The 64,659-nt window shown below is 41.3% G+C and overlaps 3 protein-coding genes across 5 annotated transcripts; 1 reads left to right on the top strand and 2 right to left on the bottom strand.

The window, feature by feature from the left end:
* Positions 1 to 4,489: 4,489 nt before the first annotated feature.
* On the top strand, positions 4,490 to 11,409 carry LOC127757453 (uncharacterized). Its single transcript, XM_052282957.1, has 13 exons — positions 4,490 to 5,095; positions 6,988 to 7,162; positions 7,364 to 7,447; positions 7,522 to 7,763; positions 7,839 to 8,076; positions 8,624 to 8,703; positions 8,778 to 8,862; positions 8,958 to 9,089; positions 9,168 to 9,281; positions 10,360 to 10,404; positions 10,651 to 10,735; positions 10,852 to 10,911; positions 10,987 to 11,409. Exons 1-13 carry the CDS (start codon positions 4,872 to 4,874, stop codon positions 11,124 to 11,126), a joined length of 1,704 nt encoding a protein of 567 aa, XP_052138917.1. The 5' UTR covers positions 4,490 to 4,871; the 3' UTR covers positions 11,127 to 11,409.
* Positions 11,410 to 13,530: 2,121 nt separating this feature from the next.
* On the bottom strand, positions 13,531 to 24,959 carry LOC127757758 (quinolinate synthase, chloroplastic). 2 transcript variants are annotated; one of them, XR_008013525.1, is made up of 8 exons: positions 24,148 to 24,959; positions 21,346 to 21,630; positions 19,205 to 19,423; positions 18,898 to 19,077; positions 16,635 to 17,150; positions 15,788 to 15,949; positions 13,837 to 14,261; positions 13,531 to 13,718 (listed from the first exon to the last, which is right to left on the bottom strand). XR_008013525.1 is itself a non-coding variant. In XM_052283331.1 (7 exons), the coding sequence occupies exons 1-7, from the start codon at positions 24,850 to 24,852 to the stop codon at positions 14,193 to 14,195; spliced, it is 2,136 nt and encodes a 711-aa protein (XP_052139291.1). In that variant the 5' UTR covers positions 24,853 to 24,959; the 3' UTR covers positions 13,797 to 14,192. The 2 variants fall into 2 exon arrangements, 1 of the variants encoding a protein (XP_052139291.1); XM_052283331.1 differs by lacking the exon at positions 13,531 to 13,718 and having other exon boundaries at positions 13,797 to 14,261.
* Positions 24,960 to 38,467: 13,508 nt separating this feature from the next.
* Positions 38,468 to 52,760, bottom strand: LOC127757008 (SAGA-associated factor 29 homolog A-like). Of its 2 annotated transcripts, none has more exons than XM_052282414.1 (9): positions 52,434 to 52,760; positions 49,421 to 49,514; positions 47,054 to 47,130; positions 46,854 to 46,963; positions 45,536 to 45,618; positions 44,455 to 44,505; positions 42,216 to 42,366; positions 39,527 to 39,540; positions 38,468 to 38,957 (listed from the first exon to the last, which is right to left on the bottom strand). In XM_052282414.1, the coding sequence occupies exons 1-9, from the start codon at positions 52,603 to 52,605 to the stop codon at positions 38,855 to 38,857; spliced, it is 855 nt and encodes a 284-aa protein (XP_052138374.1). In that variant the 5' UTR covers positions 52,606 to 52,760; the 3' UTR covers positions 38,468 to 38,854. The 2 variants fall into 2 exon arrangements, with proteins under 2 accessions (XP_052138374.1, XP_052138373.1); XM_052282413.1 differs by having other exon boundaries at positions 46,854 to 46,966; positions 52,434 to 52,759.
* Positions 52,761 to 64,659: the final 11,899 nt, after the last annotated feature.

The raw sequence follows: 64,659 nt of genomic DNA on the forward strand, positions 1-64,659 counted from the left end.
TTAATCAGAGATAGCGGATGACAATTAGTCTCGGATACAGACGACTTACCAAACTGCAAAAACATCTTAAACTTTTATAATAGTAGAGAAAAGATAGAGATTTTTAAAAATGCATATTTAATGATTTTTAAATCCCGAACAAAAATCGGGGCGTTACAGTGCAATAGTGGCATTTTGTCTAGCAACGATGCCATAGGTCTTGGTGGCGATGGCGGTGGTGTTGGCAGAGGTGGCGAGTGGTAGTGTTGGCAGGTCAGCTCGGTGTCACGCTAGGAGCAAAGTCGAGCGTAGCGAGCAGTGCCAAGGGCAATGGTGGAGGTCTGCGGTGAAGGTGGCGTGGCTGCGACAAGACAGTCATTGATGGCAGCATGGTGGAGTTTGTGGTCGACGATGATAAGCTAAGGAGGCTCGACGGAGGTTCTGGTTCGCAGCGAGGAAGACGTGGCAGTAGTGGTTTTCCGGTGAGATAAGTTTCGGCAGCTTAGCGGAGGTGAGGTTCTATAGCAATGCCGGTGGGGTAGCGTGATGGTTTGCTCGCAGTGTGGCAATGGCATAGCAATGCAAACTTTTGGCGAAATAAGCTACGACAGCTCAATGGAGGTAGTAGAGACAACGACCTGGCAGTGATGGTTGAGTTGACACTGAGGGGGGCATAGATTGTCCGGGCGGTATATTTGCCTTCTTGGTGTTGTTTTAGCTAAATGATGAGATAGCGATGGTTGTGTTGACATTGAGGGGGCATAGATTGTCCGGGCGGTATATTTGCCTTCTTGGTGTTGTTTTAGCTAAATGATGAGATAGCGATGGTTGTGTTGACATTGAGGGGGCATAGATTGTCCGGGCGGTATATTTTGCAAATTTTGGTGCTGAGGGGGCATAGATTGTCTGGGCGGTGTATTTTGCAAATTTTGGTGGGTCTTGGTTCTTGAGGTATATTTCATGTGCTCTATATTTAATCGGATATATGCAGCCTTTTTAAAGTAGGAACTTAGCCTATCGAATAGGGAACTTAGCCCTTAAATAATCCAATTTGAAATTCGCTCCTATGGAGATTTAAACTCAGGATCTTAAGGTGCTACTCAGGTCATTGTAACCACTAGGCTACATGCCGGTTATGGGTCTTGGTTCAGATTGTTGTATTTTAAGGAAAATGATATGATGCGTTCTACCATTTCTGTTGTGGTTATGATTGTTCTACGGAGAAAAAAAAATGAGTACCAATAATATGTGTTGTTGCACTAGCTTTAGTAGTCACTAATCTGAGTTCCTTCAAAATCCTCGATCCCTTCGTGGAATTGGTTCATATGTATAGAATTTATTTACCACTTTGGAACGAATATTTGGTGCCTTGAATAAATTAACTTTGGAAAATTAGTAATTTAAACCATTAAATTTGAGATAACTTGTGAGATATGGTACGCTTCAGATTGTAATCCAATGCCACAATCTGTTTCAGAACCTAGCACCGCAACGAGTAAAAGTTTTCTGTATCTGGTACTGTGTACATGTTGCTGGATGTACATGTTTTCTGTATCTAGCACCGCAATCTGAAGCAAATTGACAAGAGTTTTGCAGTTTTGCTCATCAGATTGGTATGCCCAAAGCATAAGGCTCTTAGATTTTAGAGGGAACGGGAAGAAACATAATTTTAAGTTTTCATTGTTAGACCCTTGAGTAAATTTAGTAGCTTGTCTAGGTCAACTCCATAGAGCTAGATGTCACTTTCTCTGTTCCAAAATATTAGTATTTTTAAGGTTTATACACGTATTAAGGAAAAAGTTAGAAAAAACTGAAGAAATATTATGATTGGTTGAAAGAGAAAGTAGATGAAAAAAGTAAATGGAAAATGATTGTATTGGTTGAGAGGAGGTGGCAGGTGTAGAAATAATTTTATTTTTAAGTCAATAGTTATACTTTGGAATGGATGTAGTTAGATAGAAATGATTGAAAGAATATCGTGATTAGTTGGAAAGAGAAAGTAGATGAAAAAAGCAAATGGAAAATAGTTGTGATTGGTTAAGTGTAGATGGTAGGTGTAGAAATAACTTTATTTTAGATAAGTTATAGCTATATTTTGAGATATTTTGAGATGAATATAGTAATAGTATGATAAAAAATGTAATCACCTCTTTCTTTTTTTTCTTCACTCGCCTATAACGAACGTGTATCATTGGGAAAAAAAAAACTTACCTACAACTTCGCTGAAATAAAAAAAGGTTAAAACTCCCCTACTAAAGTACCTACAACTGATAATAATGGACGAGGCGGATTTTTTTTCCCTTTTCACTTAGGCCGTGTTGTATTCTTCAACTCCAACCTTCAACTTCCACATTTTCCATTAGCATACTTTTTAAACTGCTAAATGATATTTTTTTAAAAAAAAGTTTATATATAGAAGTTGTTAAAAAAGCAAATAAATCCATATATCAAATTTATAATAGTTAATACTTAATTAATCATATGCTAATGATGTTTGTTGTTTTGCGTGCAACAAAAATCTATCTCTAGGTTAGGAGATCGAACAGGGCCTTACCTGATACATCTGACAAAGTTACACAGCAATATTTATTAAGGTTAATTATATCCATACCATTAAAAAAAGTACTAATTTTAAAATATGACATTATTATTTATGTAATTGGAATCATGTCATTATAGTTTTACACATGTTCAAAGATATATACTGCTTACCCCTAGATGCATTTAAAAAAATAGACCAAATTACCCTTTTCCCCTTCTTCCTTCTTCCCCTTTCTCCCATCTTTTCCCGGCATCGGCGGTGGCAGGCATGACCCACAAGGGGGCCACCGCAGTCGCCGCCTCTTCCCTCTCTAGCTCTCCTTCGGCTAGGACATTTGTGTCTCCCTCTACACCAACGAAGAAGTCAGCGTGGGGCCCTCGATCATCACTGTCGCTGACATCTCTCCTTCCTCCCCCAATCCCTCTCTACGGCTGGGCAAGGCATTGACGGGGCAGAGGGAAGCCAGTGTGTGATGCAGAAGGTAGGGGTGGGCATTCAGTCTAACCGAAAATTTCGGTCTCGATCTTCGGTCTTTCAGTCTTTTCGATCTTTGAAAAGTGAAGACCGAATTTCAGCGAAAAATGTTAGGACCGATAAATTCGGTCTCGGTCTTTTCGGTCTTGGACTCGGTCCTAACCGAAATTCAACAACATTTCATATATGCAAAGAAATAATGGAAATTTTCAACACAAAAATCACAAAAAAAAATTTCGTAAGCACTTATAAGTAAAAGTCTCTTATTAGGTTGCATGCCTAGAAGAAGTAGGGATGTGAAAATTAGAGTTTAATCCTATTAAACATAGTGGATTGTAGGTTATATTTAGACATTTTTTGATATTTCGGTCTTTTCGGTCTATTCGGTTACCCGAGGAGACTAACCGAATTGACCGAACAAAATTCGGTCTGTCACTACATAGGACCGAATTGATGACTGAATTTCTCGGTCTCTTTTTCTGCCCACCCCTAGCAGAAGGCAACACCGACGTCCTAGATCTGCTCGCCTCTGCTCTTCAGCCTAGATCCATCCGTCTCTCCTCGCCGCGAGGAGTCTTGGGCGATGATGATGCCAAAGCAGCAAGGACCGAGGAAAGAACGGGCGCTTCTCCTCTTTGACAAGCTCGTGCACCTCCCTAACAGCCTCCCTCATCGCACTCGCAGCTGCTTGACGTGTCTTCACCGCCTCCGAGCAGTTGCCCGGTGATCCACCTCGCCACCGATGGCCACCTTGGCACCCAACACAGTGAGGACAACTTTCGTGAGGAGCCCCAGGTGGAGCTGCCCGACGTCCCGAGCTCCCACAGCGGAGCGGACGGGTTAAAGTCAGGGAGCAGTGAGTAGGCACCGCCGGTAGTGAGATTCGGATGGAGCATGCAGCCAAGAGAAAAGGGGAGAATGAGGGAAGAGTGAGGTAGAAATGAGGGCTATTTTGTCGAATACATATAAAATACACATGTTAGTGGCACCATTGAGTTCTCAACTCATCACCCTCGTTTTCCACGTACACGCTTCTTAAATTACTAAACGGTACGCGTTTTGGAAAAAGTTTATATATGAAAGTTGCTTTAGAAAATCATATGAATCCATTTTTCAAGTTTTTTTAGCTAATAATTAATTAGTCACGTGTTAATCTATCGTTCTGTTTTTCGTGCGAAGGGGAGGGAATCCCTCCAAAAGATCAGAGGCTGAGAGTACAAACAAGTATAGACCTAATTAAGACAGCTCCATTGTTTGGGTTATTCGTGGAATAAGCCAAATGACATATTCGCAAACGAGAAGTAATTTATAAATAAAATTTTTATATACATGTTTTTAGCGACCTAAAAGTAAAGGCAGAAAGATAAATTTCGATGAAAAAACTTAAAATCGGTTTTAAATTTAAAGTTGAAAATTCAAATTTTGGCTGATAAGCAGAAGCATAAGTGAAAAGATGAGTCACACACAGATGAAAAAAAAAGAAGAGAAAAAGCTAGCCAAATCTTCCTCGGCCGGCGTCCCGACTCACGAGCGCGCCAGTGCGGGGCGGGGCGTCGTTGCTGGCCGCGCCGCCTCCTCCTCCTCCTCCTCCTCCCCCCACCACCAGTCCACCACCTCCCTGATCGAATCGAATCGAATCGGAATCGAAGCGGGCGCCCACTTGACCAAAAAAATTATCCGTTCGAATCGCGCGGAGCTCGTGCTTCTCTTCTCGAGTCGAAGCCTTGCCTACCTTAACCTCGCGACGGCTGCGCTGCCTGCCACCCCCACCACCCCCAGATCCGGAGATCCCGCGCGGCGCGGAGCACACTGGAGCGGAGCGAGCTGGTGCTGCAATGGCGGCCCGCCCCTGATCCGATCCACACCACCCCGCCCCATGGACTCCGCCCGTAGCTGGCTCCAGAAGCTTCAGCCGCGGGACAAGGACAGGGGCAAGCCGGCGTCGCCCACCGCCGCGAGGAAGGACGGAGCGGCGGCGATGGCCGAGGATGGGGAGGAGGCGATCTCGAGCACCACCGCCACCAAGGTGGCGGCCGCCAAGCAGTTCATCGAGAACCACTACAAGGACCAGATGAGGTCGCTCGAGGAGCGCAAGGAGAGGTCAGTCCCCCCGCTCGCTCACTCAGCCTGTTATAGATCGGCTAATCGATCGGGGATTGCTATTGTTCGGAAATGCGCGTGCGCGTTGTTCCTGGGTTGGAATTCGTAGGGTGATCTTCGAACTGGAGCTCCTCAAGGTCGATTTGCTGTGCTCTTTTATTAAACAATTATTATTATGATCTGGGTTCCGAGTTACTTGTTAGGTGGTCACTATAGTAGAATACTTGCAATTTTATGACGGCGCATTAGTTACGTGTTAATAACGCTAAAATAAACCAGGAGTATATTGGGTGGATGGCAATACAGTAATGGGAATATGTAGGATTGTGGAGGGTAAAATGATTCTATTTTTGGCATGATGTTAAATGAGGTAAGGAGATGTGCCACTTGGACTAGAATATTCCCTCCGACTCAAAAAAAACCCAACCTAGGATAGGATAGAATCTATTGACAACGAATCTGGATAAGCGCTTGTCCGGATTCGTTGTCCTAGGATAGATCACATCCTATCCTAGGCTGGGTTTTTCTTTTGAGACGGAGGGAGTAACTTGGAAGGAGGTAATAAAGGGGTCCATTATCTCCAATTTTTTTACTTCCGTGGCCTGGAAATGTATGTGCTACTGCTTTGCTGATTGACCTGCTCCACAACGAAGTTTCGCCTGAGTGTTCTTTCATAATGATATCTCAATTGTAATAATTTACAGCTTGGACTTGCATTTTGTTAATATACTTAACTGCTAGTCTTCATTCTTTGTTGTTATTTTATCTCTTTTGAGAAAACGGCATATGTAGGACTATTTGTATCTCATCTATTTGCAAAGGTTGACAAACTGCAAGCCTTCTTTTGTAATGTGGCATACACCAACCAAATAGGGTAGGAAGAAACTATGCTTATTAATAAAACCTAAAAGTACCAAAGTTTTGGCAAGAACAAGGGTAAGGCTCAATACTAGAAATGTAAACTTGAACTATATAGCCAACAGCTTCTTTAAATTGCTTTTAGTACCCATATTATATCTCTGGACTGCTTGTAGCGATGCACTCTGTTAAACTAGTTTATACCCCGCGCTTTGCTGTGGGATATGTGGATGAATGCATGTTATACATTATAGAAATGATAGATGTATATGTTTAAATAATGTGAAAAATGATCTGGAGATAATGATTTAACATTGCTTGTATATTGAGTTCTAAAAATACAACAAAATTGTTAATGATATGTCATGTTTGCATGATATTTAAAATACTCTAGATAATAATTGCTAGTGGATGATGATGTGGTACACTTGCATGTGATTGAAAATACTCTAGATAATAATTGCTAGTGGGTGATGATGTGACACACTTACATGTTGAGATTTATGAGTTAGTGGGCATCAACTATATAGATAGTATAGATGTGTACCGTTTCATATGGAACTATCACATGACTATACAACCTATCTTCTTAGGTTTCTGAATAATGAAATATAGATGTTGGATTGAACTTACTATAAATCTTCTTGGGGCTTGACTGGGAAGCATTCAGTGTTATTCTCTGCCTTAAATTGTTAAACACAATGCATGTGCAATCCTTGAATTTTATTAATGAACTGTATTAAGATTCTGTCATTTTCGGAAGTGTTCTCTAAGGGAAGATGGTATGCATAAATAAAAATATGTAGCATAAAGCGCTTAACTATTGCATTACAGCATCATAAGAGGCTATTCACAGTTCTCTTATTGCCATTTTTTGTGATTGATATTTGATAACTCTCCAATTTCAATCTTTTTGTATGTTTCAGTAAGATGCTATATATTAGTTTTGGATATACATTTCTGGCGTAGTTTAGATATCATCGAACACCCATTCTTATTTGGTGGTAAAGATATTATGCCAAATTATATTATAGGCGTCGGATGCTGGAGAGTAAGCTTGCAGATCCTGATGTATCTGAAGAGGAGCAAAACAATATTCTGAAGGACTTCGAAAATAGGGAGAGAGAAATCATGCGCTCAAGGAGGCACAAAATGGGTGTTGATGATTTTGAATTGCTTACCATTATTGGCAGAGGTGCATTTGGGGAGGTAAGAAGGGCACTGTTTCTACTCCCTATATTCGATGCAGATATAGTTGACTGTTGTGTCATGCGTAATAAACATCAGTTTCTGCAGTACCTTGAGAAACCTTTTATTATACATGGAGAAAAGAAATCTATTTTTAGAGGCAATATATATGTTCTCTGTTTCTCCTGCAGCTTGCCTCCAGTTTACATTTTTATTCTTCAGGTGAGGCTCTGTAGAGAGAAAGCTACATCCAATGTATATGCAATGAAAAAGCTTAAGAAGTCTGAAATGTTACGAAGGGGCCAGGTAATTCATGTGTGTTTAAGTAATTAAATCAGCTTGTCCAGCAAACTTTTGGTTTTCTAATGTGTTCTTTTCAGGTTGAGCATGTGAGAGCTGAAAGGAATCTTCTTGCAGAGGTTGACAGTGCCTACATTGTTAAGCTTTATTGCTCATTTCAAGACGAAGAGTTTCTATACCTTGTTATGGAATACCTTCCTGGTGGTGACATGATGACTCTACTAATGCGCAAGGATACACTTACAGATGATGAATCTAGATTTTATGTTGCGGAGACAATTCTAGCAATTGAATCCATACACAAGCACAATTATATTCATAGGTAATTCATTGATAATAAAAATTGCATGGCATTCGGTAGCAAATTTGCCACTCCATCTTTGCTATACATTTTCAGGGATATCAAGCCTGACAATTTGCTGTTAGACCGAACTGGGCACCTGAAGCTTTCAGATTTTGGCTTATGCAAACCTCTAGATAGTAGTAGCTTTCCAAATCTGAGTGAGTTTGACTATGCAGTGGGGAAAAACATTAATCCGTCAATGGATGGTGATAAACTATTAAGTAGCTCTGCTGCTCCCAGGAGGACACAACAGGAACAGCTATTGCATTGGCAGAAGAATCGGCGGATGCTGGTATGTTAAAATGCTTTATAGTAGCATTTTGCCTCTTGTCTAATTGCTTAATTCTATATGCATTCCCTAGCCAGGGCAAATCCTAGGCCCAAACACGTACAGAGGACATTCTGTATGCATCACAATCATTTGGGCCCTTTTGGATTAGAGGACTTTAAGATAGACCCCTTCAGTGTGGTAGGGATACAAGTTCAGTTTCTATACCTATCTGAACAGAATTGATTAAATTCAATCTATCCAATCTAGGCCTAAACATGCATGCCTGATGTGAAAGTATTCCACATGTTTGCTAGAAGAAGTCAAGTATATTTATGTAATTTTAGCTATTATATGTAAAGCAAATGCATGACGAGATGATTGACTGTACAGTCAAACAGTTCCCATTAGTTCATGATGAAAACGATTACACTGCATTCTGCATAAGATGAAAATGAACACATCCAAAATGTCGATAGAAAATTGTAGAAAAAATGGCATGGTAATCATTTGTTTGCCAAAGAGCCTTGGCAGTGCGTTTTTTATGTATTTACTTTCATGATAATTGCAGGCTTATTCAACAGTTGGTACACCTGATTACATTGCTCCGGAGGTACTATTGAAGAAAGGATATGGAATGGAGTGTGACTTGTTAGTACACTTTAATGAACTTTTGCAGTTCATGTCCTAATGTTTTATATCTCTCTCATATTTGTACTTTATAGGTGGTCACTTGGAGCCATTATGTATGAGATGCTTGTGGGTTATCCACCATTTTATTCGGAAGATCCAATGTCCACATGTAGGAAGGTAACTTTAAATGCTATAGCTAAGCCATGTCCCTTCAAAGACTTGTGGATTTGTATGTGAATTCTTTCTATTAACTTTTGAGTTCAACTTTACAGATAGTGAACTGGAGAAGTCATCTAAAATTCCCTGAAGAGGCCAAACTGTCACCAGAAGCTAAAGATCTTATTAGCAAACTATTATGTAACGCGGATTTGAGGCTTGGAACAAAAGGAGCACATGAGATAAAGGTGAAAGTGGTTCACATGATCTGTTACATCCTTCATGTTTGTAAGTTTGGTAATTTATAGCATGATGTGTTCTTACAGGCACACCCGTGGTTCAAAGGTCTTGAGTGGGAGAAGCTATATCAGATGGAGGCTGCTTTTATTCCTGAGGTTAATGACGAGTTGGACACACAAAATTTTGAGAAATTTGAGGAGGTGAGGTGTCATTACGAAGCTATTTTGGCCAGTTAATGGTTCCAACTTTTTCTCTATACATATTAGAGTACATGTCTCAAGTCAACTTTAAAAACTTTGAACATCAATATCTTATAGAATATTTAGACCGTATGTTTAGAAAATATATGCATAGATTTGTCCAAAAGCACTATATTATTTTTATTGTTATTATTTTATTTAGTTTTTCAAATATTTTGCAAGCAAATAGTTGTCAAAGTTGAATTCTGAAGACATATTTGATGTCCAAAATGACATGTTTCATGACTGGAGGGAGCATTAATTTACTGATAGCAGAAGTTTCACATTGTGTGAAGTCCTGAATGTTTCTGCTTACCCTGCTAGATTTTATTTGCATGGTCACACAAGACAGTACTAGGATAGCTAGCACATTTGCTTTCATAACCTCGCTATCGCATGATTAAAAATAATATCTTGATGCAGCAGCCAACAAAAGAAATAGTGTTCATATCACTAAAGCCCTCTGGCCAGAATGGGAAGCACCATCTTATTATTACATATTCCAAAAGCAGAAGCCACGCATCGTTATATTAAGAAGAAGAAAATGAATCTAGAAGTCTCAAACATGCCCATTAGGGCAAGGTGTAATACATGACGACTTGCCAAAGAAATAGAAAGGGCCATGGCCGGTGGCCTATACAAACAACATGTACTGCCAAATGTTAGCAAGGCATTTAGCCCCCGCTATACACCACAACCTGGCCAACCTAATGTAGCAGCAGCCATCGTTGATGAGAGAAACCAAAGCACATCAGCCACCATTTTAGTTGGTAAATGCTACTAAGTTATCAGGGATCTGACAAGAGGGAAATGAGCTTTTTAGCCATTCAGTACACTCTGGGATATTATCATTAGTTCATTTGGCCTTGTTTGTTTGACTATGTCACACCCTTTATTGCATCTAGTGTTGTGTGAAGAAAATATACACTGAGGCGGCAGATATTTGTACATTGGCAAGTCCAATATATTGTGGCTCTTGTAACCTGACTTATTTCATCAGTGCTTACCTAGTGACCTTTGTGTGTTTGGTGTCTTGCAGATTGCTCCAATGCAAACTTCATCAAAGGCAGGTCCTTGGAGAAAGGTGCACTTTTTTGCAGAGATCAGGCGACCATTTGCTTTTAGTTTTTTGTATTGTCAATATATTGGAGGATACATTTTTATTTCAAAATTACTAAGGGTCGCTTCAGGCTAGCGATATTTTCTCTTACTCTTCCTGTAGGACAATGTTTGCATTTGAAATAAAAGTGTGATTCGTCATATTTTAATTACCTTGTGACCTTTTTTTTTTTCTGACTCTAGGTCCTGACTAAATGTTTCTATTGTGCAGATGCTTTCCTCCAAGGACACGAATTTTCTCAATTTTACCTACAAAAACCTTGAACTATCAGATGATCCTGAACATCCAGGAATAGGTTGGTTCCTTTCCTAGTCTACTGGCATTTATTCCTTGCAAAACCTTGTAAAAATTGTCTTGGACAGTTTTGTGCTTTACACATTATTTGTAACCATTTATCTTTTGGCTCTGCAGCTCAAGTAAAGAAAAAGAATAACAAGCCAACGAGGCGGACCTTTAAATCAATATTGCATGGTAAAAGGCTGTAACACAGACTCAGATATGGGATATTGTCATAATATTTACGTTGCTTTCCCTGACATTTTACAGAATTTGCTGATACTGAAGAGGAACCTCAAAGCAGTTCCTTGAACTCAACGCCATCACAATTGGATCAGTTGCCCGAGAGCCTTGAGCCTTCTCCTCACTCTAGTATCTCCTCAGAAGATTCACAGTCGCGGCATAGATAGCAGTTGTAATCTGAAGTGGCAAAAAGGGTACATAATGCTATCCGCAGAACTTAACGGCTATTCAGAAGACAAATTTGGATGTATAGAAAAGCTCCTATAAATTTGCTTTTAGATAGGCGGTGGGGTGTTCCAATAGCCATTTTCTTATATTGGAGCCTTTAGCATTTGTTTACCGACAATGCCGTGCAATTTGGTTTACATTGGGGAGGGGTATCCGTATTCTTCTGGTCTGTAAATTCCTGGATTCTGTCATTCTATACAGGGTTGAGATTCATTCTTTGGAGGGAACGTGTCATGCGTATGCCGCTAGTTCTTTTTTTTTGGGGGTGGGGAGGTGGCAGAAATCTGCATGTCCACCTTGTCATCACATTTGCTGCAACGCAAATTTCTGAGAAACAAAGAAAACATGTACTATCAAGATGCATCATAAAACAATTGTTTCCCCTTCTGTGCAGTTAATTTCCAATCTACCAATACTGATATCATGCGGGACAGCTGGAGTAAATCCTTTACTACCTGTTCAAAAATAGTTTTCTTTTATTTTATGCGAGAAAAACATAGTTTTCTATATAATTAAAGTATACTAATACAGACAGTAATTCCTTTACAACCTATTCAAAATAATTTCTTCATCAAATCAGCAGTCTGACAAATAGTAGTAAATGATTTAGTGATTTATGGTACTGGTTTCCTATCAGTAACGGTTTTTGGAGAGGGCCAAAAAAAAAGAGAATTACGGATTAACAGGACGGCCCAACAGAAAAACAAGAAAAGAGGAACGGGCTGCCGCGTGTATTAGCTACCGATTTTAACCCTTTGCCACGGTAACAGCCGCCAACAGAAACCCAAAAACAAATTTTTTTTTTTGGGGGAATATTATACCTATGCATCACCAACAGTCCCTCCTATATTGTCCCCAAAACTGATGCAGCATCACCAACGGTTCTACTGTATTATCCCAAAACTGATTTTGAGGGCTATTAGTGAAATATTGGATCCAACAGATCCCAAAACTATTTTTTGAGAGCTATTAGGTGAAATATTAGATCTAACTGATCCTCAATGGTCCCGCATGTTTTGGAGTTCCCTTCCCGTATTTGTCGCTGAGGGTCCCTCCCAACTCCCAATCGTGCGATGCTTCGTCAAATCGAGCCGGTCGTCCATGGCCTCCACCATCATTAGCTGCTAGCTGGTGACCACCATCGTCGCTCCCACTCTGCCTAGGCCGTGTTTAGTTTCCCCCCTATTCCTAACTTTCCATCACATCATATCATATCAAAAACTTTCCTACACACGTAAACTTTTAACTTTTTTTTTCAAACTTTCAACTTTTTTCAAACTTCCAACTTTTTTCAGGAACTAAACACACCCCTAGTTTCGTTGACAGCCTCGTCGGTAGTCTCGTACTCTCATGGGAAGTACTATCACCAACGTCGTTTTCCTCGTACTAATCTTCCTCCATAAGACACCCAAAACGAGAACCACCGACCACGTACTAGAGAGGAAACTGGAGCCAAGGTGAGGTGCCGGCGCGATCACCGTCGACCCGCCTCTCGTAGAACCTCACACCCAGCTCATCTCGTGGATGGGCATGGAGCAGAGCAAATAGAGAGACCTGAGCCAGCCGCTTCTACTCGATATGAAGCTAAAATGAGCGAATGTTTGCCGTCTGAAATACACGCAGGGTAGGAGTGCTGTCGCAGACGATGGAAGTGTGGTGGTGCGACGTGTGCGTGGAGGCGGAATTAGGGGTGAAAACAAACGGGTACTTACTAACCGCCTGCCCAACCCAAAGCTTGCTGGAATAATATAGAGAAAATAGGATACCCGATAGTATCCGAGTATAAACCCGAATCCGTAAAAAATATGAGTTAGGATAGGGAAGGGTTGTATCCACCCGTATGTCCCATGCTATAAAACATATGTGAATATCTATTATAAATTCACCTATAAATATGATAAAAGATTAGTTAATCACTATCTTTATGAGCTCACATGTAATATTATATAATTTAATCATTGATGTATCTCTTTTAGCACTTCAATTATCTTATATTAAATATCTATCAATTAGTGATACAAATTAAATATCCGTTCCTGAATCTAATTCGAAGAATATTGGGTATGATACGGGATGAGTGATATGTTATCCGACGCTACCCGTATCCGATTCTAAATTTAAAGGAAGATACTCCCTCTGTTTCAAGTTATAAGACGTTTTAACTTTGGTCAAAGTCAAACTACTTTAAATTTGACTAAGTTTATACACAAATATACTAATATTTATATTACCAAATTAGTTTCATTAAATCAATAATTGAATATATTTTCACAATAAATTTGTGTTGAGTTAAAAATATTATTATTATTTTTACAAATTTGAAGCGGTTTGACTTTGACCAGAGTCAAAAACATCTTAAACTGAAACGGAGAAAGTATAAGTTAGAATATAGAAATATTGTGATCCGAGAAAGTATAAGTTAGAATATAGAAATATTGTGATCCGATCGTACACTACCAGTTTTCACCCCATAGGCGGAATGCCAGGTGGTCTCCGGCAAGCCACTCCCGACGCTCGGAACTTGTGTTTTCCTGAAAAGACCTTGTTACTTGGTTTCGGCTTTCTCCAAAAAGCCGGGTAATAGAAATTAACTGATGTCTAAAAAAAAGTTCACTAAGTGTTTCGAGTGTACTTTTAATCAACTTTCACCTTTTCAAACCACCGCAGTCCAGCTCCGAGGCTCCAAACACTACTGGTTTCGGTTACATACCGGTGCTGTTTTTACTATCGGTCTCATGCAACACACAAAATGTCAAAATTGTTGTACATCGCAAGTGTACTCTAGCACTTACACACATGTCCGCCAATTTTCAGCTCAATGTTATCTAACCTTGCAAATTCTGGTTTCCCTTTTTTCCACCAGTAGCAAAGCCATGAACAGGGATATCTCATCATCGGCCACAAAGTTGGTAGTTGCACTCTTGAGCTGAAGGTTGCATTCAGTCGGGGTAACTGTAGTGTTTTCCGTAACCAGGTGGACGAAATTAATAGAGCTCCAGGAACATCTATGATGTAGGTTCTCCTTTACCATGGATAACATGGTGCACGAGCTTGTCTGGTAATCTCTTTGTTGCCTGAAATGTATGTAGATTGGCTTGTCAATAATTAATTAGTGCCTATATATGAAGTCTAGTAAAATACAAACGAACATAGGCAGAACTGAAACGTAAACAGAAAATGGAATCAAAGATTACTCAATCCAGTTTCATAATTCTTGACGTTACTTTAATTATATAACTTTAAAAGACAAATCCATATATGTTGTTCTAGATCTTTTAAACTAAATACTTTTAAAGTTATTGATTGTTAAAGTTACAAAAGTTTGACCTCAACCTTATCCAAAACGTTAAGAACTATATATTTCTTTTAAAAAAATATTACTATCTTAATATGGAAGCAAAACCAATACATGGCCTGCATCAGGTTATATATAGTCCTAGAGAGAAGGATGCCCTTGTCTCTGAGGTGTAGAAAGAGTACTAAATGAGAGAGAAGGATGCATATTACACGAGGGACCATATTGGACGAGGGTATAGTTCTATGTGCTTTTTGAACTGCTATGTAGGAAAAACGTTGGATGCATTTTTTTAACATCTAATATGCCCTTAAGGTCCCTAAACATGTGAGTTGAGTGCAAATGCAAGAATTGCAAAGTACACATTTATATCCAGTTATCCACTAAACTGTTTCACACCAAACATGTCCAGAGATGGTTATTACTCCAGTTTTTTACTCTCAAACAGCAATGAACTTCGTGCTTTGCTGACTGTTACCATAACCTGTGGAATCATGCAATGCTTGGTGCTGCAATAAGAAATTCCATATCTCTTCTGCTCTAGTGGATTGTACGCCCAGCGTACCAGCACCACCACCACCAGCAGCAACAGGTGAGAGTAAGAAGATAAACTCAAACTCCCCTCACCTAATCTGCTTGGATAGCTGCTCTTCCAGAAAGCAACGATGCCCTCCGGCGAGAAAAAAGCCTAGAAACTACCAAGATGCTCACGCCTCCACCGAGCAATTCTTTTCAGAAGTCAGAACATGTAAACAAACTACTGCCTTAACCTCTTTTAAAGAAAGCACAATACATCGGTAATAATAAGTGGCACCCATATCAATAAAATAGCTTTCGATCTTTCATCTCCCCACACACAATTCTATGATCTTTCTGCCCATGAAAATGCAACAGGAACCAGTATTTAGTAGTTGGCCCAAAATTTTCAGTGGCACAACAGCAGGTGTGGTCCAAGGGTAATCAAAGATCAAACAAAACTTTAGTGGTATTTTTTTTTTAAAAAAAGGAAAAATCTCTGAGGATGCCACAGAAAAGTACTCTACACGCCTGCTGAAATTTGCAGGTTGAATGGTGCGTTCTAATACTAGAATTAGAAATGTTAGCACAAAAAAAAACATATATACTTCATAATCAGAAACCAGCTGCAACGCCTTAGTCATATGCTATTATAACGATCGGTGGCTTCAGATCTACAATGATTGTCCAGTGAACAAAAAGCCAATGCATTGCAGTGGACGGAAGCCAATGAGTGAACTAGTAGTTAGTTAATTATGTCCAGAGTTCAAGATAAAGAGGGTGGCAAACCTGGAAATGTCGCATATGCAAAATGGGCTCACACCCAACCTCTGCAACCAATTTTCCCAGAGGAGTCTTAGCATTGAATCGGCTAGCCTGATAGGCAACTAATCTGTTATCTCTGTCAGGAAGCTGATGGCATACTTTAAGCAGTGATCTTAAAGAATTCATCTGCATGGAAAGGAAGAATTAGAGCAAGGTAAACAATTAATATCATAAAACAAACATAATCTCAGGGAACATATTGTAATTTCTTCAACTGCCATAAGAGAAAAATCACAAGAAAGTAAAAATAAAAATGAAATAAAGAAAAAGACAGAAAAACGCATTAGTGTTTCATGGTTACCAAGCTAAAGAATGCAAAAGATCAATATTTTTGTTTACATTTCATTATTATGAAATAACAAATAATACATTATCTATACCCCTTTAAAAGTATAGTGGTGGTGGCAGTGAGTCCGTCACCCCACCTGCTCCCATTATAAATTCTGCAAATTGCCCCTTTAACTTAATATTCAAAAATCAAATCCAAATGGATAGCCATGTGGAAAATAAAATTGATGTGAATATTCCCTGTGGCAAAAAGATGGGTAAAGCATTTTGTGAAAAATATTTTTTTATTTAATCAATATTATAATATATTTTTATTTTTCCATAGCAAAGCACGGGCATTAAGCTAGTAAATGAGAAAAGGTTTTTGTGATGTGACATTTCTTGACATCTTGATTCATGTCTAAGTAAAGGCTCTGCTTCCATGGATGTATATAGATGTCTTGAACAAAGCTTACATGTTCATTTCAATAACATAATCGAAAAGCTTACGTAAATAAAAAATATATATTTAATCACCACCAACCTTCATGTATGGGCATGAAGCGCAGCCCCCATGTATAGAGCAACCTTCGCCAGAACTCACACCAGGAACAACACTAACATTGTCTAAATCAGTAACTGTTGAAGAATCAAGATGGTGGGAACCATTGACAGATGTATTAGAAACAGCATCTGAAGAAACTGGGAACACGATTTCAACTTCAATATTGGCACTTTGTTGAGAAGTTTTATAGGAATCAAATAATTCACGGACAGCAGCAACAATAGAAGTGATCATTCCGGATTCTGTTCCTAACACAAACTGAAGATGATCATTGATGTTCCTATCCAAAGCTTCCATCAAATGGTTTTTAATGAAATCTAAGATGTTCTGAGTAGATCCAACCACTCCCATTCCCCTCGTCTTTGCTTCCATTGACAAGGAAAACATTTCTCCTGGGACCTCAAAGTGTGCTGTGAGGAATGCATCACAATACTGCTCCTTTATTTTGTCCACAACTTCATGGCCAAACATATCATGAACAATACAGTTACCATCCTGCATACAGGAAACAGTTCAATAAAATGGAGAAAGCTGTATAATGAGAGTAGCATTAAAACTTAATTTGGAAAATAAACAATGAAAGGAAAATATACTGTACAGATAGACGAGACAGCACAATGTTCCTTATCAAGGATTTCCATAGTATACAACTCTTCGTCTCTTCCCAGTTATCATGAAGTAGATTAATATTTTTTTATAGTTGAGGAAAGCATAAACTTCCTACACTAGTTTATATAATCAAACTGATACATATTAATGATAAACAAAAAATTAACATTATCCATTGCTGGCCTGCTGAGCCTATATGCTCGTTTTTATACACATTTCATACCGTGCTGTAAAATTTTTCATACTTGCGCCCATTAAATATATAAACAAACCATCGAACCACTGGTTCACTGGTTGAATCACTAGTTTGAGATAATAACAAAATGTAATATTCCTTACCAGTTTGGTTGAAAATTCAAAAATACAATAATTTTGCCCTTCCGAACACAATAATTCTTTTCAATTAGAGCATGACTCGCAACAACTTGGCCCTGTTCTTTATTGTTCCAGTGCAAAACTATCTGTCCAGTTGGTATTTGCCGGTTCATAAGTTGGAACAGACTTGGATGCGAACCAACCAAACCAAGCACCAGCACTGGATTTTCCAGTTTACTGGTCCAGTTTTTTGGACTATAAGATAAGGAAACACAGCACGTTTGATTGAACAAATTTATAAAATATCCTAAAATGTGTTGCTTGTGAAATAAATTGTTTTTCATTAGATTTTAGAAACAACAAATAGAATCATAAAAGGGACAGATGTCAAAATGAGTCAAGGTAGATGTTATGGAAGAAAAAACTTTTATCTGCCCATCTAAACTATTGCGATATATCCACTTTACTCCCGAAGTAAAATGGCTATATAAAGAATAAACCAATAAACCATCTAAATAAACCCCTAAGGATAGCTCCAAAAGTGGTTGTCACCATGGCACATCACAAGGCAGATGATGTGGTGCCGGTAACAAATTTTCAAAAAAAAAAAAAAACTGTTAATCAATAAACACTCCTCCGTGTGTACACATCTTTCTCTTCCCTGCTGCTGCCCTTCTCTATATATCTGCAGCACCGACTAGCTACGTGTCATTGATTTTGATCTTGCTTTCTTAGTAACAAATTTGTTGGTTACCATGTTATGAATTATGTCCCATAGTAGCAAAATCATTATAGAGAGTTACCTAGGAAATTTTGCACAGTTCCAAATAGTTGGTTCATGAAAAATAGAAAAGACGACGATTGATGTTTTCTTACTTCACGGTTTTGAAGTTGAGTGGGTAAAACTAGGCAAACCCTAGTAGTTCAAACTTAAAAGGGGTCAAATAGACATTTTTCTATTTTAAAAGGATAAAATATGAAATAAAAGGTTAAAAAACATGTGAAATTGGATAAATTAGTACTAACACAAAAATATAGAAGGATCACAAGGTCAGAAAATAGCATAAAACCAAACATTTAGAAAAAGCTCATATAGTGGAAATATTTAAAGATAACTTTCAACGAAAATTATATATGAGTAAGGCACGATATATTAATATATAAGATTAGGACATCCAGTCTCATTAGGTTGTTTTTTTTTTTGCAGGAAAAGTATACTGCAGAGAACTATTATTTACAACAATTAAGTTGAAAATCTGTAACTCAAAATCATTGAGAATTAACTAAAAGCACATAGAAGGATCAGAACCACATAAACCTGGTAGTAATGTAGGCGTGGCAACAAGGCATTTATAGATTTTTTGTTGTGACTTGGATGTATTTCTGCAATTTCCTCATCTGACATGACAGCCATTCTCTGAAATAGATCCGCAATGTTTGCACCCATATAAGAATCCGGGCCATACCAGACACTAAGACCTGGTATTTGGGCAAATGCCTGAAAGATTAACGGATAAGAGTAAACAAAATAAAATGAGTTAATGTAGTGAACAATAATTAATGTCCATTCTCAAAAAACCATTCATGGTTGGCTAGAGTTTGTAGTAGACAAGAAAAACACCTACCTGTAATATAGTTGCTACAACGTTTGAAGAAGTGCATGTTATTGTAGGTACAAGTTCATGAGCATGAGCTTTTGTTTCCAAAGAAGTATTGATATAAATAACATGTAAAGAAGGAGGAGATCTTGATGCTTCTTTCAAAAAATGTGTATATGCAGAACTTGAAGCAGCGTCTGCCAATGAACAGCCAATTTGATCACTTGACATTCTATAAACACCAACCTGCATAAATATACACTAGTCAGGACTCAGGAGTAGAAACTCAGAAAAGTACAGAAATGTCTAATAAAATTTATATCAGATAGCTGTGGATTGTAACCATCAATAAATGGATACACTGAAAATGCTAATATGTTTGACTCCAACCAATACTTTGTAACTTTTATTTAGCTGCAAGACCAACAGAATGCTGCACCATAAAGTCTAAAATTATTAAATACAAATAAAAAGTAGATGCATGTACCTGTTATAATTACCGATAGCATGGCATAATTTTCATAACAAAAAAACTTGTGTTATTACATTTTCATTCTAATGTCTGACAAATAACACGTAGATATTATTTTTGTAGTTTCTTCATGGCAAACTGTAAAACAGAGCTGGTTCTCAATGCAAATTATAGTTCACAATTGCATAAACATTCATTGGGACTATGTGAACAAGGGTGTCAATTAGGAGAAGGGATCTAGAACAGCTAACCTAAAGGAGAGAAGTTCATCAGAGACTTGGGACTCTTAAGACTTTTTTGGTCCATTACATGAACCACTACAAGGATAGGTATTGCACCCAATTCAAGCTTTGTTTGATGGGCCGAAATCCAGGCCCATCCACTTGTATGGGCCAGGGTTTTAGTTCAATCCATCGGCCTGTACATGGGTAGGGCCAGATTGAGGCCCATGCAAACAAGGCCTTCAAAGGGATTGGCCCCACTAATTATCTGTCAAACAATATAGAAATAAAATGACATAACAAAAATGAAACAAACCAACCTAACAAGCAAGTAAGGAGTTCCTGGTAACATTCTATGGTGTCACAGACAGACAAGTGTTCCTATTTTCTGTTGATGAAGAAACTTGACAATGTGTCTAAATAATTCTCCTGGCACATTCACTCCATATTTTGCAAGTCATAACTAATAGATCGACCACAGAACCATGGAATTCTTCAAATGTTAAATGTAAACAAGTTGGAATTGTAGAACTAAGATATAAGTCATAACTAGTAGATCAACCATTGAACCATAAAATTCTTAAAATATTAAATGTAAACAAGTTGGAATTGTGGAACTAAGATACATATGCTTACTCCCAATATCTCTGACACAATTGAGTATAAGAAAGCTTGTGGTTAGTGTTCTCTTAAATGCACATGCTCCCATCATCCTTGGCTATAGTTTCATATGTAAAACTTCAAACTTATATTACTGGTGCAGAACAATTTCATACTTTTTAACGTGTATAACTAGGGAAAAACCAAGTTTGGATTATGCAATGAGGACTTCAAAATCAAAATCAACTAACGATTGTGGATGAAAGGATCTTTATAGTTATAATTAGTGGATACCCCGCGTGTTGCAGCAGAAAATTTGAAAATATTTCAAAGATAACTCGAAAAAAATAATTTGTAAATCATGTACACGTAATATCTAAATGAACAATATTTGTTTTATAGTAATTGATGTGAAACTACAATTCTACATGACATATGGATGATTATGTATCAAACATGAGAGGGATCCAATGGCTATTCATTTCTAGGTGTCATGGTTTAATGTACATTAAGCTTTATAGCAATAACTACATTTAGTGGGTTGTAAATGCATATGGTAAATGAATGGTTGAGATCAAAGCATGAGAGAGATCCAAAGGCCACTATTTTCTAGATAATGTGGCTCAATGCATGTTAAGCTTTTGGTCTCAACTATATAGGATATATAGATACTCACAGATGCATCTGTCTGTTTGATCTACTCATTTATGGCATGGTTGTAGATTTGAAAAACATAGCTACTGATCTACAGCTCTACGCATCTATCAATCGGGTCCAATGAGTTCTGTAACTTAGTCCTTCCAGTAAACAATGGAGACAGTAGAATAGAAATTCTTCAAACTTAATGACAATCAGTGATATAAACACATAAATACCTTGCTATATCCAGCTTGATCAAGTATTGCACGAACATTTTCTGACATAAAATCAACACCTAAGACAGTGATATATTCGCATCCTGCTTCAGCCATCTTCACTGCACTATCTGCCATTACCAATGAATCAGAAATGTGGATGTGAGGCCAATGCTTCTTTGAAGCAGTTAATATGCCTTGCACCTCCGGATCCATATAAAAGTGTGCGACAATCCCTATTTTTTTCTCCCTAAGGGATTTTACAAGCTCTGAAATCTTGGATTCATTAGGAGACAAGAACATTGCCTGCACTTCTCAAAATAAAATCAGTCAGTTTCAAGACTACATGGTGGAAATGAAGGGAATTTATGGTATTTCTATTTTACATTTGTTGAAATACATAGCTTTACAGGAGGTATTTCTATTATGTAAAACAAAGTCACAACCGTAATTATTCAGGGTATCTAACATATTGGAGCATCCCCAGGAGATCCTCCATCATATGGTGTACGGGAGGTGAAAATGGGCCTCCAGCAGATACGGCATGTTTCCGCCAAATATGGATGATGCGCCAAAGCGAGCATGTTTCAGCCAAATATAGCGATTCTCTCTCCTCACACCATATCTCAACGCCCACATCTGGATCGAGCTCCCGCCCCCATCCGGACTTCCGTCGCGACGTCCCCTTCGTCGTCGTCATCGCCGTTGCCGGCCACAAGCCGCCGACGCCAAGCCGTCAAAAGCCACAAGCCGCCGCAGCTGCTTACGAGCTTGCCGGCCACCTACGTCGCTCGCCACCTCAGCATCCGCCGTCGTTGCCTGTGTGCCTTCGCGCCCGCCAGCCATTGCCGTCATTTCCTCACCCTCCGGCCACCACCTTCACTTCTGCGCCCGCTGGCCGCCTGCCCGCCTGAGGGCGTTGTCGCCTGCTCGGCTCCGCGCCTGCTTGCCTCCGCCACCGCTTCCACGGCTGTCGGCCGCCTGCGCCACCCGCTCGCCTCAGCTTCCACCGCCAGCCGCCTGCACACATCCACTCCTGCTGGCCGACAGCCGTGGAAGCTGGAGTAGTCTGGACAGGATAGAAGAGAGGAAAAGACGAAGAGGATAGAACGATAGAGAAGGATAGAGAAAGAGAGAAAAAGAGGAATAGGGGTTGGAATAGAATAGAGGAAAGGGCAGAGCATGGGTAGAAAATTAAAATTACCCATTAAAAAAATATCCGTTAAAATTTACTCATTCGAAAGATTATCAAGATAAATAACACTATTAAAATTTAGTCATTCAAAATATATCCCTTAAAATACAAATGTAAAGTTAGTTAAAAGATATTACTAAAATATAGGAGGGTGTGATATGGATGATCTAATGAAGTGGAGAGGGATATGAAAGAGGAATCATTTTTGGATGCTCATCCATATGGGCATATGGAGGATGAAATTTGGATGAGCTGCTGGGGATGCTCTCAGGTAGTGTTTGTGCAATCAATTTTTAGTTGTTTAATCCTTTGAACAAAGATTTTTTAAAACATGTACAAACAAAAAGTCCCCTACGACCATAACTATATAAGTTGAAACATAGAAACTTTGAACTAGCATTAATATGAAACTGAGCTGCTTTTGATGACATCAAAGAATAGGTTAACACATATCATAGCCCCACAGAAGGTCTCTAAATATAAATGGATACAATTGACGGGTGTACTTAAGGTAGTTCAAAAACTTTATTTTCAAAATGGTATTACCAGTGCTGGTAGGATTTGATGAAGCAAATTAAACTGCGTTGAAACATTACAACACTCTATTGTTAAAGTAGGAAACAGAGACAACTGCTGCCACACCCCATGGGCACTAAAACCACATAGGGAGAATGAGCTAAGAATCTGTAATACTAGAAAGAGAAAAAATAAAAGAAAAGAACTAGTAGCCTTATGGTCCATTTGGCACAGGTGGCCTTGTGGCCCATTCAGGAGTACAAGGCCATGACCATGAGATCGATCAGAGCATGTGAGCATTTTCACAAAATACAGGAATGTATATTACATATTGCCTTTACGTAGCATGAATAGGTGTTTAGGGTTACTAACTCTTTAGTATAGTTTCCTATATCAAAAGGCAATATTATATCCCTTGCACGCAACATATCCTATGGAAATAATATTGTTGTTAGGAGTCATGACTAGTACAGCCTTCTCATGTATACTTCCCTTGCACAAGGAATTTGATATCTTTGCACTAGTAGAGACTAAATTTCAAGCAATTAACTAACTAAATTCCTAAAGCAACCTGCCAATGTGACCACGCAAAGTGGAAAAAGTAAGAGGTGATGTTGACATCATTAGGTTGACAGTTGAGTCTCCATTCTTGACCATACACATAAATATGACCACTAGTCATTTTCTCATTTACAAAAAGGGAGAAATACACTGACCAATAGAAAAGCTACCTTTTCTTTGCAGGTGCAACTTTGTGGAAAATGGAAATCGGCATCCAACTTTGGCAGATTCTATACGTCAAATATATCCAAGAAAAAGCACTTACATTTTTAGCCATATCCTAGTGAAAAGCAATAAATCAAAGATATACACTACTTTCTAATTTGTAGAGGAAACCACGTCTTTTCAGTCAGAGATCAGTAATACTGGAGTAACTAATAAGAAGAGCTGAGTAGCTCCGTGCCGTACTGTTAACCCTTCCGAAGAGAAGCTTGGACAAATGATGGAGAACACGGAACATGGCAATACACAGGAATAAAATACAGGGAACGGAAGGAATAACCAATAAAAGCAACGGAATGAACATAATAAACAAACGAGCAAAAGATCACCTGGGCTTCAGCGTAGGTGCCTTGAGCGCGGATGGCGCCGTCGCGGCCGATGATAAGCGACGGGAACGGCTCCCCAGCAGGCCTGCCCTCACGCGCCGCGATGGCCGCCCGCGCACGCTTCTGCATGCCAATGAGCACGTTGTGCCAGGTGCTGGCCCTGGACCGCGCCCCCGTCCCCGCGGCGGCCCCACCGAGCGGCGCGAGGTCGGCCGGGTCCACGTCGAGCACCTCCTCCGGGCGCGCCCCGTCGAGCGCGGAGACGAGGCAGGCGCAGTACCCGCGGGAGAGCTCCGAGTCGGAGTCGGCCGCGAACCTCATCCGCCCCGCCCCGTCGCACCGCCCCACGAGCCACACCTGCGCGACGCACCCCATGACGCGGTTGGCCGCGACGCGGTCGGCCTCCCCGAGCCGCGGGAGCGCGGCCGCACGGGCTAGGAGGCGGCGCGCGCGGTCGGCGGCGTCCGGGGACACGCGGAACTCCTCGGCGAGCCGTCTTACGCGGAGGCTCGGGGGCAAGGAGACCTCCTCGTCGGCGGTGGCGGCGGAGGGCCGTAAGGGATGGGGCGAGGGCGAGTGGGCGCAACGGACGCCGATGGAGCCGCGGGCGGGGGAGGGATGGTGTGGAGGGAAGGCGAGGTGGGGCTTGTGGTGGAGGGGCGGCGCGACGAGGGAGGGGGCCGCGGCGGCGAGGGAGGAGACGTCCATGGCGATGGCGTGCGGGGGGAGACGTGGAGGTGGAGGGTGGGTTGCGTTTTAATGCAAGGGGAAGGTAGTAGGAGGCGGCGTAGGGGGCGCGTGCTTTTTCGTAGGGTGGATCGGTGCGGGTGGTGTTGGGAATTGGAAATTCTGGAGGCTCTTGGAAAAAGGGCAAACGCAGCTTCACCGGTAGTGCACTGCAGTGGTAGTGGGCGGTAGCGTGTGAAACGTTCGGACGCTGATGGAGTGGGCCAGTGGCGCAGCCGTCCACCTGTCCCGCCATGCGATCCCTCTACCCCGGTCATCCAAAGATCGTGTTAATTTGAGTACTGCCGGGAGGAAATTCGATTCATAGCACAGCTTCTCCCAGTAGAAGAAAATAGCATAAAAAAATTTATGTCTCTGTTTGAAAGCACAGCTCCGTCATTTTTTTCCAATCTTACAGCACTTTCGTCAGTTTAGCCGTTAGTAAGAGGAATCAGAATGCAGAAAGACAAAAGGAACTTTGTTTCACCATCGTCCTCCTGCTGTCTTATTTGCTTCTCTCCAAACGCGGCTGCACGGCACCGTGTAGCCTACGCAGCCATGTCTCCATGGCTACGAGCTCGTTCGACCGTGCCGCTATTGTCGGAGCCCGTTCGCCATGCTTTTGGATCCGGACCTCCTTGCTGCCTTCTGCGGCGCTGTTGACACTTACGCCTGGGTGCTCGAGGAGGCCAAGCACCACGACGATGACGACGTTGTTGTTGGATTGGGACTGCGTCGTGGCTGGTTGCTACTGCTATTGCTTGCTCAAAGCCAACCAACGATATCGTTGCTTTCGCATTTCTTTTGTTCTTGCTATTTTGGGCGTCACAGCGACATCGGCGTCAGCGAGGACTCCGTGGGAGACGGTGCCAGCCGGGACGAGCTCCGCGCTACTGGGCCTGGACGCCGCGTTGCCGCACTCGTGCCACCGCAGTTATTCGTGGATGGCCGATATTCGGGCAGCCGACGAGGTGGTCATGCGCCACCGCTGCCGTAGAGAGCACAGAGAGGAAGGGAACGTTCGAGGCCATTGGTTTGACATTTTTTTCTACTTCCTCCGTTTCACAATGTAAGTCATTCTAGCATTTCCCACATTCATATTGATATTAATGGATCTAGACATATATCTATCTAGATCCATTAATATAACTTACATTGTGAAACGGAGGGAGTATTTTTCTAGGATTTTGGCCCCTTTTTTTGTTAGAATAGGAAAACCGGTTATATTAACTCGTCATTCGTTGAACCGGTTAGAGCATCTCCAACCGTCTCCCCAAATGCCTCTCCAAGCTAAATTTTAGCTAGTCAAGCCAAAAAAAACATGCTCCAACGAGTTGCTAACCGGATGGCTAAGTCATCCGACTGGCCAAACACCCACACCGCCTGGCCAAATGTGGAGAGGCAAACTCACTGGCCAAATGGTGAGCCCCACACTGATTTGTGTCTCCGACTCCGCCTCCTTATCCGGGCGCAACAAAGGCGTCAACCTCGGAGCAGCGGCGTGGACGGGGATGGAGCTGAGGATCCACCGTCGCTGTCGTCGTTGCCGCCACATCTCGATGGCGTGAGCAGCAGCTGAGGATCCTCAACGTTGTCGTCGCCGCCGATTTCCGCCGCCACCGTCAGATCCACCCGTCCGCCCCCCGCCTCCCTTGCCGACACGAGTAGCCGCAGCCCGCAGCATCGCCTCTGCCTCTCATTCGTGCCATCAGCAGCAACGTCAACTCCGCCGCAAGTAGCCGAAGCCCGCAGCCTCCGCCCGTCCGCTCGCCTGCCCACCCGCCCCGGAGGATGCAGCGGTGGGGCGGCACGACAGCGAGCGTCGCCAAGGCCTCCTGCTCACCGGCCGCTGGCGTCGAGGGCATGAAGGGAGTGGCAACGGCGAGGTGTTGCCGTCGCCCCTCCTCCTTGACGGCGACGTACACTGTACGTCGTCTCTGCCCCCGGCCACATCCGGCACTGCCGCCTCCGACCCCGGCCACATCCGCCGCCGCCGCCTCCGCGCCCGGCCACAACCACCGCCGCCACTGCCTCTGCGCCCAGCCGCATCTGTCGCGCGGGAAGAGTGCCGAGGGAAGAGGAAGAGAGAGAAAGAAGGTGTAGTAGAGGCTGATGTGTAGGTCCTAGTGTCATAGATGGAGAGTATAGATGGAGAGGTTGTTGGAGCGAGCAATGAGTTTGGCTTGACAAATCAATTGAAGAGTTGGCTATTGGTGTGTTTAGTTCACGCCAAAATTGGAAGTTTGATTGAAATTGGAATGATGTAACAGAAAAGTTAGAAGTTTGTGTGTGTAGGAAAGTTTTGATGTGATGGAAAAGTTGGAAATTTGAAGAAAAAGTTAGGAACTAAACCAGGCCTATATGAGTGTTTGGAGAGTCCAATTTGAAGAAGCTGTTGGAGATGCTCTTAGGTTTGACGAAGATAGCGAAGCAGTTGAGGAGGAGCCCTTGACTGAGAAAGGTAAGTCGCTACACTTGAGGTAGGGTTGGGTGCTCGAGATGCAACTCGAGGACAATAGTACTTAGGCTCCATTCGGTAGTACAAGTTACCAACTCCTCCTCCTCGTTTTTTGCGCGCACGCTTTTCAAACTGCTAAACGGTGCATTTTTTGTAAAAAGTTTCTATACGAAAGTTGCTTAAAAAATCATATTAATCCATTTTTGAAAAAAAATAGCTAAAACTTAATTAATCACGCGCTAAAACGCTGCTTCATTTAGAGCCTTAGGGGTAGATGCCGCAACAAGGGAAACTGAGAAATCAGGCCATGATTTCACATCCCAAATTTACCCTAAAAATATCTTTTAAATTATTCATAGAAAAAGTAAAAATTGGTTTAAAGCTTCCAACATTAAAAATATACAATCTAAAAAAATCAAATGAGGCTTAGAGAATTTTTGTATATTTTCTCAAGGCCTAAAAGGCTTAACAAAATTTTAATGGAGTTTTCAGAGCACAAATAATAATTATAAAGCAATAAAGAAATTATTATGAATTTTCTTAAAAGAAAAACCCTAAAAACCTCCTTCTCTCTCTAGGCCGAAAGTCGGCCCACTTCCTCACTCTCTCCCCTCTCACCGGCCCGGTCTATCTCCCCTTCCCCCGCGAGCATGCTGGTGGGCCGGCCCACTCGGCCACGCCCCGGGCCGCTATCATCCCCGTCCTCTCGCCGCTTCCGCCTAGCGCCTCCGCCGCTGCCGCGAGTCCCGCTGCTCCCGGCCGTTTCCGTCCATGTTGGAAGGGGAATCACTCCCCAAGATTCCCTCTCTCATTCCCCCCACTTACCCCTCTCTCTCCCTCATCAACGCGGTCAGATTTAGTCCGGCAAATCTCGCTGGCACCATTGATGGCAGCAAATTTGCCGCCATCGTTTCCCTCTCTCCTCGGCTCTCTCTCTCTCTCTCTCTCCCCCGTTGCTACAAAAACCCTCACCGCAACCCCTCTCTCGTTTTCGCCACCTTGCGCTTCCTCTCATCCACAGAATCGAGCCACCGCCGTCTCTCTCTCTCTCTCTCTCCGTCATCACTGCCGAGCTCCAGCCAAGCCTCGCCGCCGTTCAGGACACCCCTCGCCTCAGTGCCACCACCACTGGCATCGCCATTGCCGCCGACCTCGTCCACCCCCTCCCCGCGCCAGCAACCGCTGGAACCCCGTCCGCACCGTTGACCTGAGTCGCGCCATCGTCCTCCTCCTCTCCGGTCACCATTTTCGCCACCTGCCGCCGTTTGGGGTGAACCACAAATGTAACATCCCGGCCCAGAGCTTAATAGGATTAATAAAATACTCATATCAACAAGTTGCAACTTCTTTTCCGGAAGCCCGTCTCCAAAGAACTCTGAGGTTAAGCGTGCTTGGCCTAGAGCAATTTAGGGATGGGTGACTGATCGAAAAAAAGACTTGTGTTGGTTTGTGAGGGTTGGTTTGTGAGGGCAATCGATGACCTATAAAAGCTGCCAGATGTAAGTGGGCCTGGCCTAGGACAAGGTGTGTCAATAAGTTGCAACTTCTTTTCCGGAAGCCCGTCTCCAAAGAACTCTGTGACGTGGCCAACCTCATCGACCTATAAAAGCTGCCAGATGTAAGTGGGCCTGGCCTGGGACAAGGTGTGTCAACAAGTTGCAACTTCTTTTCCGGAAGCCCGTCTCCAAAGAACTCTGTGACGTGGCCAACCTCCGGGCGCACCGTGAGGCCTGCCCGTCAGCCGCCGTCGCCCCTCCGGTGGCTGACGTGTGGGGCCCACGGCGCCGATGGAGGGCAACCCTGTGAGCCCAGTCCACAGTTGACCGTGAGGCTGTCGTGTGGGCCCCACCCCATGGACCCGGCTCATGCGTCACCCCGGGGTGCTGATGCAATAATCATTTTTAAATTAAAGATAATTCAAGAAAATAGTAAATATTCACCTAAGCAACATATAAACTTGAAATGGCCATAACTTGGTCGTTTGAACTCGGGATTGGACTGTTCAAGTCTATATTTTTTTCTTAAGAAGTCAAGAACCCATTTATGTGCTTTGTTTTGGCCTCTTATGTGGATTTTATTAGAGTAATAGTCTTTTTCCTTTTTATCGGTCGTGTAGATGATGCAGCTTCGGAAGATCCGCTCTACGTGGAGGTTGAAGCCGACGTTTGGGAAAGTGAGCAAGGCAAGTCACATGTCCGTTGAACATATTGATGTCCCATGTTTTAAAATTATTTTATTTTAAATTATTGCATTACCGCTTTATTTAAATTCTTGCGTTATCACTGTTTTATCTAGCTTTACCTACCCGTCTTTGTTATAGCCTTATAATTGATATTGTTATCATACCTTGTTCCCCCTAGGAACATAAATCCCCAAACTAGTGTGTACTCTATCTATGGTTCCACTAGTATGAATTTAGCTAGATGCTTCGTTGTTTAACTAGGCAACCCTATAAGGTTTTATAACTTTAGACTTTGGGAATGATCACATCACTTGAACATATTGGATTGGTTGGCATAAGTTGGAATTGGGTATACACCTCCCCCTCTACTCAAAACTCCCCAAAATGGTTTTAGGTTGGGCTCGGGGTGCAAGGTTTTGATAGTAGCACCTCGGTCACCATAAGGACCGGTCTTCAGGCCTTTGTTGTAAAGCACTACCGTACTTCCACATGTCTAAGTGGGTAAGGCTTAGTTTATAGCCCAGTCTGGTCATGAGCAAAAGGACACAAATAGAGATGGATGAAGTAGGGTGATGGATATCTCTGAGGCAAATGAAGGCTATACGAGGAGGTGTCCGGTAGTCAAGATCTTGTGGCATGGGATGGGCATCCAGAAGGCCACTCCCGAAGGATGTTCTAATGCCGTGGGGCTCGACCATAACCTACCTGTCCCAGGAACCCTGGCCGTAGGTGGGCGTTGAGTCGGTACTTTTGTTCAGAGCTAGGGTAAGCGAAGAAGTATGTTACGCCCTCCGTCCATATACCGTGGTGGTATGTGGCGTGTGGCGACACGTGAGGAAGGCGTGTCTTGTGGGTAAAGATGTACACCTCTGTGTTAGTGATATGCCCTAGAGGCAATCATAGAGATGATTGTATCACATACTATGTTTACATATTTATCTGACTTTATTCCTTGAAATAGATATCTTATTATTGGTTAATGGATATGTGATTCTTTCATGAGACTCTTTATGTTGTTTGTTACTATTTCTAAAGGATCCCTGATCAAATATCATATGTGGAACAAATATGTTTAAATAATCAGCACATGTATTAATTGATGATCATGTCTCATGGATCATGGTATAGAGATACCAAATTAATAATGTGGACACATGTTGGTGAACATGTTGTTGGATAGACCCAATATGAGACACTGCAAGAGCCATATGTGTTGTGTCATCAGTGATCTTATTTAGTGTTGGTGTTGAATCCTTAGACCTGAGATTATCATGGTTCCCAACATGTGTAGTAGCTTACTTAGGGACTGCTAAACGCTACTCCGTAATTGGGTAGTTATAAAAGTAGTTTTCGGGTATGCCATGAAACATGTAGTGGGATATGAATAATCAAGATGGGATTTGCCCCTTCTATGGAAAGATATCTCTGGGCCTCTCGATGTTGTAGATTATGGAAGTGCATGGCCATGCTAAAGGTGATTGAGGAGTCAATCACAAGTTATATAATGTATCAATAGGTTCGAGTGAATGATTGAGCTATTAGAGGATGGCACATATCTAGCCTTGAGCTTAATCGATATCATGAGGCAAAGTGGTTCATACAAGTATACACTAGAGGTTCAACCAATATGATCTTTATGTATGCCTGGTGGGTCAATACGTTCTGCTAGGGGCCGCTGTTGACGCGTGGACCGAAAAGGAGTTTTCGGGTTTCAGCCGAGTGTACATGAACCTACAGGGTCACACGCTTAATGGGCCGGAATAAGAGGATTGGATGAGATCCAATATGAGCTTAATTCGGATAGGGATCCGAATAGGTCTCCTGCGTGCCTTGGAGACCTGAGTGATGGATCCTATATATTCGTGAGGGGTGTGACCGGCAGAGGTATTGCATCACGTGAGAAACCCTAGCCGTCACTCCCCTCCCCGAGCAAAACCCTAGACGTGCGCGGGTGCTAGCACATCTGCACGTGGCGTTCCGTCCCTGTACGTGTGGATACCGGTAGAGGCGCCGCTGGTTTGCAGTGCTGATCGGCGTGGGAATACGGCGAGGAGAACGCACGAGGAGGAGAAGGTCGAGCTGGTGCGATCGACTACTTCCTCTACATCGACGCGCTACTTCGCGAGAATTCCTTCAACTTCTTAGCGCCTTCTTCCGCTGCGCAGCGCGTCGAGTGGTAACGATCTATGATCTAATAATTGCATGGTTCCTGGTTTACGCGATAGAAAATTTTGATTTATGCTATTGTACCCTACGCGTATCCCAACACTCTGATCAGAGTATAACCTATTTGAATAGCCATACCCTCGGTTATGGGCAAGCCTAGCAATGTACCCAAGTTAGTGGTTTCACTCTTAAAACTTGTTAATCAACTAAAACCTGGAATGGTTTTCCTAGGTTGGCTTGGGACGAGCTGGGGCCCGGCTTTAAGGCTGCTAGTTCGGTCTGACTTATCATAGGCCTTGGGTTAAGGTAGGTTCGTGTAGGTTCACGGCCGTGGATAATTGTAATATTGTGTAGACCTAGGTTTGAATTTATTAAATGGCTTTGAGCAACTAAGTGGTTTAAAAGGTTGTTTTACTGCAAAACCTAACTAATTATTATTACACCTTTGTACCCCTTATATTTATTGTGCATTTGTCAGTGTGACTTGTTGATTACGGTGGTTGTACTCAATCTTGCTCAATTTTTCCCCATCCCAGAAGAGGAATTCTTGGAGGATGATGGCTTCGGTGTCTAGCTCATGCCTGCCATCAAGTGCATATGGTCTTCGCCCTAGTCTTCCGCGCTTCTTCTTTTATCTCTGTGTGTTGGGCCTTTGGTCGCCCATGTAATAAAAATACTATTTACGCTTCCTCTTGTTAAACTCTAATATTGTATCAACCTTTGTGTACCTCGTCTCCTGGGACAAGGAATAATGCACGCACGAATGGAAAACCTGTCGCCTGTCGGGTTATTTCCGGTCGTGACACATGACAAGTCTCATGTGTTGGGCACGTCACGAAGTGCATGTAAAGCATACATCCACTGCAATGTAAATAAATAAATCTATTCAAATAGCCAAGCTCATGGTTAAAAGAGCAATGGAATTTTCAATACTCTTGACAAGCCTCATAATATTTGAACTTGCTTAGAATAGGTTGGATAATGATGTTGGACAACCCCGGAAGGCGGGACTGGTCGTTGGTTAAGAGAAATGGTGATTAATTGAATGGTGGAGTTAAACTGAACCAAGGTGGGGGTTTGGGGAGGTGGATGAACCCTCTACTATTAACTACAACTTCAACAATATCATTGATTTAAGTTAAAAATAGGTAAGTCGTAGGTTTTCAATCTTTCTCTTAGATGCAAGCAACATTATAGATCGAACCTAATCGAGACAGCATGGATTGCTCGTAATTTAGACCAGATGAATTAAAGTTTACATGAGTTTATATCACAGCCTATGATACAATACTTAGGTTAAAATATATATAGTATCAGCTATTACTCTGATACAGCCTTATATAAGAATATCAATCTAGGAAATATATCAAGAACATGCTTAATATGTTTAAATAAAGTGATATACTTATATAAAGGACAAATATAACATGAAAAACATGATTAAAGAAATTAAACATAGCATAACAGTTATATCAACTAAGATTGACTGAATCCATGATTCTACCCCTATTGGCAATCAAGAGGCATGTTAGTTTTAATGATGTTAGTTTTTATGATTCTAAGCAGGACTTAGTAGGTCAAACTCAATTGATGCAGCACTAAGTATGAAAAAAAGCATAAAGTCTAAACAATCAAGCTTTTGAAAAATTTTCAGGGTGGTGGATACCTTAGCTAATTTAAACCGACAAAATGATACCGGCAAAACCCTAGGTTTGGCCGAAAGAGGTAAATTGAATCATCAAATTAGATTAGCTAAGATATATGATAACCAACAATTACAAATATTGTTTTCTCCCTTATAGCACATGAAGTCTTCATCTGCTAAAGCTATTTGCTCCATTTTACAAGTTTGGATATCATACTTATAGAACTTTTTTAATGCCAATAGCAACATTTTTCCATGAAAAACAACTGGTGGACTTGCTACAGGCCGCTGAATAATTGTTGGTGGACCCTGTATAGTGCATCATCGTTTACTCGAGTCTATTCAGGGTTCTGCTTCTGCCCAACACTCCAAATCTCTAGTGATAACACTGGACTGAAAATGAAACAAATAGAATTCATTCTCCACTTGGGTTGAACTGGAAGACTTTACATTGTTTGGGTTACATGGAAACATACTTGCTGTGTTCGTTTGTGGTTGGGAACCTTCCCTCATCACGCAAAAGAGAGCGATGGATTAGCGTGTGATTAATTCAGTATTGGTTAAAAATATTTGAAATAGATTAATATGGTTTTTTAAAGCAATTAACTTTCCTATAGAAAATTTTTGCTAGAAACATACTCTTTTCATTTTATATTGATCATCATATAAGTATTTTCACCAAGATAAAGGACTTAACTATACCGTACAATTTATTTAATGTGAGTATGTGGTGACAACAATCAAGAAACATGTTGTCATGGGCATTGGGCACAAAGGCAGAGGCCTAGGCAGTCCATATCAATTAAGTTAGAGTTAAGATTATTAGTTAAGTTAGAGATAATATTAGATTGAATCCTTACTCAGGGGTCAAGCTATACCATCTATATAAGGATGAGATTGTATCTATTATCATTAGGCAATGAATATTAATTAGTCTAATCTCTCCCTCCCAACAATGTTTTTCTCTCTAGCCTAAATCTGCATCCCTTCTCCAGGAGCCGACGCCACCCGGCTATCTTTCCAGCGGTGTTTATCCCATCGTGACCTCGGCTCATGACACATGTAGACTTTTTACTCCACTACGAACAAGAAACGAACCATTACCTACCCCTGAATGCCTGCATGCATGTATGCATACTCAATTTGCATGCACAGATGTAATACTATTGCGTGTCAAAGTCAGGGCTATATAATGGTCAATTTGAAATATCTGATTTTTGGTTATATGATAATTAACATGGAATTATAGGAGTATTAGTATTTAGTAGTTTGAGAAGCGTATGCGTGAAAATGGAAGTTAGCATAGCGTAGTGGAGAAGAACCTTATACTTGTTGCTATGAGGGTCAACTCCAAATCTAAGCGTTGTACCATGGTTGTCTTTAGTTCACACTGAAGTTTGGAAGTTTGATTGAAATTGGTACGATGTGATAGAAAAGTTGTATGTGTATAAAAGGTTTGATGTGATGGAAAATAACTCTCTGATTGACAGGTTGTAGACCATCTTTTTTGTCCTTCATGTTGCAAACGAGGAATAAATCATTTCAGTGCATAGGGACGCATCTATAATCTGTGGAAAGTATGTGAACGTATTGCATTACCACTCATACTTATATAGGCCCATTAAGAATGACCCTTTCTCTTCGACCATTCAAGGTGAGCAATGATGAAAAATGGGCTGGATATCCTGCGATGCTAAGCCTTGCATACAAGCTTTAGCTCTTCCTTGAATCGTCTACTTACTGAATTATCAGCAGCAACCAAATTTTAATTTATTTTTGAGGTTTTTTTCAGCCTAGGCTATCATCAAGGATTGACTTTTAAACCGTGAATAATATAAATATAAAGGTTTTATTTATTAATTAGTTTTTGTTGCTACATTGATATTTCTATAGTCCATCAGCCGTAGGTTGAGCAACCGCACTAGTACGAAAATGATTTTTGTGTGTGGACGAAAAGGATTTTCGCGTGCAGATCTTGCGCCCATCTGCAACGGGGTGTCTGCAAAAATACATTTTTTTCGTGTGGGTGACGCACCCGCTGTTGATGCGAAAAACACACACTAGCCTAGAAGATCTGCTTAGCTCCAGTGCAGGTTATTTGATGAGATGCAGGCATGCCAGTTAGTTTGATCCTACAACTGACAAGATATGTAAACAATAGATCAAATAGCCGATCGGCCGACAAGCCGATGAAGTAATTCCAGACGATGTTGATACTAGCCGATGCCGATAGGGTCTTGATTGGCTATATGTCCAATGTAGAATCTGGCGCTTGAATAATCATATAAAGACAATCGGCTAATGATAATCAATATAATAATATAATCCAGTAGAAACCAACTGTCTAATAATGATATGATAAAATAAGCACAGATTCGAAAGTTAAAGCATACATCGGCTGGAAGACCGATGTCATTAAATCCAGAAGATTAGATAAACAGTGAAACCTTTGTTGCGATTGGCTAAATCCAACTTCTATGTAATCCTTATAAGCCAATACAACGTTCAGATAACTCATCGGCTGAAACCCCGATGAAACCCTTATTGGCAATCAAAAAGCAAGCTAGAGATTATGGTTCTAAACACGACTTAGTAGATCAAACTTAATTGATGCAGCACTAAGTATGAAAAGAAACATAATATCTAGACAATCAAACCCTTGATTGATTTTCAGGGTGGTAGATAGCTTAGTTAATCTAATCTAGCAAGATAATTTAGCCGATACTAGTATAAACCCTAAAACGAATCTCAGTCGATATGATGAAATTAAGATGCTAAACTAGATTAACTACGATATATAATAAATTGGTAGGCAAATATATCAACCGAACCAGAGCAATCCAAGAGGTCAAATATACTGATGCAGCCTTGAACGACGCCAATGTAGCCAATATAATTGCCAGGGCCAACGAAACGTAAGACTTACTCCTTCCTGGAGATCGAAAACCGATGTAGACCCGCGTCAGATGCCAAGCTCCATCGGATAATAAGTAAAAACCTCGGTAAAGAGGGTGGCGATGCACCAAGAGTAGTTGTATTGATCTGTGAGATAAATTACAATGACCCCTGACGTACATATTTATATCCATGGGTAGATACTACTCCTTGTAGGACACTAAACACACTTTCCTAAAGTTAAAAGGAAACTAACATACTATTCCTAATTAATAGATACATTTCCATTCCTCATTCTCCTTGATCTCGGTCACTTCTGGATAAACTTTCTTTAATTGATTAATTTCCTTAACCGAATATAGCAGGAATTTGACTATTGGTGACTTGATGACTCTCATCGGCCGATTTCAGGACTATGAAGCCGATACTGACTCTAGGTCGATGATGACTCCGTGGCTTACCAAATTTCACTTTTAACACCTGCGCGCGAAAATCAGATTTTCGAGTGCGAGTGGCTTACGTCGCCCACACGCAACAAAAAGAACCCAAAAAATAAAATCAAAACCCTAACTCTAGCCGTCGCCCGCCGCCGCCCTCCTCGTGGTTGCCGCCATCGTCGTCGTTGCTGTAATCATCGTCGTCGTCACCGTCGCCGCCGCCTTCCGCCGCTCCCGGCCGCATCGCCGCCACCCACCGCCAAATCCTGGCGGGAGAGGGGCACCGCCTCTAGATCCGGGTGGGCGAGGGGCAACGCCGCCAGGGAGCGCGCGCGAGGCCGCAGCTGCCGCCGCCCGTCGCCCGCCGCCTCTCCCGGCCGTCGCCGGCAGCCTCGCGCCCGTCGCCTGCCGAGCCTGCTGCCGTGCCCCGCGCCCGTGTGCCCACACCTGTGGAGAGAGAGAGATAAGGATGAGTAGGTGGAGAGGATAAGATAGAAAATTTTGAAGTGGTTGAGAGGGAAAAATGCCTGAGGAGGGAGGGTATTTTTGCATGCGGTGCTTTTAAGATGTCCGCACGCGAAAATCGATTTTCGCGTGTGGGCCTCTTAAGGTTCCGCACGTAAAAATAGGCTTATTTTTGCGTGCGGACCTCTTAAGGAACCGCATGCGAAAATCAATTTTTGCGTGCAAGCATTTTAAGGATCCGCACGTAAAAATGGGAGGACGATTTTTCTAGATGCTGTCAGTTATGGATCGTCTGAAATCTTCGTCCAGGAAAATCATTTTTTATAGTGCCGGCGCCATAGATATGACTTGTAGTCTCAACAGAATGCTGAAACATCCCCTTATCCGAGATGCTTTGACAAATAATTGATACAATCCGCGACCAGGTGCTCCATAGAACACGATGTCTGTGCATCTTTTCACCACCATGACAAGATTCTCAAACCGCACTTGCACATTATAATGGAGTACTTGCAATGCTAATCGGACAACTCAACTTCCAAATGCCATTCGTGTTGGAAAAATTGATCTATCGGTTTGAAAAACCGGGAGGAGATCGCGCTACACCATTTTTTCCACCCATTGTCTACGCAAAATCAAAGCGATTCAATTTGTTTTAATTCTTGATTAACTACGCGCCATTATCGGTGGCGCCCAATTTATTTCCTTTTGAGTCGCCCCTGATTCCCTACAGCGCTAAATATAAAAGAATTTGTTTTAATTCCTGATTAACTACGCGCCATGATCGGTGGCGCCCAATTTATTTCCTTTTGAGTCGCCCCCGATTTCCTACAGCGCTAAATATAAAACGGGAGACCAGCCCAAGAGTGGATGACGATCTCTCTCAATCTCAATCTTCCCGACAACCAAACCCTAAACCCGATCAACATATGCGCTGGAGGAGAAACATGTGCACTTCCAAGACAATGTAGGTGACGACCAGAAGGCTGCCGCTACCCCACAAGTGATCGCCGGCGACCCTTTCGAGATCAAGCCGACGTCCTCACCAACAATACGCGAGGTGGTTCGAGGTTTCGCGTCATCTACACCCACTCTAGTTCAAGCTAGAACAATTGCAATGGCTTCAAACAACGGTAATTTAGACCTATCAGGTAGCACGCTACCTTTAAAGGCAAAATAAAAACTTTGGTTTCTTCGTCGGGTGGACCAAGATGCAAAGAAACTAATTTGATTTAACCCAAAATTATCAAAGAGAACGCATACCTGAATGTCAGTATTCCAGGTGGAGTACCTTTAACGGAGCTCGTATTTCATATTTTCAAAAATCGACATGAGATAATTCCACCTGTAAAGGTCAAAACTAAAATTTGGTGCAATGCACAAATGCCGCGTCATCTTTAAATGCAACGAAGGCATCAATTACAATATGACGATACGGCTGTAGTGCCCTGCGTTGCAATAACTCGAAGCACACCAAGCAGAGGCCAGATAAGGTGTGCGGCGGTGCGTTTTTCGAAGGGGAAATCACTTATTTTTGTTATAGAGCAACACTGAATCAACCTATTTACATGATCGCTGAACCTTGGACATCTTAGAAGTCACTTTGGTAGTACAATCTGCATGCTGCGGACAAGGTGCAGATAAAACAAAATTACTACATTGTCAGGCAGACACTCTCACACTCCTATCTTCACACACTACACTGGCCGGGGTAAAGACGGATCCAACTGAGATTTTCACTGCCGGTGGCCCTCCGGGAGAGGAACCACTCTATAGAACGGCACAGCTCTTTGTGGTAGATTTCCATCCTCCTCGTCATCATCAAACAAGAGTAGATAACTGCCAAAAGGAAATAAGACAAGCATTTTTTCAGGAAAAGCAAATGTTGCTATTGAAATGTTAGTCATAAGAATATTAAGAAGAAAGTCCGATTAAAACCTTTTACACAAACATGTATGTTTATTTTAAGGTCCAGTTTGCTTGGTACCATCCTAAAAAATCATCCGAGTTGGAGAATCCATATCACACCAACTTTTGGGGCTCACTTTTTGTAAGTAATTGACTTTTTTAGCAGGCTTCTGTTTTTTTTTTCTAGCCAGGAGTACTTTTTTTTTGTTCTAGATATTGAGTTTTTGTAGGTCCATTGTTTTTCTTTAGCCATAATGAGTTACATGCTGGAAGGAGGAACAAAAAGATCTGAACACAAAAAAAAAAAAGATCTCGCTGGAAACACGTAATGTATGATTGTATATGCATAGCTTATTAAGTTATGGTAGAAATACAAATTTTCTCCAGATACTGCAGTAAGGTAGAAATACAAATTAAACAAATACAGAACCATCCTAAACACATAAAATTAAATAGCAACACATGAGACTATACAAAGTTGTAAAAACATAAATACTTACTCGTCAGATTTCCTCTGCATTGTTTGTAGCCCAGTTTCACATCAGCATGATGACAGAGCAAAAATAGTTAATCACTTATCAAACAATAGAAATCATAGAAATGTAATAGTTGTAAAAAAGATACTATAGATGGCTCTGCAAAACCAATACATGTTAGGGAATCATTTGTGGAATAAAATCATGTCCATGAAACATAATGTTGAAATTCTTCGTATAAACAAGACATGTCACACATGTAAACGGAGCTTGCTGGTATTAACAGCATAGTATTATTCGATAGTATCATAGTAGTAATCAGATTAGCCACTAATCAACAATGAAACCAGGTTACACGTTTCTGTTTCAGCCCTTCTAAGTTTTCAGCCCTATTTTGGCAGCCAATAGTTCATCAGTCACCACTCAAGACCAAGGTGGTAACCAACTTCTCAAGTTCAGACCGTTAGAACAACAGTTAGCATGAGTTTGGATACAAACAATCTTAATGGTTTGTTTCGAATACATGAGTTTTCCTGATTCCTTCAAAAAAGGAACTACTAGGATTCCTGTGAGATATAGGATTCCTGAGCTCCAAAGGAGAGAGCCCTAAGATAATCAAATTGGCATCAGAGCTCAAAATCTTGGTGGTTACTGATTCAGAGCCTGTGACCAGTCACCAACAATCTGGCAGGAAGAGTTTAATTTCGAAAACTAAATTTGAATTAAGAAATCCTCGCAAAAAATGAATTAAGAAAATGTAACTGGCAGGCAGTTACCAGTATTTGAATTAAAAAAACAAAGAACTCTAAGTTATGTATTAGAAACACTAGTTGCTTACTCAAGACTAAGAAATCATATTTCCATGTATATCCAGTAAAATAAGGTTTCGGGGATGGGTGCCCATGATTTCTTTGGCAACTGGTTTTTGAAGCCTTGATTGACATATGGTGTGCAAAATAGCGGTCTGTATAACAGAACTTATAATTTATTATCGCAAAGCAATGCTTATCAAACATACGATAACTGTATTCGAAACGAACCTTGATTGACTTAGTGGTCCCAAGATAATCAAACTACATCCCACTAAGTCAGATACCATAGCCAACCTTAAGACAATCAAACTGGGATGTAGTGTTCTAAATAGTGATATGCAATAGGAATTTGTAATTTGTTATAGCAAAACTATGCTTAATGCTATGCAAATCAGTGCAATTTATACTCCAAAAAGGAGTGATGGTGGTGAGTGGTTAATCTACCACCCCACCACCAACTCCCAACCTTTTTAGGAATGGAGAAAGGACATGTGGGGCCAGAGGGCCCACATGTCAATCACCCAATCGCCAACTCTGTTTATGTGGAAAGGAAAAAAAGACACTGTGCAGCTAGAGGGCCCACATGTCAGTAACAAAATATATATAGAAATTACGAGATGATAATGGTAATGCAGGTTAATGATAATTTTCATTAAGTAAAAACCCATTGCAACGCACAGGCAATATGCTAATAGTATCAGGAATTCAAAACTTGACCAGGTAGTGCCAACAGGCCGATAATAATTTCCACCAAACTGCTGGCAAGAAGTAGCAAGCAAACAACTTGCAGTTACACCCATACCAGTGCAAAACAATATGGTTACTGGAATAACTGAATTTGGTTGGGAAGCAACCAGCATCCGATGTGAACCGGATGATATGTCAATTTGCACGCGTATCAACGAAAATAGTCTGTTATTTTTATTTCAGACAGTATATTCTTTCAGCTTAAATTGTACTATTCAATTTCAAGTGCCAGTTACATTGGTGTGAAACCTAAAAATAGTGGTATTTTACATAGGTTCTAACCATTCAATTATGTTATTCTGAAGTGAGAGAACAAAAATGTAACATCTCTCGGGAATCTCAGCAAAAGTATGCAGATGCATTCCTAAAGATAAGGCTAAGAACTGACATGAAAAGGGAAACTAATCAAACTACTTACTAGAGATTCCTTTGTATGTTCATAACTGAAATCGGTCGTGTAAGTTCAAAATATTGGGATAAACATGCATTATACAGCAGATTAGAGTTAAAAGAGCTCGGTAACCTTTTGCACTGTCGAAAAAAGAATATAAGATACCCATGTATGGGATCTTCCTGCCATAATTAGCATGTGTATTTAGCAATATTGTCAAGTGTGCTCAACTAATTGCACATATCTACCATCTTCTCATGTTCAACGAATTGAATTGTTATGTTGAAAACTTGAAATTGGTCTACATATTGCTGCATAAGTGATAAATTGTACAAACATTGTCATGGGACAGAAAATGTATCTATACAAATAACAAATATGCTTCATCTCAGCTTCAATCAATAACAACTACCAAATCCATTACTTTGGTGGGAGAGCATCTGGATTAGAAAGCATTTTGATGCTCATATACTCCCCATTTCTAGGATGACTTATTTTCAAGTTCATACTTTCAAGGTAACCTCAACTTAAATGTTTTCAACAATCAACCATACTTCTTGACAGAACTAAAAGTTTCAAGTGTCAGAAAAAGCTCATCATCTTGATGGTATAATTGAATATGTAAATAGATGAAACTGACCATATAACAGGGAATACATCCATACATATGGACAGGACAGGACTAGAACACAGAAAGAAACTCAAATTACTGTCAAGACTTAAAAGATTTACATAGGATTCATGAAAGATTTTAAGATGTTACCTTACGATTAGAGGCAACAGTAGCTCTATATAGTGCTGTTGTGCTAGGATAAACAGCTAAGACTTGTCGACCCTGCCCAAAATCTGGGGCACTGGAAGGATCCCCTCTCTTTGGAAATGGAATAATATCTGACATAGGCAACTTGTACTTCCTATTACAAAAGGGGGAAGTAACATTATTTTACATGTGGAACAAACATCAATTATAGTGCAAATTAATGCTCAGAGTTTGCAAATGTTTCACTAAACATCATATACATAAAAAACTAGAGTGCTTTAACAAGAGTACAGCGAACATGCGTATAGCATGGTGGTAAATGCCTTCTGTTGGGAAGCTACTGACCAGGGTTCAAATCCTGGTCTTTCACCAAAAAAGGTCACTCGCTGGTTCCCCCAAAAAACATGGGTTAAGAAGAATCAACCTATGGAGGGTGGGCCTCAAAGCACAGGTTAAGGTTCGATCCATTGAGGGCTTCTCCCCATGTAGGGAAAACCGGTTTTTGTGACCGTTCTCGGCCCCAGTTTCGGGTGCTTTTTCTTAGTTGCAATACCTCTGGGGAGGTCTTTCCCCTTGGGGCTGAGTTCTTTTTTTTACAGTAGTACAGTAGAGGGAAACAGGTAAGGAAAATGAGGAAGTTGATGGAAGTTAATTTTCAACCCTACAACACAATTCAACTCAATTAATCAAAATTAACTGAGTCACATCTTAGCAGTAAATATCTATAAATAATCCAAAGGGACTAAGGTTTAATTATTAGAATAAACTTAACACACTATTGTTACTTTCACAGAATCATTAATCCCTCGTATGGTATTATCTTACCCACTCTCAACACTAGTAACACCTCTCTGCCTAAACACACATTTGGTGGATCCTGTAAAGATGTAGGAGCCAGGAAAGGAGTACAAGAGCAGAGGTCCAAACCGACTGATGTTGAAGAATCAGCGGATGAGTTGTGGTTAGGGTTATCAAGGAAAGGGTCACACAAAAGCTTGTGGGTTGTGGCTGTAGGATACTGTAGGATTTTTTTTAATGAAACTAGAAGTGGTGATTCCTGGTCTCTGCACCATGGGTGCTCATAACCATTACACTGCCATAATCAGCGATAAAAAAAGAGAAACAAGATAGAAATACTCCCTCCGTTTCAGGTTATAAGATGTTTTGACTTTAGTCAAAGTCAAACTGCTTTAAGTTTGACTAAGTTTATAGACAAATATAGTAATATTTACATTACCAAATTAGTTTTATTAAATTAATAATTAAATACATTTTTGTAATAAATTTATCTTGGGTCGAAAATATTACTATTTTTTTCTATAAACATGGTCAAACTTAAAGCAGTTTGACTGTGACCAAAGTCAAAATATCTTATAACCTGAAACGGAGGGAGTAGAAGACATGGCCAATAAAGGAATCATGCTGAGGCCAATACCAAGGAACACCCACACCAACCTTGCGACAGCTTGCTTCAACAGGAACAACCAGCATCCTGATGCCAGGGAACATGATGTGGCCTAGCATCAAGGAAATTGAAGGCTACACCTAAATCACCTCAAAGGATCATTGACTTATCATCGTTCCCAACCAAAGAAGACCAGACTGAAGGTCAGACCAAGGATTTGCATCCCAGAAATCAGTTATGATTAGTCTTTTTTTTGTATGACATATGCTTGCTAATTGCTTGGAAGCCCCTAATTAAGTTGAACCTAGGCACCTTAGGAGTTGCCGCTGACCATCTAGCACCTTCTTGAACACTAGTTATAATAGACAAACAGACAATGCTGCCATAGTGCTATGGCCAATCCACCTGATCTGGCAACTAGGTAAGGACGCCATCTGAAAATTTGCATGCCTGAGGGCATAACCGATTCATGGGAGACCTGACACTAGTGTCGTGGCAATATCTGATCTGGCCAGATAGATCAGAGGCCAGACTCAGACAGCACACACGCTTGACATCGCTGTCTGTCCACCAGGAAACAACAGCTGCAGGCAGAAGAGGCCTGGTCGCAGCAGCAAAGGTAGGGGGAGGAAAGGAGGAACAGCAGCTTATGTTTAGTCCTCTAGGTTGACCCAAGAGGCCTCAAATGTAGCGTAGGATTAACAAAATGAACTAGATGGTCCCAAAGGTTCAGTATCAATGAACATTTCAGGAATCGGAATATATTGAAAAATGACCTGATTGTTATAGTAAAAGCAAACAAGAAACCAAAATGACAGTCCTGGACTTATCTCATACTTTTGGGCACTCTCTTCATCGTCACCTGGCTCCTCATCAAGTACCTCATATCTGCAAATTCAATGAATTCATGAATGCTTCCTTCAAGAATAGCAATATTACAGAACCCCACTCCCCCCCCCCCTCCCCAAACACACACACACACACACACACACACACACACACACCCCAATAAAAATACGACATATATTCAAGTAGGAAGTAAAAATGGGCACTGGGGGCTAAGATGATGTCAGACGATCCAAAGGAATCGGACATGATTTTGCAAGTGGTTTTCATAGTAGGGATGACGAGTCGTGTCTCCACAAGACTAAGCCAAAAGGGTGGCACTATGGTCCATTTGCACCAAGAGAGAGAGCTAGTCCATTAGAGACAGGAAGAGGGGTTAAATGGAGGTAGTGCTGTGCTATTGTGAACATGGGTATGGTCTTCTCTCAGGACAAACAGGGCGCTGCATAAGCCTCGTCTCAGGAAGGATGGAGCATAGAGGCAGCACAGTTCAGTGTGGTGGAGGAGAAAGCAGTGTGGGCATGAGGAGCAGCCAAGTACAGGAGAGGACGAGGTAAAACCACAATAAGAGGCAGTGTGGTAGACAAAGTGGTGGCAGCTTTTCACTATAAAGATGGTCACAGACTAGAGTTCTCTCCTACTCATCTTAGATCTAATGGTTAATGGTGACAGTAATTGAGATCAAACAGCTCAAAATTAAACGGATGGCGTGGCTCAACCAAAGAGCTGGCATTCCAACTACTTTGGTTATATATAGAAAGATATAAATAGAGTAGCCCCACAGCTCTGCTGGCTGTTTTCATATTCATGTTTGCCAGGCTCTTCTGGATAATCATGCAACCTGAAATGATAACCTTCTTGTTATTTACAATTTCCTTGTCTACCTCAGATATCCTAAAATGCTCCATAGACCCAGGACTCATGGTCCTCTCAAGTAATAATGACTACAATAAGACAGATTAGGAAATAGTTAATAGTCTAAAACTGCCCTCATCCGCACAAAGTTTTTTCCCCTAGAGCAAGTTTTCATACAAGAAATATATAATATAGACAAAAGGTGAATAAGACATACTCTTTTGTTTCCTTATCGAAATGTATCACCTTCACCACAAACCATTCATCTTTTTCTTCGTCTGATTTGACCTTAGCTGCAACCTGAAATGGCATAGCACAAATGTGAAACATTTAATATATACAGCATGTTATCGCACATGTGCAAAAGAGCAGAACTGATTTATGCACAATTGATGATGTGCTAAAGAGAAAAGAAGGGTAAATTTCTTTATCAAGCATATCATCCGCTACAAGTACCAACATCAAGTATCAAGTTTTTTTAGCGCATGGTAAAATGTCTCAAATAGATGTCAGTTCAAAGACTGGAAAGGGTAATATCAAGACAATCCTAATTAACCCTGGACCTTGGAGTTCTTGCCGATTAGTTTGATTAAATATATACTATAGACTTAACAAGTGAAAACAAAACAAGTATGGTTGAACAGTTTTTATGCAGAGGATTTCAGTAATTTTGGTGTTTTTAATTGATAATGTTCATTAAATTTACATAAACTTGCATACAAAAATGGATGCAGCGTTCTTTTCATAAGAATGCAATGATGTTTTCATTCCACAACACAAAATCATTGCAACTGAATGATGAAAGTATCTTTTTTTCTAGAAAAACATAAATTATAATTTACTTCTGTATGCTGGTTTTTCCAGCAGTACAGAGGGCATTAAAACATGATGCTGAACAAGTCCAAATTTAAGGATAATAGAAGTTACAGTAACATCTCCAGCTCAGAGAAACAAAATCATGTTCAGGAAGCAATAAAATCTAGGTACAGGTCTTTGATGCAAGAAAAAAAATCATTACATAAAATAGATAACAAACCCCAGCCGGGTACCACAAACGTTATGGAGATTTGTTCCGGTTGAATATTCTTCCCATGTTTTTTTGCAAACTTCTTCAAAATTTTGCTTACTCAATCTTCACTAAATCTTTAGCAATACATTTTTTTTAAGTAGTTCTTGATGACTCCAAGACCAAAATGCTATGTTAAATAGGATAATTGGATCTCACTCTCACATGTACATCCCATGAGTAGGTTTCATGTAAAACCATCCTAAAATCTATATATGGCAGTTGTGAGTATTCAAGACGCAGAAATAAAAAGAGTCAGGCATGTTGGGTGTTTGAGGGAACACATTGCAAAATTGACAGCCTGAACAAGATTTAAACAACCCTGTTAAAACTAAAACACCACATAGGAAAGTTACTAACAAGTCTTCACATGGAAAGTAGAAGTGTTTTTTTCATCAGCGTTGCTGTAGCACAAACAGCTGAAATACAAAAACTAACTGATATTTCCAAATTCAGCTGAAGTTGAAACCTGTTCTCCTTTCAGGTTTGTAGCTTGGTCAAGTTGGCTCCTCATAGATGCAGAGGAGAATCGTGTAGTATCTGTATCAGACTTCATCCTCTTCTTTTTCTGCTCACCAACTTCTGCAAATGTAGCAAGCATCTTTAGTTTTTCATGCTCAACAATAATTTGTCCTGAACCTGACTCGCAAAATCTTTTCTAGTGCTTACCTATCTTTTTTCGTTGTGCAGCTGAAGTTCCAGATTGCAACAAACCATCCAATAGTCCAACCAAAGCAGACGATGCACTGCAAAGTAATACGAAATATTTGATCACATTGCAGGAGACGTTTCTTCCAATAGAAGACATGCACTCAGAGCGGACCAGACAATCCAAGCAAATATCAGTAAAATAGTAATTGAAAGCACCAATATAAAATCATTGAAGTGAAAGCACTGCTGTTGTATTGTTTGTGATCCCATGCTGGCCAGCATGAATAACCATGTTCTACAAAGCCAATGTTCAATGTTTGAAGAAATTGTGCCTAACAAAGAAGCAGGAACTTTCTGCTGACAAGTCGCACAAAAGTTTTTTCTTGAACACACAGGAGAACTGCGATCATTTCATTTATAGGCAAGTTGCACAAAAGTAAAAAATCAAACAAGCTTATAGTCCACCATTCTATGCTAAATTCTGAAAAAAAAAAAAAGTAAAATAGGTTAACATGTGCAAGATATACAGCATATTCATGACATCCAAAGTGAAATTTTAGTTTCATCAAAGAATTTTTTTACTAGAAATTCAGTAAATCAACATTTCACATAGTATGTGATGCTCAATTCTCTTTTCTTATTTACAGTCATCTACTTTTTGAACGGAAGCTTCTGTTCAGGCATATAGGATGCTGTACCTATTATTGAGAAGTCAAAACCAATATGATGAACTTCTGAGACTCTTTTTGAAATTGTTAGCGCTTCATTTTGATTGTTATAACTGAACCAAAACTGTTCTCTGAGGTAAACAGTTGGTCACGACTACTATCTATTTTTGTACATGCACTCAATAGATTCAGGCAGGGAAGTGTTTGTACTTTCTACTCCACCCTGTCCCACAAAGACTCCACTTTTGAGACAAAGTTGACAAATTAGTGGTGAGAGAAAGACCACAGTACCCCTGATTATAAGAAAGTAGTATGTGAAGTGGTAGGTAAGGGGTATTGAAGGGATAAAAGTAAACTTCTCGATTTGCGGACCGAGGGTAAATAAGAAGCTAAAAATGGAGTCTTTTGGGGACAAAGTTGAAGGGCTAGAAATGAAGTCTTATTGGGACAGAGGGAGTAGCTTTTAAGACTTATCCAGCAGATCAGACTGTAGGGAGTTCCATGATTTTTTGTAGATCTTAACTGAACAAAAGAATAGCATGTGCAACACTTGAACAAATAAAATTTCAACATACTTGCTCCTAAATTTAGCTAAGCCTGGTTAAAAATGCTTCAGCATGTAAGATTTCAATATAACCAATACACTGATTGTGTTCATCAGTATTGTTCTTTGTGTTCATTTATAATGTTATGGAAGTCCACAACAGAATGACTACCACCGGAAGAGGCCAGATGGAATTTCTTTAGAAGAGGAAGCGCTAGATGAACAATGCCACTTGGCAGAGGAGAGGGCTGGAACATGAACAGGAGTACAGGGCTTTTTTTTTTTTTAGTTAACCTTCCAATAACAGTTAGGCAGCCCTTTATAGATATGGCATACACTCAAACTAACATGCTAACACAACTAACGGATAGACCAACTAACAGATAACCTGACCATTCAGAATAACAAGTCAACTGACTAAGCCTAATGACTTATCTGCCACAGACCTCATCCCTTGACAATGCAGACTTGCCACATGGTTGCTGCCACGACAGGCCTGAAGAAGCCTCTCACATAGTGGCATTTTTCTTGCTCTAGATTGGTAAAAGGAACTAATATGTTTGCTTGTTTCATTTATATCTAAACAACTTAGATTTATAGCATCTTTTCATATAATAGTTTATGAACTTAGAATAAAGTGTTAACTTCTATTGCACAGTTGTAGCTGGGGATAGAGAGAAAACACAGATCTGATTTATTTGTTAGACTAATGATTATTTAAACCCACCATCCAGAAGCTTGAAAAGTAACCGAAATACCACCTCAACTCATTCCTCCTGACCCACAAAGAAATTGACAGAATCAATGTACATTGCTGACACATGCAATTTCAACAAGATTGAACCACAGAAACAGCACCTAATCACAATATTGAAAATTCAAATTGATAAGTCTGCTCGCATTTCGCATGGAAATTGGTGATGACTTCAATAGATAAGCTAGTACAACAGTGGTCAAAGTTGATTTTTTTTTTAATAAATGTTTCCTAAGAAGAACAGCATGCAGCAATGTTTTTGAAAGGAGCACGAAGAAAATTGAAGTGAGAAAACAAATGTGTGTTCACAAAATTTTTGACATGGAGCTTTGACAATAATTGATTTATCCTTTTTAAGAAAACATCTTAAGATAACAAAAAAAGGGAAAATTCTATCAGTTCAAGCTTCATGAAATTACCTGACTTCACTCTCACAAAGTTCTTTGGCACGTGTATATAAAGCACGAAGCCGAATCAACGTAGCATCAACCTGTTTATCAACCATCTCTGGAGCTACAAAACAAACCAAATGTAAACAATTTTAAGATTTATGTCCATTCTAGCAGACCGTAAACATTACTGCCCACTTAAATAGTACCAAGCACAAAATAAAATCCATAGAACAAAAATACAGGAGGGCAAGGGCTCAGGCAGACAGAAGCAGCAGAAGCCCAGACATATATCAGCTGGAGGCTGATCCAAGGAATAGCAACAACAATCTGGAGGAGCACTGTAATAAGATACTGTAGTGATCCATATTCAGCAGAAAGAAGCCAGCTCCAACACAAGAGAAGAAGCATGGCTAGGATATCTAGCAGAAAGAGGCCATAATTCCAACAGAGCCAACAGAAGCATGCAAGGACACCTGGCAGCAAGATGTCATTTCGAACAGACGCACCACCAACATTCGAGAGGCCTGTACTGAAGTAGGAGAATTCTTCAAGGGTTTTTTCTCTATATGCAATATAGATTTATTTGATGGCTTAACAATTGTTTCATATTCAAGTTCCATAGTTTCATTTATCTGTTTGTGTCTACTAACATAATGAAAACAGTACGATGTTACTAATATGCATGCACGAATCTGACTATCAAAGGACCACCATCATGACAACAATGCCCATGGATCAAAACTTCAGTTATTTATCTTGAGCAGAACACTCACAGTTAAATACCAGAATTTCAACATGATTTCAAAGAGAACGAAAAGGACAATTTCAAGCAGCCTCTAGAGTCTAGAGAATACAAAAAACTTCATGTATGGACCCTCACAAACCTGAAGTGGCCTTTCTGTAAACAGTGATTCAGAAAGAACAAGTAGTTAAATGTTCAGCATAGATCAATAGAAAACGAGGAGAAAAAGGGAACTCTTCATTCTCCTCTAAATCCATTCCGCTTCTCCTCTCCCAGCCAAGAACAAAAATATATGGATGGGCTTAAGCATAGTGATGGGAACAAAGCAGCTTACAGAAGCGGAGTATTTTGTGGATTTCATTGATCTTCTCGGTGATGCTGTCCTGATCTTTCTGCAGCTGATCCAGGTGATTCAACTTCTCAAGCAGGTGCTCCATGTAACCTTGCCCTCTTCTTCCTCCTCCTCGCCCTCCCTCTCCCCCTGCCCTAGACGATGACATCTCCTACTCTCCCTTAGATAAGAATTTGACCAGATTTGCACGAGTGAACAAGGCACAGATTGATGGAGATCCAAGGAAGGGGGTTCGGTTCTCTCAATTTCAGCTTTAAAGGTGTGCAAGAGCAGGTGATTGGAAGTAAATAAATGAGTAGTCCATTTCTAAAAGGACAAATTCAGGCGCAACCAGGTTACGGTTGCAACCTTTATTGCTGGTTCTAGGCGTATGTGCCAGTTTGCCTTCCTAGCTGTCGTTTTGCTTATTGGGCTCTGCAACTTGCTCATTTTCAATTATGTTCAGCAGAGTATCTAGGTGCTATAACCTCATGAGTATTCTTAAGCACATAGTAATATATTGTGTTTCTTATTCATTTGGATTCGACAAAAAAAGTATAGCCTATGATCATCCAGTCTACTCGTATATATATTCCTTACTCTTATATACATTCCTTCTTCAAGAAACAATAATTGACTAGCTTGATTGGCGAAATATTAACGTTTTCATAAAGATGATTACCCAAATTGATCGAAGAAATATCAAGGTTTTCATAATCTTCTACTATTAGTTATATTCTTATCTTCTACTATTAGTTATAATGGTATATCATTAACTATAGAAGCTATAAAGTTCTAATTCGTCTCATTTACCCTACTACCCTTCTGTAGAAAATACCATTTTTGCACACCTCCATGCGCTGCTCTTGTGGCATGTATGGAGGAAAACCTACAGTTTTTGTTCAGTTACCCATAAGAGATTTCGTATCTCTGCTGCTCCTGATAAATATGCATTTATGTTACCTATAACAAATTTGTGTCTATCCTCCTTAAAAATATGCATTTATGATTGAGTCAAAAAGAAGTTGAGCATGAGCAAGCATCTTGACTTAAGTTAACTCACAAAATGGTCTTCATACGTAAGTAGCCTTCGAGATTGTTTCTTTCATACTCACACTCCCCAGCCAATAAATGTTGTTAAATAATAGAAGAAAACAATATTTACTGATCCAAGTATTTCAGCAATGCATCATATCATTATAAATTTGGCTTTTCAAAACACAAACCTAGAGGTTATATTCATATTTCGATTTTTTTTTATGAACAAAGATAACTGGGTAACTTAACAGAGATGTATACTGACATTTTTTTTTCTACTTTACCTTGCTCCCACTTCCCAACAAAAACACTACTTCTTACGCATCTCCATGGCATATAATTTTACTCTCGAACGTCTGGAAAAGAAAACATCTACTCTTTTTCATAGGAAGATTTGTATGTTTGACACATGCATGAGATTCATACACCCTGAAACTTTAACCAAACAAGCAAGCACAATCAAGAAAAGGACAACAGATCAGAGTTTCAGTTCTGTTTTTTTTTTTTTAATAGAGGGCCAAAAGGCCTCTTTCCAGCGATCCTAGAGTGGAGACAACAGCAGTCATGCACGCCCCATCCACCCCGCACAATCAATCCTAATGGTTGTGCTCGAGCAAGCTATCAATCTTGCAGCTAAACACATCCCAGCCAACTACTAGCATATCGCACAAACCAACAAAACAAGTCAAAACCCCCGTAGCACCGCCTCCCAATCCACCTAATTCGAGGTAGCAAGCAGCTAGAAATCCATCTAAACCGTCCAAAACTGAACATCCAGCTACTGGATAAGAAACGCATCCAACATCTAACTGAAGGGGGCCGAAAACCGTTCGTCCGTTATCTACAAATATAATCCAACACCTCGGCAACAATTCGAACAGCACGGAAACGAAAACAGCACCCACGCGCGCGCATGGCGAGCTACTTACAGGAGAGGATCTTCTTGTGCATCTTGTTGATCTCGGTGACCACCTCGTCCTGCTCCTTGCGCAGCTGGTCCAGCTCCTTGGCCTTATCCAGCAGGCTCGCAATGTCCGCTCCTCCGCCACCGCCGCCGCCGCCCGCGCCACCTCCCCCTCCGCCTCCGACCGACGACGACATCCCCGGCGCGGATTTCCCCCACGGTTCGGTAAAGGAATCGGAGGGTGGATCGAATCGATCTACTACTCTCCAGTTGGGGGATGGGGGGACAGCTCGAGGCGAACCGAGGCTTTTATTTGGTGCCGTGCGCCAGTGCAGAACAGCATAGTCGGATGGGAGAATCGGGAAAGCATTTTCTGCTATAAACACAAGGTTATCGGGATAAGGATACTTAAAATGGTATCTTAGTATCGGGATATGAGATTTTTTTAAAAAAGTTTAATTAATATTTATATTAGTTACATATAGCCACTATATATAAAATATAGTAATAATAATATATGTCATGCAAATATAGATATTTATTAATAGAAACCACGTTGGTTTTCATATATTTAATTGATTTTTATATAAACTTGAGAATATTTATTTACATTATTTTCAAACTATCTTATTTTAAATAATATTTTATAGTATCGAAGGGATCGTAGAATCGGGATACTACCTAAGATTTCATAGGATCGTGTAATAATGAATAGTAGGATCGAGATACTATGAAAATTAAAATACTAGGTGGAATCGGTATTGTTTTAGCTTGGTAGGATCGTAATATCCTAAGATACTAGGATACGAATCGGGATACTGACAATATTAATAAACACAAGCATACCATCCGAATATTTACTACTCTCACTAGTCACCATCCAAAAAAAAATACTGCATCTCCAATACTAGATTGTTTTTTATTTTACAAATGAAGTATTTATCACTTTTAACGTAGAATTTAACAATTTGCCACGGGACTCACATGTCATAGATATATTATGGCCCATATGACATATGAGTGGCAAATTATTAAATGTCACAACTTAAAAGTGGTAAATAGTTAAATGTCGTAGGTTTGTTGGGGCTAAAGAAAAATTAGTGCCTAAGTGCACATGCGTTACAATGGATGTTAAAAAATAAGTGAAATACATGATTCGTTATGTCATTTACGTACATGATCTTATAAATCACATAATTAATTCATAATAATAGCTTAATGTATCTGTTAATGACCAAATTTGGTAGAACCATAGATCGGATTCAAGACCAGAGTCAGGGCGGATTTGAAGGGATTCTGGTTGAGAAAAGCAGAGTGTGTATCGGCTACGGATGGCATCGGCTGCCATATGCATCGGCTGACACTAAATCCGACAAGGACAAGCCGATGCAACCGATCCCGAACAGGTGGTCCTGCAACTGTTGTCGGGATCAATTAAGGCACTTAATAGGCATTGCCACGCAAGGATTGGAGTCCAGAAAAGGAAATTGTATCTATTAATTAGAATATTTTGTTAAATTCCTTATAGATATTTTTGGTAAAATTCCGCCTAAGGGACTTGTTCGTGTTTTAAATTGTAATAGAGATAGGGTCGTGTCCAGCAAGGACATGTTATATACTTCGGGTATAAATATGGCCCGACACCTTATAAACAAGGGACTACAGTTCAATAATACTTCGGCGCATCGCCACCCTTTTCTATTTTCATTGTTTCGACGAGTTTTTGCTTTCGAGTTGGGCTGCATCGAGTTCGATCTCCAACGAAGAGGTAAAGCTTGTTATGGCGGTTTGTGTTATCGGGATTAGTGCTTACATGTCACGCCCAGAAATTCCCGAATAGAATTCCAAGCAGAATGTGCATTAAAATCCCCGTCCAGGACCGGCCGGGGTACACAAACGATAATGTTGACATTCAGATCCATGTCTTACAAACATCATAAAAGTCTTACATAAATGCAGCGGAAAAACGAAAGACAACAGGAGCTAAGCCTTGACTAGAACTACAGCGGGAACACCACTCCACAGGCATCCTCGACGGCACGGACGAAGCCTACTCCTCGGAGAAACCTCCATCTGACACATACTCGAACTCTGGGGTTGGGAAAAATAGAGCAAGATTGAGTACTACCCACTGTACTCAGCAAGTCATACCGGAATAGGGGTATGATGCAGGGAATTATCAAAGGAGAGCTAGAGTGGTTCATTTGCATAAAGCGAGCATTTATAAACAGAAGTTGAAAGAATTAAACAATTGCAATAATTAATTAATATTGATCATCCGCTGTCCAACGCTATCCCACGTTGCAACAGGCCCAACCATCCACCTATACTATCCAATTTCATTAGACTAAACTAGGGTGAGACTAATCACGGTGAATCTGGTTGACCGCCCATAACCGCGGGCACGGCTATTCGAATAGTTTTACTCTGATCAGAGGTGTACAACTGTACCCACAAGACACAGCTCCACGACACGTTTCCGTGCGCCGACATGCCACCACGACGTACCGGAAAGAGGCCGTGACAGGACCCTTCGCATAACCCCCTCTAACCAAGCACACCACACCTCAGGTTTCACCCCCACTCCTCGCAAGGCAGTGGGCAGTCCCCTCTCGTGCCTAGGTGAATCCGGAAGCGACAGAGGCCGTCGCAGGGCCCGCCCCGCTCCATCACGCCCACCCTTGCCTGGATGCGTCAGCTAGAGGAAAGCTACACTACAAGCCCAGCCGTTGCCCACGCTGGCTTGTGGTAAGTACGATAAGTTCTTCCAGGGCATCCCGCGAACCGGTCCTTAACTGCCATGGGTGCGACTAGCAAAACCATGCACCCACAGCCCACCATGTGATTCATTTTAATTAACCAACACCAAAACGGTGGTACTAAACCAACCTTACCAATTGGACCTAAAGTCTACATTTTAGTGAGCTTTCCCCATTGTGTGCTAGTGGAACTAAGCATGGCTAAGCAATTCCTAGTCCAAAATCTATTCATGTTATAACCCAAGCTAACAAAGGAGCATGGTATCAACAATGGCATGGCTGTAACAATAGGTAAACACCCCATAGTAACATTATAAAACAATGCAATATTTGAAGAAAAGCAATAGAGCATGTGCAATATAGGATCAACATGTTCAAGTGACAAGCATGACTTGCCTTGCTCTGCTGCTGGAGAAACCTCGGCGACTATCTCGAAGTACACCGGAGTGTCGGAAGAACCGGAATCTAGCGACATACAAGGCAAACATTGCAAACAGGCTATAAGACTACTGAAACAGAGAACAAAACTATTTTTAATGGATTCTACACATTTTTCTTGATTTACTGAGACTTGAATGGGCTTAAACGGAGCTCGGATGAATTAGTTATGAATTTTAGAAGATTCACTGTGTTTATTACTATAAAAGAAAAACCTTAATGAATTATTGCGCAATAAAGCCTTCCAGGGCTGACGTCAGCACGGGGTGGGGCGGCGCCGACACGCGGGCCCCACTGGCCAGCGGCTCGGGAGAGGGAGGAAAGGGGCACCGGCACGCGGGCCCACTCGGCAGTGGCTCAGGGGGGGGCGGTTCACCGTGGACCGAGACCACGCGGGTGGTCCACCGCCGGTCCACGGGACCGACGGCCCAGATCGCCCTCGGGGCCGATCGGACGGATGGCGGCGACCCGGCTCGGCTCGGCTCGGCTCAAGGCCGGCCGACCGGCCACGGCGATGGCGACAGCGCGCGCGCGCACGCGTTGCCGGCGACGGCAACCGGCGGCGGCGCAAAGGCGGCGCCGACGGGCGGCGGTGCTAAAGCGACGGCTAACGGGTGGCGGCGCTAAAGCGGCGGCTAGGAGGGAGAGCGAGGGGAATAGAGGGGAGAAGACGCCTCACCGAGGGTGGCCGGCGCGGAGGAAGACGACGGCGAACGGCGACGGCGAGCCACGGGAGGACGACGGTAACCGGCGGACGGGATTCGGGGTGCCCTAAGGAAGGAGAAGAGAGAGATTAGAGGGAGGGAGATGAACCACGGCGATCGGAAACCATGGCCGAAGGCGGCGGACATGGCGGCTCTCACCGTCGCACGGTGGGAACGGCGCTCCGGCGGCGAACCTCGACGGAGGAGGGGTGGACGGGGTGGCCCTTGACCTTGCGAACCCAACGGCGGCGACGGCACGGTGCGGCGGCGAGCCTAGCGGCGGCTAGCGGCGGCCGGAGCGGCGGGAAAGGCGGCGGCGGGTGGGTGCACGGCGCGGGAGCGATGGGGAGCACGAGAGAGTTCGGCGAAATGGGGAAAAAGAGAGAGGGGGTGACGGCGGAGCTTAAATAGGGAGAGAGGGGGCCGGACGTGGCCGGGAGGCGCCCCGATTTTGCCGGCGACGTGGGGGAGGTGAGAGAGAAGGTGGGGGCGATTCAAAACCGAATCCTGTCCCTCTCGTGCGCGGGCGCGGCCGGGAGACGCGGGGAGAGGGGGCGGCGACGTGGCGTGGGCGCGGGCGACGCGGCGTGGGTGCGGGGAAAGCGGGGGAGGTGGGGCGTGGCGGCGGCGGTTTCGGGGTGGTGACCGGCGCGGGCGGCGGGAGGTTGGGGGAGGACCCGACAGGTGGGCCCCACCTGTCGGCGACCCCGGGAGAGGAGGGGGCGGGCGGCCTGGCTGGGCCTCGGCCTGCGGCTGGCCCAGCGGGGAGGAGGGGGAGAAAAAGGAGAGAATGGGCCGGCGGCCCATTCGGAAAGGGAAGGGAAAAAGAAAAAGAAAAAGGAGAAAAGGATTTTCCCTGGAATTAAAATATTGCATGCTCAATTTTAATTGGTTAAAATTATTTCTAGGGCTCTGAAAATTCCACTAAAAATCTTGTTAGTGAATTTCGACGTGTAGAACTCAAGAAAAATTCCACATGCCAGATTCGATTATTATTTGCATTGATTCCTTAGGGTTTTCTCTTGATCTGCACCGGTATTTTCTTAGGGTCATTTATAAATTAAATTTTAGGCTTGGGAGGAGAACTTCAGGGTGTGACATTACATCTCCATGATACTCTAATCCCGCCCATGTGAATCGCTAAGTTATCATATACGCTGTATAATCTAGATTGATCTCGTCATCTAACCTCATTGGCTAGCCTCTATCATCGAAAACGGCCGATAGATTTAGATATCGACATTGAGTTAGATTATACAGCGTATCTACCATCTTGAAGGAGTTTTCATCGGTTTGTTTGGATCTTGCGTTTCTCTTCACACTTAATGTTGCATCGGTTAGGTCTGATCTGTTAAGTAATGTCTTGAACTGTAATATCTAACTCATTCTATGAATACTATGGAGATAGTATCGGGGTTTCAGCCGATCTTACCTGGTTTAGCTGTCTTGTTCCTTATATGGTTCTTGATCTTCTAAATCTGCCCTTTATATTAAGATCTCACTTGTTTGAAATATATCGAGCTCTCTATCGGTCTGTTAGGGTATCCCAATTCCTGGGTTGATGCATGCTTTATATATTTCATCCGTACTAATATCTTAGTGTGAGGTGGTATCGGAGTACTAGCCAATACGCGTTAGGTTTGCTTTATCGGCTATGCTGTGAGCATATACGATCCCTACTTTGAAGTATTTTTAGACATCAAGTGATTTATACTGTCTCGGCATGTTGTCCGATCTATCCCAATCACTTGGTCCAAATGTATTTCATTGGACAGATTGTGTATTGTTGACATCTACAGCCGATCGAATATCTAATAATCTCTATGCTTGATCTTCCCTCGCTGATCTAATGCAAGTTACATCGGCTTGGCACCGAACGATATGTCATCAGCAAATCAGCCGATCGGCTAACTTTGTTCTTCTTTGTCTCTTGTTGGTTGCAGGATCAAACCAACTGGCACGCTCAAAACCCGAAAGCAGTTTCTTTTGACCTATACTAGAGTTAAGCAAATCTCTGAGGCCAATGCGTGTTTTCCACATGAACAGTATCATAGTATAGGTCAAAATTGTGTTTAACCAGTCTAAGCTTTGCATTTGGCCCTCTGAATACCACCGAGGAAAAAAAAGTGCAAATAGCCCCTCCTTCCTACAGTGCATATTCAAATATTTATTCAGCCCCCTCTCGCACTTCATTTCACCATTTCGACTCCCTAGCACAATTGATAAGGAGGGCAACGATTAGGCGATGCCGACAATCGTCAGCAGCCGAGGTGCTTTGGGCGGTGATTTGTATAGCATAATAGGTGGCACACGATAGGCAATGCAACGTGGCACCATCGCTAGCATGAAGGGAGTTGATGAACATCAACTTTGAGGGGGGATAGGGATATGCCTTTTTTCTGTCACAGTGGCTTATGTAGGGGTCAAATACAAAGTTTCGATCAGTATGGACAGCCACATTAGTGCCCAACACTGGTCAAACGTGTTTTGCACCTGTTTGTCATCATTAAACCAAGATTATAGACCTAAATGTGCAATTTAGAATATCACGAACCTAAGTGACACCTTGGTCAAAGTTTAAGCATCGATCGTGAATTTCACTCTTAAAATATCAATCTTTGATTTTGGGTATGTTAAACCCTATGATTGCTATATATTGTTTGTATAATTTTCTATAACTCTCAGTGAATTTTTTTAGCGTTGTATTTTAGTCCAATGTCTTAATCCCCTCCAACGCACAAATGATGACATACCAAATCCAATCCCCGCACATATCTTACCTTCTACTTCGTCGAGTCTCTATTATTGATCGGTCACACATCAATCTTTCACAGTAACAATTGTCATTCTACAGTTATCCTATTTCATGATATCCTAGACCATACTCTCTACTAGTTTTGCCAATCCCACTCATCATCCCCATCACTCCCCTAGGGACTATCTCATTCATTGTTAGGTTATACCTCGACCGTCTAGGTCTTCTGTAAACCCACCCCCTCTCAATACCACCCGAAATCTATCTATTGTGCTTGAAAAGGAAATAAGGTGAAAACGGTGGTCTAAATATTTGTATTGAATCAAAGGCTAAATTTGAATGAAATCATTTTCAAAGTGATGTGTATCATGTTTAGCAATTTCCTAAAGAGCACCTATTACTTTGTTTAGGGTTTTTAGTGTTCAATGCTACTAATCATTAAAATAAACCATGCTTGCTATTGTGAAAGGAGTTGTGTTCCTAGTGATTAAGTGTGCCACAACATTCCACCCATGAAGGAACTTAATTGTCTTCAATGAGTAAAGCAAACATTAAGGACCTATTTGCCACACCATATGAGTTGAGAGTGAGGCGGAAATGGAATAGGTTTTTCTTTGCATTCAAAATGATCAAGCAAGTAGTGTGGTTCATGCATGGCTAGAAAGTTTGCGTTGAAATTCAACACGCAACAGTTTGTCTAAAAACTTAGTAGATCAAACAATTTGATGGTGACAAGTCCATCCAACCCTGAGAAACAACCATTTTGACCGAATGTACATCATTAGGTTGTGTGGATTAGATAATTCATGATGCGACCAAGAGTACTATGGATGCAACTATTTCTCGTGTAAAGTATCACGAGGTAAATTTGAATAATAACATGCTCCAACTTGATTGCATTAAGAATATGGCACTATGTAATGACATAAATATATTTATTTATTTATTCAGTGACATATAAGAATGGGGTTGCATGTGGATGTTGGACAAGTCATGTGATGCATCAGAAGATAGATATCAAGTCTTCACAAGTTCAAACGGTTACATATCGTTACTTCTAGTGTGGTAGTTACAATTATTTCGTAACAATCTCAATCTTAGTAATTTGAGATTAAGGGAGAATGTTAGATAATAAGGCATAGATTTGTACTTTTTTGTGTTGTGTTGATAAGATAGTTTCTAACCCTAGAGGTTGTTGTAACCATGAGGATATAAGATATATATCTCCTGACCTTTTGTAATCACCATGCCAAGGGGTTTTTCTGGCTATATAAACACACAGACGAGCTTGGAGGAAGGGCATCGATTCAACTAACATCAATAACAAAATAATTTTAGGAACTAGGAAGAGCTAAGCGGCACGCTTTGCTTCATCCGGACTCATTGATTTGCTCTAGAACAAAGAGAATCTCCACATTATAATAATTTATAGATAACATGTGTTGAATCTCATCCCAAGAGAATCAATTTTCTGGAAGAATGTGGTTTGGGTTTCTCAAAGCACAGAAGTCAACAAGCGCACCACCATTTAGAGACCCAGGATATCAGAGAAGACAATGTATGAACTATTTGTGGCGCAAAACTAACAATGGATGTTGGCATGTTGCATAACTACCAATGGCAGGAAGATAAAGATGTGGGGAGCACAAATGAATAAATGTCACTCATGATTCACTTATACCATTTTTCAGAAGCTTAGGATGGCCATATCTCCATGGTGCTCAAGCATCGCATGGTTCACGTTGTAAGAACCAATCAATTGTAGGAAGGGATGTTCATTGCATAAAGGACTAAGAGTATGGCGGGCTCCTCAATAGATTGAATAGACATGATGTAAACATTCATTCAGTCATTTGTTTAATAGGACTTCAGTAAGAACAAAGAAAAAGAGAAGATTTTCATTCCACTTTTGTAGGTTATGCATTGATAGTAAAACAACATAACTAGTGCTCTCAACCTCTGTTACCTAAACATCACAAATTTGTCATCCAATGGACCATTAGGAGTATACACTTATACTACTTTGTTTTCTAATAGATGACATCGTTGACTTGTAGAATAACATTTGAATATTCATCTTATTAAAAAAATAGTGTACATATGTCAAACTGTAATTCATATTTTGAGAGGGAGGCTGAGCACCACCTCGTGCGGAGACAAAAATAATGGAATTGCTGGGAAGCGACACAAGATAATGTGGAAGCAGTGAGCCCATGTGGGGGGGGGGTTGTAGGATCGAGATATCGACTAGAGGGGGGGTGAATAGGCGATTTAAAATTAAATGTCACCTGATCAAAACTAACCTAAGTTGCTAGGCTCGGCGAGGGACAAGTCTAACTAAGCAACTAAGTTATGTTATGCAATTCTAGGGTGAAAGTGGCTCAAGTATGTCTCTATGAATTGTAAATTTTACAAAGTAAATGATACAAGAGACAAGGAATTTTTCACCGAGGTTTGGAAACTCGCCGGTTTCCTACTCCCCGTTGAGGCGAGCCCAACTCCACCGCTCAACCACGAAGCCACCGCACACATCCTTTGTAAAGGGGTGGGCAAGGCGGGAGCCAGCCCATGGAGAGGACTACCCAAGCCTCGATCACTCGGGGTAGTTCTTCCTTCACTCCGAAGGTGGTGAACTCCAAACCACTCACAACCAGCACCGGGCTTCCTCCATAATCTTCTCGGAGAGGTCACCGAGCAACTCCTCCACAAGCCATCTAGGAGGCGGCAACCTCCAAGAGTAATAAGCAATGACGCGGCTCGGAGATGATCAAATGCCACACTAGCTCTACAATGAAGCAATGCACTTGACTCTTGGCTAAATCAACCCTCAACCACTACAATGGATGAACACTAAGCTCAATTGAGTGTGGGAGAGGTGCAAGGGGTGTATGCAATTGAAGTAGGTGCCAATAGAGTCCCCTTGCTACTGGTGTAGGAGTATTTATACTCCTACCCACCAAAACTAGCCATTGGGGGCGAAATCCCCCAACTCAGTGTACTGCCGGTCTGACCGGAGGTGTGTGGCCGGTCAGACCGTGCTACTCTACAATGGCTAGTTTTCTAGGCGTTGTAGCCCTGACATTGGGCCCCATTTGCCCGGCCGGTCAGACCACAGTGGGATGGCCGGTCAGACCGGCCTCGGCTCGGTCAGACCGCCATCGGCTCGGTTTGACCAACCTCGGCTCTGGCGGCTCTGGATCGGCCACCCCAGAGCACACCACCCAGGGCATATGGCCGGCCGGTCAGACCGGCCAACACCCGCTGGTCAGACCGCTCTAAGGCGACGGTCAGACTGGCCATGACGCTGCGGGCAGACCGGCTACACCGGCCGATCAGACCGGCACTCGGGCAGCGGTCAGACCGGCCCTGGTTACCCAGACCAGTGACAACAGGAGATAGACAATGAAATTGAGCACAAGTCTAAATGCAAACATGACCTAATATGGCAATATGAATCATCTCTCATTACCCCTCTTAATAGTACGGTGAAGCTAAAATTAAACTAGCAAATTTGATCACCCTACACCTTGATCAATTGGAAATTAAAACACTAGTTTACCATCTTTTTCTCTTCGCTTTGCGCCATCAAATTTTAATCCATCGGCAGTCATCCATGCGCACACATAATGTGAACCTAACTTAAAATATATAGCTCAGTAGAATGGTTAGTCTACAATTAGTGCTTGTCATTAATTACCAAAATTAACAACAGGGGCTGTCAGGGTTACAGATAAGGTATACCCTCTATTCTTGGATGTACGTTGTATACTGATACGGTATACCCGCACGTACACGGATAGTTCCTGTATACGTTAAGGAAATCCATCACGTGATAGGAACAGAATCCACAGATGGAAGGAGTCCTACTCGGACGAGACTGGGTCTTTACCATATCGTGAGGAGTCCGATATCTCCGATTCCTACTTGGAGTTCAACTGACCCGCGGTATAAAAGGAACCCCCTGGGCATGACCTAAATCATCGAATCTCACCGCCAACACATCCACCACAGCCTACGAAGCCGGTGCCTACAGGAGCCAAGTCGTCGGGAGATCTAGTCGAACCAACTCGACTACGGTCTCGTCGGTATCATCGAGTTCCGCTATTCCCTTTATAATCTGTGGTTTCCATCATATAATCCCATATCAACTGGATTAGGGCTATTACCTATCAAGGGGCCTGAACCAGTATAATCCTTGTCTTTTTGTTTGCTTGATGTCGTACTACGTAGATCCTGGTACCAACGGACCCTAATACCCTCTATATCCGCTCTACGGATATCCACCGTCGACAGGGGCCTAGATGCTTAGGGGGGGAGGAGATGTTGCGGCAGTGCCAACATGCGATGATTGGAGTTTCGAAGTGGTCCATATTGATCGCCTGGAGTTGATCTGCTCAAGCATAGACCACGCATGCCGGAGGTGGATGAAGGACATATATTTTCTTTTAGAAAGAATGATGCTTTGTTTAACACGTCAAGAAAATTGAAAATTCCATATGTATCTGTAAATTTTTACCTAATCCTTGCTATATCCCTTAATTCTCCTCATTCCTTTATATACTTCTGAATTTTAGTTTGGACATTTCATACTCTTTTTGTTAGTGTTAGTTGATCGTTAAATTCCTATAATAAGTTCATTTTGCCATTTGGTAGAAAAGCATAAAAATTTATAAGTTTTATTATTGAAGGGTAAAAATTTATTGCATGGGGCTATTATATTTAAGAGTTTGTTATGTGAAATTATGATAGAATTTCTTTGTAGATATCACAAAAAGTTAATATTTGTTTATTAGTTATTGAAAATTGTTTATGTATAGTATAAATAGATTTGTCATATACAGAAACATGTTGTACTCCTAAAAAATATTTTACATGTACAATTTTTAATAATTAAATAACCATTAATTTTTATATCATATATAAAAATAAGTTTTTATCGTAAATAATATATCGCATAACTCATAAATATAAAAGTCTCATAGAACAAATTTATATACTTCAATAATATACTCTGTAAATTTATATGTATTTTTTATAAGAAATAAACGATCAACTAATGGAAAATACATGGAAGTGATCCAAATTAAAATTCGGGTTATACAAGGAAATGAGCAAAACTTAGGGATATAGAAGATACATGGAAGTGATCCAAATTAAAATTCGGGTTATACAAGGAAATGAGCAAAACTTAGGGATATAGAGGGGATTGAACATAGTTTAAGAGGTACACATGTACATATGGAGTTTTCTCAAAATCTATATAGTTTTGTACAGTTCGAAGCATAATATAATGAATAGTTTGGATTTCTTCGAATTTACTATAAGCAAAACAAAGAAGAAAAGCACTTATGGCATCCTTAATGTTTAATGTTTAAGGTCAATAAAGCTATAAGATAGGACCCATAATGTTATGTTCTTTTACCTATACATATGATATACTCCCTCTGTCTCAAAATATAAAGCCTTTTGTCTGGATGTGACACATCCTAGAACAACGAATCTGCACAGACTGTCCAGATTCGTTGTAGGATGTGTCCCATTCGGGCAAAAGCCCTTGTATTTTGGGATAGAGGGAGTATGTTATAAAATGTGTAT

Source organism: Oryza glaberrima, chromosome 12 (assembly GCF_000147395.1).
Source record: "Oryza glaberrima chromosome 12, OglaRS2, whole genome shotgun sequence".
NCBI classification, from domain to species: domain Eukaryota; kingdom Viridiplantae; phylum Streptophyta; class Magnoliopsida; order Poales; family Poaceae; genus Oryza; species Oryza glaberrima.

Excerpts from the sequence above, each read along its gene's own strand:
- LOC127757008 (XM_052282413.1), bottom strand. The coding sequence starts at position 52,605 with ATGTCGTCGTCGGTCGGAGGCGGAGGGGGAGGTGGCGCGGGCGGCGGC. Across the intron at positions 49,515-52,433 it reads GCACAAGAAGATCCTCTCCT|CTCCAGAGATGGTTGATAAA; the intron begins GTAAGTAGCTCG and ends TTTGTTTTGTAG. Across the intron at positions 47,131-49,420 it reads CTTTGTGAGAGTGAAGTCAG|TGCATCGTCTGCTTTGGTTG; the intron begins GTAATTTCATGA and ends ATTACTTTGCAG.
- LOC127757453 (XM_052282957.1), top strand. The coding sequence starts at position 4,872 with ATGGACTCCGCCCGTAGCTGGCTCCAGAAGCTTCAGCCGCGGGACAAG. Across the intron at positions 9,090-9,167 it reads AAGGAGCACATGAGATAAAG|GCACACCCGTGGTTCAAAGG; the intron begins GTGAAAGTGGTT and ends GTGTTCTTACAG. Across the intron at positions 10,405-10,650 it reads AGGCAGGTCCTTGGAGAAAG|ATGCTTTCCTCCAAGGACAC; the intron begins GTGCACTTTTTT and ends TCTATTGTGCAG.
- LOC127757758 (XM_052283331.1), bottom strand. The coding sequence starts at position 24,852 with ATGGACGTCTCCTCCCTCGCCGCCGCGGCCCCCTCCCTCGTCGCGCCG. Across the intron at positions 19,424-21,345 it reads ATCAAGCTGGATATAGCAAG|GTTGGTGTTTATAGAATGTC; the intron begins GTATTTATGTGT and ends ATATTTATGCAG. Across the intron at positions 15,950-16,634 it reads CTTCATGCCCATACATGAAG|ATGAATTCTTTAAGATCACT; the intron begins GTTGGTGGTGAT and ends CTTTCCATGCAG.